General features: G+C 42.2%; 3 protein-coding genes and 1 pseudogene across 3 annotated transcripts; 2 read left to right on the plus strand and 2 right to left on the minus strand.

Annotated features, from left to right (window-relative positions):
- Positions 1 to 7007: 7007 nt before the first annotated feature.
- On the minus strand, positions 7008 to 7449 carry LOC130833732 (acylphosphatase-1-like; annotated as a pseudogene).
- Positions 7450 to 13621: 6172 nt separating this feature from the next.
- FOXJ2 (forkhead box J2) lies at positions 13622 to 33664 on the plus strand. The gene is made up of 11 exons (XM_057703107.1): positions 13622 to 14743; positions 20542 to 20888; positions 23140 to 23214; positions 24405 to 24473; positions 24656 to 24796; positions 25307 to 25505; positions 27620 to 28015; positions 28436 to 28537; positions 29085 to 29294; positions 29851 to 29949; positions 30952 to 33664. Exons 2-11 carry the CDS (start codon positions 20556 to 20558, stop codon positions 31038 to 31040), a joined length of 1713 nt encoding a protein of 570 aa, XP_057559090.1. The 5' UTR covers positions 13622 to 14743; positions 20542 to 20555; the 3' UTR covers positions 31041 to 33664.
- A 2773-nt stretch (positions 33665 to 36437) lies between these two features.
- Positions 36438 to 38113, minus strand: C3AR1 (complement C3a receptor 1). The gene has a single exon (XM_057703245.1). It carries the CDS (start codon positions 38109 to 38111, stop codon positions 36657 to 36659), a length of 1455 nt encoding a protein of 484 aa, XP_057559228.1. The 5' UTR covers positions 38112 to 38113; the 3' UTR covers positions 36438 to 36656.
- An 11313-nt stretch (positions 38114 to 49426) lies between these two features.
- Positions 49427 to 60621, plus strand: NECAP1 (NECAP endocytosis associated 1). The gene is made up of 8 exons (XM_057703423.1): positions 49427 to 49544; positions 54412 to 54512; positions 54669 to 54773; positions 55460 to 55541; positions 56238 to 56346; positions 56435 to 56618; positions 58456 to 58558; positions 58893 to 60621. Exons 1-8 carry the CDS (start codon positions 49450 to 49452, stop codon positions 58939 to 58941), a joined length of 828 nt encoding a protein of 275 aa, XP_057559406.1. The 5' UTR covers positions 49427 to 49449; the 3' UTR covers positions 58942 to 60621.
- The last annotated feature ends 327 nt before the right edge of the window (positions 60622 to 60948 follow it).

Consider the following 60948-nt stretch of genomic DNA (forward strand, 5'->3'; position numbering starts at 1 on the left):
CTGACATAAATTCTTAATACTCACATCCTGTTTGTTGCTTTCCATCTCTCTGCTATACTAAGAATTGACTCGCCTTCCAATTCTTCTTCAAGGTAATGTTTCCTGTAAATTGTAATTGGCTAGTTATTTACTTGCTTTATCTACTTAAGTTCGTTGAGTGATGAAGCTGTGACTTAGCCCCCCGAACCACTGGCATACCAATAAGTACTTGTAGAAGAAGGTGAAACCTCATATAATTCTAGATTAACTAGATTCTTAGATTAACTCAATTCTGGGGTCCTCCACAAAACTCTTTCCACTTGTTCAGTAGCCAATGGGAAGAAATTTATCAAACAAAGGGAGAGAAAAGGCAAAGAGCTGAATACAGTGAAAAATGGAACCTCTACATTTTCAGTCATTGCTCTGGCACTAACTAGCACAGTTTCCCCATCAGCAAAAGGAGCACGGATAAGGTGAACCTACTGTTATAAAATTCTGTGATTTAATGTGGCTTATTTTGCCATATAAAATTAATAAAATATTTGAAATAAGCCACCTCCTCACACCTGCACCTGAGCCTAAACAGCATCAGTGAGCTGCAATGGAGTCAGAAATCAGGATTCAGCTTCACCAGTTATCAAGTCTGTTTCCTCCTCAACCAGCTCTCCTGACTTGGATGCATAGTTTTGGGGACCAGCTGAGATGTATGGTATTACTAGTATTACTTCCTGATTTTATTAGGAAGAAGGGGAGAATCAGGACAGACCATTCCTTTAACTACTCCACAGCCTCCTTATTTCCCTTTCCATTTCTCTGCAGTCCCCGCCCCTCAGTCTCTCTCCTTTCCTCTGTCTGCTAGTTCTTGGCTTCCAGGTCATCCTCATTTGGGATAAAACAAAAACAAAAAACCTCCACAATTCTTCTATCTCAAATGAGTATACTTTTCTTTAAAAGTGAGGTGCTACTTGCACTGAATGAATGAATGAACCATAATTTTCTAAGGAAATTCCCATTTCCATCTTGCAAAAACCTACGGAGCTATTATTTGCATAGCATTTAGACTCCTGGTAGATATCTTTCAAGACCAGCACAGTTCCCTTTGCCTGCATGGTTTTTCTATGGTTCTCAATTTCCTCAGGTCTCTTGTCAAAAAGAGACTTCCTCAGACCCATTCCTTCCCCCTCTCCCAATTTAATATGCCAGTCTCCTCCCCATTTCTTACTATATATTTTTTTTCCGTAAGATTTATCAGTGTCTGGTATTTTATCACACATCCATGCATTTTCTGGTCTATCCTCTCCCTAGAGTATAAACTCCAGGAGGGCAGGGCCATTGCCCACCTCGTTCACTGTGGGGTCTCCAGCACCCGGAGCAGGGCTCGGACACGGCAGGTGCTCAGGAAATACCAAATGTTCTTCCCAGTACTCAGAGGCTACTTGCTAGTTTCTCCGGAGCCCCAGGACCCCTTCTCCCTTAGTCCCGCCCAACTGTGAGTCGCCACCCACCTGGGAGGTTCGTCCTCCCGCCTGCCGGCCACAGGGACAGCGCTGCGCACCCACCACCCAGACTGGGCAACTGCTGTTGGGCCCAGCGGCTCCGCTCAACCGCCCATCTCCGGGGTCACCCACGCCGCTCGGCTGGTCCCAGACCGCCGCGCCCGGGGGTGACAGCGATGCCGTCCTTGCGCTTCCGCCCGGCCGGCTGCGCGGCCGTTAGGATCCCCGCGCAGCTACGAGATGCCCAGGATTCTGTTTTGAACGATCCGTTGATGTGGGAGGAAAACGTGACTCGCGTATCCGGCTGCCCCTGTAAGCAGGACGCAGGCACCCACCCGCGGCGTGAGCAGGGGTCGAGCTCGTGAGTCCCCCCAAACGCGGCCTCAGTCCTACTTCTCACCTTCGCGACAAACTGACCAGCCGGGCCGCCGCCCACCCTGCTCTCGCCCGGCGCCCCCGGCGTCTTCGCGGAGAACGCGGGGAACTCTTTACGCGGAAACGGCTCTGGGCCCCACCATCCTTAATGCCGCCGTTATGAGGGTGTTAACGTTTCTGCTTTAACAGATACCGGTTTCCCCCAACGCCTCCGCGCCGCGGAGGTGGTGTCCGCGGATAACTCAGCGGGGTGGACCAGACTCGCGGCTGAGAAGGCCGAGGGCAACTGCTAGCAGTTCTCTTGGACCTGGTAGCTCTTTTCCGATGAAAGCCTCCAAATGTCTTTCCCTCCACCTCCTGGAAAAGACTCTTTAAAATTTGGGATTAAGAGTAATAGAGGTCGTCCCCTGGTGCCTCCTGGGTGCTGTCTGGGGAGAGGGGAGGCGGCAAGAGAGGGACCGGTGTTTTGGGGAGACTGTTCTCTCCCTCTCCCCGCCCCGCAACCTAATTTGGAATTATTTGGAGCTTCATCAAGATAGCATGTCCTTTAGCAAGGGTTGAGTCAGTAGTGACAAGTTTTGTTTGTTTTTAATTAAAAAAAAAATTTTTTTTTTAAACTACGCTTCTCAGAAGAGGGTATTCTCAGTGAGCAATAAACTCATGAGAAGTGTGCAACTGAATTGGTCTCATCAGGGAACTCCAAATTAAAACCACAGCACATTACACTGCACACCCACCAGAATGGTTAAAATGAAGGAGGAGGAAAGGAAAGAGAGAATGCCAAATATGTGAAGCCAGAACTCTCATACACTTGTTAATTGCGGTATTGGTTGATAAATTGGTGCACTTTGGAAAATTATTTAGCAATATTTATTAAAATAGAAGATATGTATATAATGTAATATTACTCAGCCATAAAAAAAAGAAAGAATGCCATTTGCAGCAACATGGATGGACTCAAGATGATCATATTAAGTGAAGTAAATCAGACAAAGATAAATATATCACTAATATGTGGAAATCTAAAGAAAAGGATAGAAATGAACTTATTTACAGAAAGGAAACAGACTCACAGACATAGAAAACAAACTTATCGTTACCAAAGGGGGAAGAGGGGGGGATAAATTAGGAGTTTGGGATTAACACATACACACTGCTATACGTAAAATAAACAAGGACCTACTGTATAGCACAGGGAACTATACTCAATATCTTGTAATAACCTGTAACGGAAAAGAATCTGAAAAATAATATGTATATATACTGAATCACTTTGCTGTACATCTGAAACACAACATCCTAAATCAACTACAATAAAAATTATTAAAAAAAAAAACAGAACATATGACTGCCGTATGACCCAACAATTCCACCCCTAGATATATACTCAACAGAAATGCATACACATGTTCATTAAAAAATAGGTACTAGAATGTTCATCCTAGCAGTATTCATAACCATGCCAGACTGAAAATAATCCAAATGTTCATTAAGAGAAGAATGGATAATTACATTGTGGTATATTCACAGGGTGGAATATTATACAGCAACGAGAGTGAATGTGCTACAGCGACCTGCAATTACATGGATGAATTTCACAAAGTTGAGTGAAATAAACCAGGTGCAAAACAGGACATATTTAACTATTCCATTTATACAAAGGTTCAAAAACAGGCAAAACTAATCTATGGTGTCATAAATCTAAATTTGTGGTTACCCTTTGGGGAAGGGACACCAGGACTTCTGGGATGTGTTCTGTGATTGTCTAGGTGCTGTTAACTTTGTAAAAACAATCTTCCAAATGAGCATTTTTTCAGATGTGTTTTACTTAAAATTTTTCTTTAAAGAAAAAAAGAAAGCGTGAACTATTATTAATTTGTCCAGGTTCTCCTCTATTCAATTGAACATTCATTTTATATTCACTATACAGTGAATCAGGCACTAGGAGGCACTGTGGAGTCCTGGAAAGATACCTCTGCCTCCCAGGAGTTCACAATCTAGGAGGTCATACAAATAAAAGGCATTGCTTGGGAGTAGTCTTTGATACTATACTAACTGTTAGGGAAGTCCAAAATAATTACCTTGGAAGAAAGTTAGGGAAAAGAATATGCATCTACGCAGAGTTTCTGACTTAGAAGGGCTCTTAAGAGCCTCATAATTTCTTGTGATCAAGGGTGATCTGTTGTCTCAGTTTCCAAAGGACTCAGGGGTTTCACAGGACAGGGGACTTTTAGCACTAAATCCAAGACAGTCTTGGGTAACCTGGGATGGGTGGTCACTCTAGCAGGGGATGAACCTGATTCATCTTTGAACTTGAAGTTTCTAACACAAAGTCTGGCATATAGAGGATGATTAATAAGCTCAAGGAATGTTTGTTGAAATGGGGGGAAAATGGTAACTTAGGTGATACCAGTCATATTGGGGGGGACAGAAATTGTGGGAAATATGGGTTAGGGACAGGTTGAGGAGGGCCTTGAATGCTGAACTGAATAGCATGTATTATATTTTATTGATGATTAATATGGAATGCTTTTGAACAAATAGAGTGACATGAAAAAAAATCTGTGTTTTTCATTATTAAATCTGGGTCACTAGTTGACATAAATAGAGTCTACAAATTGAAGTTCAGGTAGAAGCTTATTAGGAGTTCAGAAAAAAAGTTAAATAATAGACTTTCAGATCCATAAGGGAATTAAGAGATTCACTAATCTAATGCCTTTATTTTTTTAATTTACATTTTTTTTCTGATTACAATAGTTCCCTCTTATCCATGGTGAATACTTTCCAAGGCCCACAGTGGATGTCTGAAACCACAGATTGTACCAAACTTTATATACACTGCATTTTTTCCTATACATACATACATACATACCTATGATAAAGTTTAATTTATAAATTAGGCACAGTAAGAGATTAATAACAATAATAAAATAGAACAGCTGTAACAACATACTGTAATAAAAGTTATGTGAATGAGATGCCACGACAGTACATCTGATAAAGCAGCTGGCTGCTAAGTGACTAACAGGTGTATAGCAAATTCAGCGGAGATACGCTGGACAAAGGCATGATTCCTGTCCCAGGCAGGATGGAATGAGATGGCTTGAGATTTCATGGCACTACTTAGAATGGTGTGCAATTTAAAATTTGTGGATTATTTCTGGAACTTTCCACTAATATTTTCAGACAGCAGTTGACCGTGGGTAACTGAAACCTCAGAAAGTGAAACTACTGATCAGAGGGTACTACTGTATGTGTTCCTTTTAGAAACTGTTTCTTCCATACCATTTTTTCTCCTTTCTTAAATGTTAATATTTATTTGTAATACTAATTTTAGTTAACAATAAACAAAGGCCCAGTGGCAAGGTGACTTGTTCATTTGGCAGATCCTACGCAGGACTGGGTAAGAAGCTGTTTCTTCCCTGCAAGGGGCAGTGGCCTTTCACTATTTTAGTGGCTTCATAGCCCTGCCACACTGGGACAATGTGTTCACTCAAAAAGGAAAGGACAACCTAGTGTTTTTCCTGAAGTGAAGTTTATCCAGTTCTTAAATTTTGAGAGTATAGCTCCCCACTTTTTGGTGTAAGAAAAATGTTGCTTCTTTTATAATGTGATGGTTATAGTAGATCATAGTTGGTAATGTCTTTCTGTCACAATATAAAAAGCTCTCTGCTTCCCCTTATTGGTTTATAAAATGAAAAAAATCTGAAACAAACTTTTGCTTCATTCTCATGCTGCTTCTGGCTCAGAAGTCTTTCATTCTACTTATTACCAAGGAAATTTTGGATGCAGATACATATACACTTGTGATGAATGTGGCTGACCCACATTCTAGCTCCTTTTAATACACCTTCCTGTACTGCAGAACCAAAAACTATACATCCCAGATTTTCTTGCAGCTAGGACTGTATTTCTAAATTGTGACCTATCAAAAATTTGCACACTCAAAAGACTTGAAAAGTAGAAGTGAGGTAGGGACCATCTCCTGGCTACTTTGGCAGTTTGCTGCTGGCCAGCATGGTCATGAGATGCTGGGTTTTTTGGCAGCAATGTCCCAGAATCCATGCACTAGCTCTTGGTCACTGAAGGCTGTTGAGGCAGTGTGAACAACGCTGGTTCCTGGATCACAACCAGAGCACTGTGTTCTCAAATTCAACAGTTTCAGCAAGAAAATCTTCATTCCCCATCTTTCTGAAGCTTCCCCAGTGGGCAAGTTTAGTAATTTCATTCTTGGAGCCATTTCTTGGATACAGCAGAGACTCTGTTCCTCTAGTCCTTCTAGCGATTTTGTAAGCACCCATGTCCCTCTTTTTTAAGGCCTTTTCTGCTTAAAATAACAGTGGTTTCTGTTTACTGCAACCAACCCTGACAGATATAATACCTGACTGAGCAATAAGTCCATTGTTCCTTCTATGCCCCTACCAGCCCCTTCTCATCCCCTGCCTTCCGTTTTTCTTTTCTTTCCATAAATGCCAAATGCAGTAAAACCTGGTGTTTTCATCCTTGGTCTTTTGAGGGCTCGTAGCTGTTTCTTGGGCCTCCAGAGACAAAGAAACTCATGATCACTGTGTTTCACAAGGTAGGTGGAAGGTGGAGTTTTGGGGAGGAGTAGCAGCTAGTCTTCCTAAGGTTGAGGATTTTCCTGAGGCCCGAGAGGCTATCTGACTCAGTGTCTCCTGTTTTCACTAATCAAGATGCCAGTGGTTTATCTTTACTCACTGGAGGGTTTGGGTCTGTCATGAGGAATAATAGCAGATTTTTTCCTTGGGATCTAGGTCCCCTCAGAGACAATTTCTGTTTTGGCTTATTGGGCCTCATCACAGGAAAAGTGACAGTGCTTTAAGTATGTGAATTATTAACCTAAAGATAATATTGTATATTTCCACATATTCATTTAACATTACTAGGAACAAAATGTCCTTTTCTCTCATAAACACAATTATTTTTTTTAAGGTTCTAATGTGTTTTTATTGATTAGAATTGTAGTTGTAATCCTTCCATCATACATATAATATACAGTAATAATCAAATATCTGATACTAAAATAACTTACTGATAAATTCTAATATTGAACACAGAATAGTTCTATCTCTATTAACAATAAAAACCAAAATCACTAATCACTGAGTTTATCTTGGAAAATTTAAATTCTGGCCATTATTTTACAAGTTGGGAATATGAGTAATCCAACTTTAAGATGACTTTCTCATTGTAGAAGTTTGCTCTGTCGACCTACGTTTGTTTGGGGGATTTCCTCTTGTCTCAAACCATTCCTGCATATGACACACTTGGGTGATGGGCCCTTGCAAGTGCCCTTGTGCTGCATCCTGGTCAGTGTTCTGGACCCAGTTTCCCAATCCCATCTTTTGAGCCTCAGCCTGAGTATATTTGCAGAAAAACGCCCCTGGTGCCTTCCCCAAAATTTCATAATCCACTGATATCAGGGTATCCCCTTCTCCCATGCTGATGGTGAAACTCTCCTCGTCCTCCTTTCACGCGGCGGGAACTATCCCGCCACCACGCCAAGGGCTCCCCCAGACGAGTAACCGACGCGTCCGGAAGTGTAGACCATTCTTGAAAAAATTTTTAACATCTTCCTCCTCCCTTGTCCTACCCCCACTCCCACTTTGGCATAAACAACATATACCTTATTACTCTGGAATTATTTATAGTCTAGTAATAATTTTCCCATGGTACTTTTATTATCGCAACTACAGCTGCTTCTCATTCTCCTCTTATTTCTAAACTATGGCCATAATGATACTGAAGGGCCAGTATGATGTACTCTTTTGTAAATTATCTGACCTAGGAGATCCTGGAAAATCGTAAAAAGATGGGATCACTTTGGATAAACAGAAGTTACCTGTTACTGAATCTTGACACAGCCCTTGCAGGCTTTGCAATGGGGATAGTCATAATACTAATGGGAATTCCTTACACTGGTCCCTCAATTCCAAAGCACAATTTTTAGACAATGTTAAAGCATTGCTGAAATTTAGCTATAAGAAAAAAAATCTGGACTAGAGGAAAAAAAAGGTCCGTTTGTGCTGGGAAGCAAGGGGATTCCATAATTTACAGTATAGATAGCATCTCTGAACACTCTCAAATAGCTCTTCCTACCCTGGAATCGCAGATTGTAGGTTAAACATTTTTTTTCTTCTTCTTCTTCTGATCCTGCGACACGTGGGATCTTCGTTCCCTGACCAGGGATGGAACCCGCATCCCCTGCGGGTGGAAGTGGAAGCGCAGAGTCTTAACCACTGGACTGCCACGGAAGTCCCTAAACACCTTATTTTTCATTCACGAATGTAGAGGATATCTTTTGGCTAGTTCCATCTATCTTTTCAATGGGGAAATCTACTTTAAATTTTAAATGCTTCAGGGTGTCAGGGAGAAAATGGTAGCATTTTCACAGGTAGGGAGTTTCCCAGGTAGATCCGGGGAGCAGATGTATCTTTCTTTCCATTTACGGCTGGAATAACCCAGGTGGTGAGCGTGAAACATTTTTCCAGGATCATAAAATTGGTATAGATACCTTTAAAAACTTATTCTAAAGCCCTGGCATGTTTCAGATTTGTCCAGCAGACTTTGTAAAAGTCTTCTCATTTTGGTTTGGTTCATAACCTGCTATGTATCAGACACTACTAGACACTGGATATACGATGAATAAAATACACTTCATATCCAAGTAGGTTTTTGTAATGTGATAAATGCTCTTCCTTCAGACAAACCTTTACAGTTTCCTTCACCTCCAAGCAGCCTCTCCAATTATTTTGTGAATGGCTGTTTTAGGAACTCACCTGCTCGGATACAGTGATCCATGGTCAGTCCTTAACTTTCTACATGAGAAGCTCGGTTTCCTCATCCTCCCCTAAAGGCAAGGTTAAACCCCAAGCTTTTCCTTCCCTCTGTCTCTTTCATCCTTTTAGGTAATATAAGTAAATGGGAAGTTTGGCACCAAAGGCTCATACGAATTTAATTATCATGTATATTCCAGAAAACCACTGCACCCGCTGACTTCGCTGAGTAAACAGGAAACTATCGATCCCACGCAGGAAATGACCTTGTTTGAGGGCAACGAAGGTTTCGCGGATTTCCCTTTTTCCTTCAGTTCCCTTCTAAACTCATTTCCGGGTTTCAGTCCATCAGGTCCTTCACTACAATACCAGACTCCGTCTCACTCTTCCCAGTCCCACCCTAGACAGCGTCCCCGAGAGAACGGCCAGCTGGCCCTCCCCTTTCGTGGACATTTTCATGCCTTGTTTTACATCACTGCAAATCTTAACCAATCAGTAGTTGGGGTGGGAGGTACCAAAATAACCTTCACTTCCTTCCCAAACATCCGCCCCTCGCTTGCGTCATCCTGATAGATTACTCACGTAGCCAATCATCAAGCAACCTTGGGCCCGGCCTACCTTAAACCCAATCAATTAAAATGAAGACGGGGAATTGGGCGGAGAATGGAAAACTTGCCCCCTCTTTTGGAAATGGTTTGAAGAGGTGCGTCCGGACCGCTTGAACTTACAATTTTCTACCAACGATCACTGCACACTGCGTGTCTCAAACGCCCCAGTTCCGTCCCCCTTCGACCTCACCCCAAGATGAGCCGCACCCCTCACATGCCTACCCCCCCCCATTTCAGTAGAACACATTCCCATCCTGAATCATCAGGAAAGGAACCAACCCCGAAAGGCCCCTGCTTTACACGCTCCTCCCCGCGCCAGTAGAGAAGGGGGAAGGAGAGACCCTGCAGCCTCCCGCGCCAATCTTTCCATTCAGTGCGTCTCTCCTCCCTTCCCCACGTTCCCAGGTCGGGGCTGACACGGGAGTGGGAGGAGCCGAGAGCCCGCTCGGCTTGGGGAGAGGCTAAGGCTTCTTAAGGTGGCGCAGAGCTGTGAGGTGGGCCTCTAAACAACTGGAGTGTGGCGTCCTCCTGCCTCCCAGCTTCGCTTCCCACGCAGTTTCTCATCTCTGGTCCCCTAACCTTAGTCCTAGTCTTATTTTTAGAAAGAATAAACAGGTTAGGTAGAGGATATAGAGTTAAACTAATGAAACATAATATAAAGTTACGTAAAAGAAATAGAAACCATGGAGAGAACTTTTCCTTCACGATGTAATCTCTTCTGTGTTCAATTCTTTTCTCCCGAGATTACCTTTTAAAGTAGCGACTGGAATTTTTCTGATGTGCAAATGTGGGCTCAGATTTTGTCTGATAAATATTTCTAAGTGAATCATTTGTATGTTTGTTTATTTTCTCCCCACTAGATCTGACGACTGCCTCTAAAGGAAGCAAGAAACCTTTGCTTAGTGGCTGCGGGTTACCTCCTACTGCTTTTACCGAGGGTCCCCTGGAAGCTGGAAGAACGGAGGCGGTATATCGGGCCACCTTGCAGTCTTGCCTTTAGTTCAGTCTTCTCATTTGTAAAATGGGGATGATAATACCTACCTTCTAGAGTTAGTGTGAGTACTAAAAAGTCTTCGTGTAAATGAAAACAAACTGTGATCTGAAAGGTGTAAACAAATATTATAAATATAAAGCATATAATAGTAGTAAACATTTACAGTTCTTACTATGTTCCAGTGTTTTTAAACAGTATTTTTAAGAAACTATTTATTTTGTAAAATTTCAAACACACGCAAAAGTTGAGAGAATAGTATTAAAAAAAGACAAGTGAAAAAAACCCACGTTGTAATAAGCATCACTTGGCTAGTCATTTATTATCTACACCTCTCTCTGCCATCATTTGATTATTTTGAAGCAAATTTCAAGCATTTCATGACTAAATACTTTAGTATGCATCTTTAAAAGATAAAGATCTTAAAAAAATAATCATAATTCTATTAACATATCTAAAATATAACAATATTTCTTTTATATCACCAAAGTCAGGACTGAAATTTCACCAACTGCTTGATATTTTTTTTTCCAGTTGCTTTGTTCAAATCAGGATCCCCCCAGATATCCATATATTGTAATTGACAGATATATCTCTTGATCCATATATACTGCATTTGGTTGCTATGTCTTTTAAGCTTCTTTCAATTTCTAGGTTTCTCTTCCTTCATGCACTTATCTAAGTGCATTCCATGCATGAAATCATACAGTCCCTCCCCAACACTATGAAGTAGGTAATATTATTATCCCCATTTTACTGATGAGGAAACTGACTACCAGATCAGTTAAATGACTTAAGTTCTCAGTTATTGAGTGTCAAAGCTGGCATTTGAATACACGAATTTTACCCACTATACCATGTTTCATATAACACACAGGTCTTTCATAAATGCTTCCAAAATGTATATTGTGGCATCTCGGTCACCGATATTATGAAGAAGCATTTTGCTCAAGGTGGACTAGCACTCATGAAGAATTATGTAATATGTTCTGTTCTTGAGAAGGGTGAATCCTTTACATTTTGATTCCTTGCATGTTGCAGTGCCTATATTTTTATTTTGCTCCATCTCACCCTCCTTACTAGAAAGTAAACGGAGAATGAATGCAAGTGCTTCTCCCTGTCTCAGGGCAAAAGCAAAACAAACTAGCTTATAGGTTTCTTTTTTTTTATTTAAAAAAAAAATCACATAAGCAAAAACCATGCAAACACTAATTATAGATATAGTAGAAAATGAGGTAAATTATAATAATCTTTAAGCTTACAACTTTGATATATATCCATCTATGTGTGTGTATATATGTACATACACATAGATATATATATATATTTTAAAAAGCAACTATATAATCATATTACACAAACTTTTTTAACATGATTTTCTCACTGGAATACATTTAGACATGAAAAAAATGGTTCTTTAAAGTAATACATGACTATTGCAAAATATCTCAATGGTAAGGAAGACATAAAAAGAAAAACAATTCCTCACTAATTCAACTTCCCAGAGTTAAACAAAATTATTCATTTAAAAGCTAAGCAGTATTCTATTATATAACCATATCATAGTGTATTTAATAGTTCCCTTCTTATGGATATTTATCTAATTTCCTACAGTTATAAATAATGCTGCCGCAAATGTCTTGTATATGTCAATTTCTTGAGCTTTTTATTTTTTCTCAATGTCCAGGAAAAGAGAGTCTAATCCTTCCCTAAGTTTCCCATTTTTAGTACTTTGACCTCCCTACCCCTGCTCCTCAAATTTCATATACATAAAAAAAAATCAAAAAAGATATAATGAAACATGTAACACATAGCAAGAAACATTTGATGCCAAATTATCTGTGTTTGGGAGAGTGAGTTAATGTTTCAAAGATGAGGGGGAAATACAGTTTTAATCCTGGATATTGGCAGGGAGGAAAGAAAGAAAAGGCTCAATTGGAATTTACTGCCTTTAATTACAATTAAAGAATGACAATTCTGACAGCTCAGAAAAATGGAATAGAAGTTGAGTCATTTGAATTTTGGATTTGTTAATTTAAGTCCTGACTTTGCTTCTTACTAATCATTTGAACTCAGACCTAGCCAATGCTTCTAAGTCAGTTTTCTCATCTGTAAAACAGGTTTAACAATGGTGCTTTATGGGATTGGGAAGAATTAAATGTGATAATGAATGCATACTTCAATGCCTGGCACATTGTAAATATAGTGTAATATATATATATAGTATTATATATTTAGCCAGAAAACAAAATACCTTTAATATTTAAATGTGAAATGTAGTGATCAAGCTGTAATCCTGTGTGCATTTTTTTTGAGCAATTAAAATATTTCATGGATAATATTTTTGCTTTCTTATTATTTTATGTGACAGAAAGCAGAGTAGTTTGAGAAAAGTTTAATAGGCCAGAGGATGAAATATATAAGAATTTGCAGAGGAATAATACGATTCCAGGAGGAAAAATGGAGGTGGTCTGCTCGGTGGCATTTTCTGTCTTTGGGTGGGGATTATTCTATAAAGAGCAGAGGATGTGAACATTCTATACTGTGACCTGGATAAGATTTCTTATGGAGCTGTCAAGTGACCTCAGTATTTTTTTTTTGAACAATATTCTTTATCCATTGCATACTGTACAGTTTAAAAAGCATTTTCACATAAATGAACTCATTTGATTCTTGCAGCAGCCTTACTGGGTGGGGAGGTCGAGTATCACGATCCCCTCTACGCTGACCAAGACTCCACAGAATGAGGGCCTTGCACAAATTTACGAAGCTAGATTTTCTGATGTTTAGTCCAGAGTTTTCTCCGTTGCACACTCATTTATCCCTTTCTACACTCAGTCATTCAACAAACATTTATTGAGCTCAAGGATGATAGGGTAACATACTAACTTCGGCCCAACCCCATACCCCTTTAAAAGCTATCCCGGGGAAAAAGAAGCCCATGGAAGACATTCCTGAGAAAACCGATGTTCAAATGTGTATAGAAGACAATGAAAAAAGATCAGTGTAGCAGAATTAGTGTTGAACTGAAATTGACAGTTCCTGTGGCGCGAACGAGGGACTCTCCCGACAGTCTGCAGTGGGGTGTCATCTCGGGTGGATGGCGAGCTGCACGGGGCCGAGTGGCGGGGTGGCGGCCGGAGGGGAGCGAGGGCGGCGCGCGTCCCCCGGGCCGCGGGCTGCGCACGGCGTGGTCCCAGGGAGCGCGGGGGCGGCGGCGCGGCTCCCTGCGCGCAGCGCCCCCCGCCCCCCGCGGCGCGGCCCACGGCTCGGCGCCGCCCGCTCCTCCTTAACCCGCGCGGGGAGGCGGCGGCGGCCGCGGCCCGGCGGGCGGGGGCGGGGGAGGGGCGCCGAGCGCGGCGCGGAGGCCGGGGAGGAGCCGGGGCCTGCAGCGGAGCCGAGCGGAGCCCGAGCCCCGGCCGAGCCCTGACACCGTCCGTCCGCCTTCTGGCTCCCCGGGAGCCCGGACTGGCCGGAGCCCGAGCGGTGGCGGCGCGGGGAGCGCCACGCGCCGGCGGGAGTGGAGAGGACGGGACGGGACTAGAGGAGGCGCGGCCGCCGCAGCAGCTGTGACGGGCGTCGGAGCCGCGGCCTCCCGGCCCCTGCTGCCCAGGCCAGCTCCGGGAGAGCGGGGAGTACGAGAACCCCACCCTCGGGGACGCCCCAGGAGCGGAGGCGGGAGCGGGGACGCGAGCCACCTCTCCGCCAGCCGGAGAGAAGACCCTTCCCGCTCGGGCGAGGGAAAGAAGAGACCCCTCTAGGGAACGAGTCTCTTCCTCCTGGAGGCGAGGAAGATCCCCGTACCAGCCCGGGAATGGAGCTCCCGAAACAGAGAGGGATGATCCTTACCAAAGGAAGCGAGTGAGACTGCCCCGGCGCGCTTCCACTCCTCCAAACACTCTCCGCAGTTGTGGACTTTTGAGGTAGAGAGGAAGGGGGACATGCCTATGGAGTAGGCACCCTCCATCCCATCCAGTACTCACAGGGGAGAGGACTCCTTACACTCAGCACCAGAGGACACTCCAGGGAGAGAAGAGGACTCGGCTTTCAGCTTTTCAGGAGAGGGGAAGAACTTCCCCCAACTTCCTTGTACCTAGACAGTGGAACAGGGCAGAACCCCTCCGCTCAGATCTCCAGCGGACAGAAGGAGCCCTCCACTGCAGACAGATTCAGGTTGGGGGGGAGGGGGACTCCCCCAAGGGGGAGGAGACAACTCCTGGTTGGGAGAGGCTCCTCCCCTCCTCCCCAGGGTCACCAGCCGAGTGTGGGGGGTGTGCCACCTTCCCCAGGTAGGACCGCCTTCTCCTCCCCCTCCCCCTCCCTCCACTCATCCTCAGGGGACCCAGTTCCCCTCCCGAGCTTGGGAGGCTCAGCCAAGCACAGGAAGAGCCACTGAGGATGAGACTCTTCATCTGCCTTTGAAGAGGGGAGTCCTTCCAACCCCAAACACCAGTACCAGGTGGTCCCCTCCCTCTGCTGGGGGAGATTTGGAGACAGGTTAGTGCTTTCTTTCATCTTCTCTCTGTCATCCTTAGTCATAGTGGGTGTAGGGGGCTGAGATGGTGACTCTTGGGTTACATTACTGGGGAAGGTAGAGTGACAACTCAGAGAATCTTCTGGGAAATGTGTTTTGAAGCAACTGGATTCAAACCCTCATCTTGCTGCAGAGGCTCTGAGAAATGGGTTTCTTACTGTTTGGGGACTAAAGGGATGGGATTCATTTGAGGTCCCCAGGGAAGTGTATGTTTTCATGCTGAGGGCAAAGGGATTTCAGAAAACACCTGCATCTTCAGCATTCATCCACACAGTGTAATAATGTTGGCGAGACACATCCCAGCCAGACTCCCATGCCATCCTCCATCCTTGGGCCTTTTCCTGCGGAGAGTGGGCTCCCTCTAAAGTCATGGTGGCATTTCTTGGCCTGGCCTTGTCTGGGGCTTCCGTTGGTATTACATTTTCTTAACCTGTAACCCTAAGGTCACTTAATGTCCACCAGAGCTGTTCTCTCCAGCCAACTGTGATTACTGCTCCCTTGACAAGAAAAGCAGTCTGTCTCCAATGTCAAGAGATCTCCTCTCACGACTCCATTCCTGCCTGGAAGCATAAAATCCACAGGGAATATGGGGATTCCATGTCCAGAGGCAAGAAGAAAGGGTGCAGGGAAATGCCAGCTGCTGGGTTGCAGTTCTTCCCTAATGCTGGCTGGGTACCGCTGCCCCAGTGCCCTACACAGCCCCTGTCTTTCACGGACACTAGTTCCCCAGGAAAAAGCAGATCCTGGAGAGGAAGAGAGGAAGGTTGCTGCTCAGCCTCCTTCCAGTCTTCCATCGAAATAAGTTGACCACTAGGGTGATTTGACCCCCCAAGGAGTTCCCTTTCAGAAAAGCACCTATAGTCTCATCCCCACCTTTCCTGTTTCGTGTTCAGTTCTGGGTCTCTGGAACCTTGTATGTAAGTTTTCTTTCGTAAAATAATAGCAGGAATCATCAAAGCCCAGAATCTTCAGAAAAGGCAAGAAAAAGGTGCCAGGAACTCCTTCTGGCTGAGCCTGGGCTATGGGTTTAGTAGCACTCTGCCTTTCAACCTGGGATCCCTAGCTGGGTACCTGCTTTCCTGCAGCACTATTTGGAAATACCTTGTCTCTTGTAAGGGGCATTAGACCCCACAGCGAGTCCAAGTGGGAGGCTTCATCTTACTTGGGTTTTTATGCTTCCTCCTTTACCTGTCTGGGCATTGGGTGGACGGCCTGAGTTTCTAAGTACATCCACTGGGTCTGAGAAGCTACCTGTTAGTCGTGGTCTGTGACAGGGGTGTGATTCAGGTTTGTATGGCTGTGCTGTAGAACGATGTGCATGTTTCTTACTTCAGGGGGATGTGGCTCTATCCATATCTGTGTGGGGTACAGGGACAGGTACATAACGTGCTTTTCAGACTAAGCCTCCAATTACCTAGAATTGTGTGTTTCTGGTAGGCCTATAAAAGCAGGCGCCCCTGTGCAAAGCTGTGGAGAGGGTGCTGGTAAGGATGCCCAGCTGGGAGGAAAGGCTTGGGATGCCCTGGCCGGCAGGAGCCCCCATGAATGGCTTCATGAAAGCTATCCCACGCAGCCAGGCAGCTGGAACCGCTTCTTCTAGGACTGATAAGAGAGCTTCATTTCTGATATCTCTGGTCTGAAAAGCGTGAGGATCCTTGACTCTTTACTCTAGAATTCCCTCCCCCATTTTTTGAGAAGAGCCAGAAGCCTATTTCTCACAAAGTACTTTACCAGATGCTGGAATGCTACTTGTTGAATGGCTCAGAGTGAACTGGACCACAACACCTCCAGGTGTTCCACCACTGCACAGCATAACTGGCCCTGCTGGGACTGAGTTTCCCTAATTCTTCCTGCCTCTGTGGAATCAGTTAGAAGCAGATGGCTATTGGGTTGGATTAACTATGACTTAGAGGGTGCTATTTTCCAGATCATGTCTTATGACTAGACCTAGTCCCTGCTGAAAAATAAGAGGTAATATTCCCGCATTTCCTCATCCTTAGGAGTTTACTAGTCCTGACATTGGTCAGTCCGGGGGAGGCACTCTTCCCCAAAGGAAAAGTTTGAGATTCTGACATCCTGAAAACTATTGAGAACTCAGTGCAGGTGTAAACCACTGCAGGTTTGCTACTTCTAGGCTTACCTGTATGGTCTATCCATTTTCTAATGTTCAGTTTCTAACGTTCTCTCTTTTTTCCCCTCATTCAAGAATAGTAATTGCTACACTTACATAACACTTACTGAGTGCTTTAAAAATTTTAACTCAGGGTAATCCTCTCAACAACCCTATGTAGGTCAGTTATCTCTATTGTCCAGTGACAAAACTACAACACAGAGAGGTTAAGTAACTTGCCTGAGGTTGCACAGCCAGTAGGTAGTAGAGCCAGAATTGAAACCCAGGCAGCCTGGCTGGTAATCAGTAAGGTGGCAGACTTAGCCACTGCTCTGTTAGTTTCTGCATTATGTACAGAGCAGGAAGTTATCATTCCTTAATGTTGGACCTTGCACCATACCAAGAACAATTAGTGGCCTTTCAGAGAAAATGGGAAGAAAACTGCCTATTATTTTGGGTCTTACATGTCTTACCCGGGATCAGTCTCCCCCCTCAACAGAATGTCTTTCTGTTTTTCTCCGCCTTTCTCCCAGTAGAGTAGTGTTCATTAGACGTTCCGTGGATGTGATGGAGCCTGCCCTTTGGCTGCCTTTCCCAGTTTCTATGGGTATTTTCTTTCAGTTTTCCAGCTTGCAGAGAAGAATGTAGCCTGACTCAGGTTCTGCCCCAGCCCAGTGGCATGAGGCCCACCTGGAGAGAGAGGTCTGGGTAACTGAGTTGGTTGGACTGAGACATGGAAGTACCTTTTGTGTGCCTTTCTAATAATAGCTCTGAACATTAGCGTGGTGCCATTATTTTGGGGACTGTGGAATGTGTGGCAGCCATGGGCTCTTTAAGCTTCATTCACGTCCCTCCAGGAATGAAGCTTGGACAGTGTTTATGACTGCATCCCTTTTATTGAAGGGGGAAACTGAGGCAGGAAGACTTCAGGGAGCAAGGGGTGGTTAGGGACATTTAGTGAGTCAGTGTCAAGGTTCGGAATAGAACTGAGGAACCTCATTCTCTGAGGTTCCACACACTGGGCTGCCCTTCAAGAATGGGGAAGTGACAAGGGGTGAGGAAGTGGGATGGGTTTAGGGAGAATGGTGCTGAAAGATCAGAAGGATCTTTTGCTGCAAGCGTCTTGTAGCTGGTAAGATCGGAAGATATTTTGAGTGCTGGGGCGGTATCTGTAGGGCTGGCTGGGAGGGTGCTGGAGAAAGGTTAAATTTAACCTCAGTGTCCTAACCTGGTGCTGGGGAAAGGCTAGGGAAGGGCATGGAACAAGTAGCAAAAGGCTGAGGGTGCTTCCCTTTCCGAAATTCACAGTGATTGGCATGTGCCAAATGGGTTCTGTAAACCACTTTGTGCTCTCGTGTCCCTCCCTGCCCAGTGTCGGGAGAGTTTCAAATGAAATGTCCCCGGAAGGCTTCTGTGTTTTTAAGGTGAGACTACCCAGGGATCTTTAGCAGGAGATAATAGGAAATAGGGCAAAACTTCCTTACAGACCCTGGAGAACCCTGGTCATTGTGAGCACGCTCATTGCCATGTTCCCATTCAGCTGGGATAACCCAGCTATAGGACCAGATGGCTGCCCCTACCCTGCTTTACCCCAGAAGCTACGCTGCTTTGACTTAGTAAAGTGCTAGGAAGCCTGAAGCCTCCTGGAATGATTAAATGTCCCTATTAGTTTCCATGGTTTTAGGGCAAGATGGTGGTGGTGGGATGGGAAGGAGGGTGGGGGGAAAAGGAGCTAAGGATAAAGGGGAAACCCCTTCGTGGTGCTATTTATAAACAGAGCCTTTTAATTTTTTTCTCCTGTCAAGCAGTTCTTGGGTTGCAGTTGGGTCTCATGCTGCCCAGGCCCCCGAGGCACTAAGGTGTTTCCTTGAGCCTTGCGGAGTGGGCGGAGTGGGCGTGCTGCTGGTGAGGATTGCCGAGGAGCGAGCGCAGGGCAAGGGGACATGCGCGTGCACGCAGAGACCGCGTGGGTGGGAACCTGGGGGATTGGGAGATGAGTGAGAATGCTGACCCTTTGAAGAAAGTCTCCAGGGGAGAAGTGTCACTAACTAGAAGAGTGAGCAAATAGCTTGAAAGATGTGTTGGAGGCGGAGACTGGGGTAGGCAGTCATATCTGCGATTGCGCTTCTAACTACAAAGTGTGTGGATTTGCGTGTAGTCGTCTGTAATGCTGGAGCGTATTATCTGGGTGTGGATTTAGAAATTACATACCGAATATGTTTTCTGTCCAGGATTCTGAGGCATGCAAGTCCTGGCTTCTCTACAGCGATGCCTCGATGGGACCCTCAGCAAGGGGTCCAAGGAGGAAATCCTAGCTGGAACCTGGCCGGCTGTGCAGGCACAGGCCGGTTAGGCAGCAAGCGCTTGGGGGGTTGCTGGCATCAACCTCAGGGGAGTGCCAAATGGCTACCAAGTGATTCCTGCCAGCCTTTCCAGGCCCTGCAATACAGATCTCACCCACCGTTCTTCACCTTCCCCCACCGAGACGTCACTCTAGCTGCACCTCTCCGCCTGCGAGCGCGCCCAGGCTGCGTGGGTGGCAGCAGGGCGTGCAAACAGCAGGCGTGGGCGGGTTGGCAGCGCCAGGAGTTTGCATGGAGGTGCCGCGAGCGTGCGTGCGTGCGTGCGTGCCCGGGAAGGAAAGAGAGAGGAGGAGGGCGGGAGAAGGGGAGCCAGCCCTTAGCCCCAGAGTGGCTATTTTTAGCCCGGCAATCTGCTTGTTACCGGTGCGCGCACAACTGGGTGTCTCCCTGGCTCGCTGCAGCCAGGCAGGCCGAGAGGTGGGAGGGCCTTGCCAATGACTTCTTCCTGGTGTCGCCGTCCGTGGGCGGGAGCTCGCCAGGGGGAGCTTTAAGAGGTGCGAGGGCAGCTGTGCTGGGCTCCGTTCCCGCTGTGTGTGACTTTGTGCCCCGTGGGTAACGTACGCCGTGTATCTCATTGTGATCTCTGGCCGTGGGTCACTGTTGATGTGTTTGCCTTGCATCTGTGCTTGGCTGGTTGTCATACGTAACTTATGTTGAGATGTATGTAATATGCCTCATGTGCACATGTATGTGGGATAGAAAGGGTGAGCACTGGAATGGAACTAATGTGAAACATCTTTAAGTGTTGGTGGGTGCTTCACTAGTGAATACGTGTGCTTACTCTCATTCTTTTTCTTTACATGTTCACTCGTTATCTCTCTGTGGATGCTGAATGTAAATATAACAAGCATCACATAATTGGATAATAGATTTTGGCAGATTTTACCTGCTATCTAAGTGTTGTTGTTGTTTTTAAATTGTTTCTACATAGTTTTAAAATATGTTGTAGGGCTTTAACTAAGAAGAATGGAGGAAACAGCTCAATTTGGTGGGTAGTTTGATCTCCCTTTTAGCCCGGTGTGAAGGGAGAGGCCTCTTGGCCGTGTTCCATGCAAAAAGGTAGAATAAGTACCAGTCTATCATCTGGTAGGTGATTGGTAACATATCTGTTTGGGGGTTCTGGGAACACCTGGTGGAGGGCTATCCCAGGAGAGGAGTCTTCTACGGGAATTAGAGTGGGAAGAAATTCTCCTTCCCTTAAAGCCCTGGGATTTGTGTATTAGTTGCCACCAGTAACCACAGGTAATACTTGTCTATTCTGTTTTCCTCTTTTTCCTCTTCTCTGCAGAACCCAGAAGTACCATGGCATCTGACCTAGAGAGTAGCCTCACCTCCATAGACTGGCTCCCCCAGCTGACCCTCCGGGCTACCATTGAGAAGCTTGGGAGTGCCTCCCAGGCTGGGCCTCCAGGCGGCAGCCGCAAATGTCCACCAGGCTCACCCACAGATCCTAATGCCACCCTGAGCAAAGATGAGGCAGCTGTCCACCAGGATGGCAAACCCCGATACAGCTATGCCACCCTCATCACCTATGCCATCAACTCCTCTCCAGCCAAGAAGATGACCCTCAGTGAGATTTACCGCTGGATCTGTGATAACTTCCCCTATTACAAGAATGCTGGCATTGGTTGGAAGGTGGGACAGCTTCTATACCCCGATGATTCTTAGCCTTGACAACCTTCTCCTCTACTTTTTTTTCTTCCTATAACCTGGTCCAGTTCACTCTGAGCTGTCTCAGAGATGTGTGAACTTAAAAATCTCAAATCTCCCATCCCTTACTTTTTTTTCAGAGTTGAACAGCTTTCATAAGGTGTACTGGGGAAACTCCAGTAATACCAAGCCACTGAGTATAGTTATGGGGGTGGCGGGATGCTGATGCTCATCATACCCTCTTATCCTCTGGTTCATTTCACAGATATGTATTCCCACTCTACTCTTGAAGTCATGTGCAAGGCATGGCATTGTTCCATCCTACCTAGAGGTAGAATCTCATCAGGTTTGCAGAGCTTCATTGCACGTGGTCATCACCTTTTAAAAAATGGTGTACTGGGACTTCCCTGGTGGTGCAGTGGTTAAGAATCCGCCTGCCAATGCAGGGGACACGGGTTCGAGCCCTGCTCTGGGAAGATCCCACATGCCGCAGAGCAACTAAGCCTGTGTGCCACAGCTATTGAGCCTGTGCTCTAGAGCCCGTGAGCCACAACTATTGAGTCCATGTGCCGCAACTATTGAAGCCCATGTGCCTAGGGCCCGCACTCCATAACAAGAGAAGCCATGGCAATGAGGAGCCCGCGCACCACAATGAAGAGTAGCTCCCGCTCGCAGCAACTAGAGAAAGCCTGTAAATAGAGGAGACCCAATGCAGCCAATAAATAAATAAAATAAATTAATTTAAAAAATTTGTACCAAGAAAAAAAATAATATAATTAGGTCCTTCACCAACAGCTCATCCACCAAGCAAAGAAGGAGAGGATAAGTTGTTTGGCTAGAGATAAAGGGAAAAAGGGGCCTCCTCCTCCAAGCAAAGAAGGAAGACTGGTGTTCTCAGTCTTTTGGAGCAATCACTCACTTGCCAGTTGTTGAGTAGGAATGGGGATTTAATGTAGGTCTGTCACTCTGTAAATCACCGGCTGACATGCAAACTGGATGATTAGTTGGAGACTGTTGAAAGCATTAATTTTTCCTTTAGAAATATGTTCCTGCCAGCTGCCACACCCCCCACTAACCTCACCTAAGACATGTATGCGACAATGTTTCTTTCCTCCAAATATAACCATTCCTTGGGCTGTTGAAAAGACAAAAATGAACTGTATCTTGTCTCACTCATAATTTATATTTTGTTGTCATTTACATCATGAGGTTTTGCTTTTCTTTTTCTTGGCCATGCCACATGGCTTGTGTGATCTTAGTTCCCTAAGGATTGAACCCATGTCCTTGGCAGTAAAAATGCAGGTCCTAACCACTGGGCAACCAGGGAGTTCCTGCATCATCAGTTTTAAAACACTGTTCTTTCACTACTGATAGAATGAATTAAGGAACTGGGCAGATAGGATTTTTCTTTTAATTGAAGTATAGTTGCTATACAATATTACATAAGTTATAGGTGTACAATATAGTGATTTGACAATCTCTAAAAGTTACACTCTGTTTATAGTTATTATAAAATACTGGCTATATTCCCCATATTGTATGATATATTGTTGCAGTTTATTTTATACATAATGGTTTGTACCTTTTACTCCCCTGCCGGTATATTGCCCCTACTCCCCTCTCCCCGCTAGTAACCACTGGTTTGTTTTCTTTATCTATGAATTTGCCTCTTTTTTGTTATATTCCCTAGTTTATTGTATTTTTTAGATTCCACATGTGGCATTGTACAGTATTTGTCTTTCTCTGTCTAACTTATTTCAGTAAGCATAATGCCCTCCAAGTCCATCCATGTTCCTGCAAATGGCAAAATTTCATTCTTTTTTATGGCTCAGTAGTATCCTGTTGTGTATGTGTGTGTGTGTGGCGGGGGTACACCCCACATCTTCTTTATCCATTCTTCTATTGATGGACACTTAGTTTTGGGCAGATGTGATTTTGAGGCATTTATATACCTGTTGTCAGTTGGGTGGAAAGCTTGAAAAACTATATAATCAGCTTTCTAGAAGCACCTGGTAGTCAAATTTACAGCCATTATCTCTCATCGATTTAATTGCTGCCTTTTTCTTATCTCGTTGCTCTTGCTGTCTGATAGGTAATTTCCTCCATCAGTATAGTTAAGAGGTGCTAAGTTTACCCTGATACTTGAACTTTAGTGTGTGTTGTGTCCCTTTGCACTATTGGAAAATTTGCTGCTTTGCACGATGCTCAAATCTAACTTGTTTCTCTGCTTCCCCAGAATTCAATTCGGCACAACCTTTCTCTCAACAAGTGTTTCCGGAAGGTGCCCAGACCTCGGGATGACCCTGGGAAGGTGAGATTTTGCTGTAAGCAGTGAAGCGAGGAGCAGGAAGGAGCAAGAAGTAGTTGACAGCCCAGAGTCCTGTGGCTGTTTTAATTACCTGGAAGAGGAAATCACGTTAATTAGAGAAGCAGCTTTGTTTTTTTTCCTCAAAGGAAGAGATTGGGTATCAAGCTTGTGGGTCCCCATGAGAATGACTAAGGAAGACTGTGAAATTTTTTTTAATAGAAATATTTATGAAAAAACTGACTTTGATGCCTCCTTTTTTGTGTGCATGGCACTCTTTCTGTGATGTAAAAGTGGACTTAATAACCTTTGTAGGAATTTTTGTATACAAAATCCCATGATTTTTACCTTCAAAGGAGAGAAGGGACAGATCATCCTCTTTGACTGACAGCTGTGGATGCTGAAGTCCAAGAGAGTTTTGCCTCAGATCACATGGAAGGGAAGGGCTGGTCTGGGCATTTCCAGCTCTTTGAACTAGATGCTGTGTTCTGTCCCTCCAGAATGATCAAGGCCTGTGTTTGGACCACAGAGGGTACCCCTGACATATTCAGTGAGCTGTTAGGACAAATTTAGTCCTCAGAAATAGCTGGTACCCTCAGGATTCTATGGGAATTTCTGGTCATTTTTCCTTTCTTCCTCCCTTCCTTCCTTCCTTCCTTCCTTCCTTCCTTCCTTTCTTTCTCTCTTTCTCTCTCTCTTTCTCTCTTTCTTTTTCTTCCTCTCTCTCTTTCTCTCTTTCTTTCTCTCTTTCTCTCTCTGTCTCTTCCTTCCTTCCTTTCTTTCTCTTTCTTTCTTTCTTTCCTTCCTTCCTTCCTTCCTTCCTTCCTTTCTTTCTTTCTTTCTTTCTTTCTTTCTTTCTTTCTTTCTTTCTTTCCTTCCTTCCTTCCTTCTTTCTTTCTTTCTTTCTTTCTTTCTTTCTTTCTTTCTTTCTTTCTTTCTTTCTTTCTTTCTTTCTTTCTTTCTCTCTCTCTTTCTCTCTCTCTCTTTCTTTCTTTCTTGGTTCCAGATAGATGATTTTCTTTAAGGTAAATGTTATTTATTTTTTAAAAATTGAAGTAAAGTTGAATTACATCCAGTCATTTTAAAAAATATAACTCATTATTTTATGTGAAAATCCCTTCAAATGTCTACTTTTCCAAAGGTGGGAATTTCTGTATATAATGATTTTTTTTCTCTGTGGGGATGGGTTCTCCTAGGGCTCTTATTGGACAATCGATACCTGCCCTGATATCTCCCGAAAGAGAAGACATCCTCCAGATGATGACGTAAGTCTCCATCTCAATGAGATGCCATTTCTGAGCCAGCTGCTCCTTCCATATCTTTGCCTGCTTTTCCAGTCAGTTCCTAAGTTTGGGGCAAAGGTCTAATAGCAGCAGGGGTAGAACCATGGGTCTTGGGAGGATGGTTAGCATCTGCTTATAGATTTCTCTTCTTTCATAACCCTCAGTTATCCCAGGACTCACCAGAACAGGAGGCAAGCAAGAGCCCACGGGGAGGCGTTCCAGGGAGTGGAGAAGCCTCATTGCCTCCCGAGGGGAATCCTCAGATGCCACTCCAGAGCCCCACATCTATTGCCAGCTACAGCCAGGTAGGAGGTGGAGGTAGCAGGGGCCATAGGGATGGATGGATGGATGGATGGATGGATGGATGGATGGATGGATAGGTGGATGGATGGATAGGTGGATGGATGGGTGGTTGAATAGATTCATATACCTGTTGGTTCAAAATTACGTATTGGGTGTCTGTGCTGTAGTAGGCAGATAAATTGGAAAGAAGGAGAAAGCAAAAGAGGGAAAGAGGGAAGCTGAGAGAGAGAACAAAATTTTAAGAAAGATGAGAAAGAAAGTGGTGAGAAGACAAGAAGGGGAGCCAAAAAGTTTCTAAGAAAGGAAAGATGAGCATGGATATAGCATAGGAAAAAGGCAAGGGGCTACATAAAGATAGGAACGAATGAGAAAAGAAGGGGCAAATGATGCTCATTCGTTGAAAAGGTAGGAGAGGATGAAGAGGACAGGCAGGAGAGCTTGGTGTCCACTACAGGGTTGTCTTGGTCCCTCACGTAGGACGTGGATTGAGTCTTTCTTGCCTCTTTCTGCAGGGCACAGGGTCTGTGGATGGCGGAGCAGTGGCAGCAGGGGCTCCAGGCCGAGAGAGCACCGAGGGTCCCCCTCCCCTGTACAACACCAACCATGACTTCAAATTTTCCTACTCAGAGATCAATTTTCAGGATCTAAGCTGGTCCTTCCGCAACCTCTACAAATCCATGCTGGAGAAGTCTTCTTCCTCCTCGCAGCATGGTGAGCCTGGAGTGGGGAGGGGAGCAGAGACATGCTTGTATTTTTGAACAGATGGTGACATTCTCTTCTCTCCCTCTTTCTTACTTGTAACACGAGGAGAGGTTGATCGCTGGTCAGGGAAAGCATGTCATGAACCAGAACTGCTTGGAGTCAGAGCTTTTCTGGCTTGGTTCTGAAGGACAGCTGTTTCGAGAGGCAGGCTGGGTCATTAGATTCAGTAGGTGAGTTGGAGGAATCCCCCGTCTATTAGACTTAAGGGCCTTGATTTTATGGCTGCTAGCCAGTCATTCTGAGGATGGCCACTAGGGGGCAGCAGTAGTTTCCTTTTCCTACGAATCCATGCACGTCACTGTGAGAACAATTCAGTCTTATTTTTTAGCGTTTTTATGTTAATTTTTACTAGGAACAATTTCACACAGATGCAAAAATAGAGAAAATAGTGTATAAACCCTCATGTTTCCATTGCCTAACTTTAACAGTTACCAATGTTAAGCTTGTTTTTTTTTACCACCCAGCTTTTCTTTTATTTATTTTTCTTTTATTTATTTATTTATTTGTAGTAAATTTACTTATTTATTTATTTTTGGCTGCATTGGGTCTTCGTTGCTGTAAGCAGACTTTCTTTAGTTGTAGTGAGTGGGGGCTACTCTTTGTTGTGGTGCGCGGGCTTCTCATTGAAGTGGCTTCTCTTGTTGTGGAGCATGGGCTCTAGGGGCATGGGCTTCAGTGGTTGTGGCACTCAGGCTCAGTTAGTTGTGGCCTGCGAGCTCTAGAGCAGAAGCTCAGTAGTTGTGGCACATGAGCTTAGTTGCTCTGCTGCATGTGGAATCTTCCCTGCCCAGGGATTGAACCCGTAGCCCCTGCGTTGGCAGGTGGATTACTTAGCCACTGTGCCACCAGGAAAGTCCCCAGCTTTTCTTTTAAATGGTGGAATTTAATGCACATCATTCTACTTGTAAATACTGGTTCAGTTTACATCCTTAATGATAAAGACTTCTAGTTATCCATTGCCATGATCACTCCTAACACAGTAAACAAATGTTTCCGTAATATCAGTTTATATCTTGTCCATACTCAAATTTCCTGAATTAACACATGAGAATGACTTGAATTCGTTACTGGAAGACACTTTGAGAGATTGTGTGATTCAGCGCTGTGTGATTCCTGTTTTTAAAATTTTTATTTTTTTGCCACACCACTTGCTTGCGGGATCTTATTCCCCAACCAGGGTTTGAACCCGTGCCCCCCGCAGTGGAAGGGCGGAGTCCTAACCATTGGACTGCCAGGGAATTCCCCTAAATTTTTTAAAAAGAACTTAGAGGTAGAGATGAAGTCAGGACTTTAGGTGAATCGTCAGATCCTGTTCTATCCAGTGGCCTTGGATAGGTGGCCGGAGACACATGGAATGGTAAAAAGTGGTTAGGAGTCATTTTGGGGACAATTTGTAGTAACTGTCATGACTTTCTTCTTTTCTATCCCAGGGGATTCCTATCTAGAGTTGTGTTGCAAGATTGCAGCATTTGCTTGAGAAATGAGTCCAACTCAGGTGACTTTGTTGATTGGAAGTAGGGAACTTGGAGGGCTCTGGGAACAGCAGAGAGTTCACTCAAGTTTGGTTACCGCTGAAAGCCCTGGCCTCGATTGCCGGCTCTTCCCTGCCCCATGTGTTTGAGAAATTCATCCATCTCGACGCTCCTCAGCACCCAGACTCCATTTTTATAGTGACTACAAGAAGGCAGAAGCGTGTAAGACGATAAGGAAAAGGAGAGAACAGAGGCCTGTGGCTTTGTATTGTTTATAATTTGCTTTTGGAACTTTACCTGATGTCTGATGTCTTTTGAAACCATGATTCCAGGCTTACATCCAAATCCTTGAAAAACAGCATAAAAAGCTGCATGCTGACCTTTCAGCTAAAACTTCAGCGATTGTTGTGCTGTTAAGGCCCTCCATCCGTCCATCGGTTATACCTGCTGGGGGAGGGAGGGGACCCAGGGGACCCTGCTGTCCCAGACTGTCCTTAGCCTTCGCCATCTGCGGTTTCTCTATGAGGCCTCCTAAGACATCCTGAGCGATGCCTTGTCCAACTCACCTGCCCGCTTCCTCCCACCCCGCAGGCTTTTCGTCTCTCCTGGGGGACCTTCCGCCCTCTAACAACTACTACATGTACCAGCAGCAGCCGCCGCCACCCCCGCAGCAGCAGCCGCCGCCGCCCCCGCAGCCGCCGCCCCCACAGTCTCAGCCGCAGCCGCAGGCACCCGCCCAGGGCCCCTCCGCTGTAGGGGGTGCGCCTCCACTGCACACCCCAAGCCCAGATGGTTGTACCCCACCAGGAGGGAAGCAAGCGGGAGCCGAGGGCTACTTGCCGCCCCCAGTGATGGCCATGCACCCACCCCCCCTGCAGCACGGAGGCTACCACCCTCATCATCACCATCCCCACTCCCACCCTGCCCAGCAGCCACCGCCACAGCAACAGGCACAAGGCCAGGCTCCCATCAACAGCACTGGCTTTGGTGAGTAACGAGGGCGCAGGGGGCCCCTGGAGGACTGAGGGTTGACCCTCCTGTTCTGACTCTGGCAGGAGGTGTGATTGGTTAGGAAGTTCACAGTGGGTCTTTTAGCCTCACTGTCCCCTGAGAGCTCCCCTGAGTGAAGGAAGTTGCTACTTAGAGCCCTATATTAGAAAATTCGTGGACAAATGGGGATTGTTTTACATATTCTCTTGCTTATGAGCTGGGATGTCTGTAATTAAAGCTTGGATGGCTTTGTTTGTCTTAAATCTCCAGGGGGGGAGAGTCCAAAATGATCTTGGTAATGCAGCTGATAACCTGTGTAGATGCAAGAATCTTGCATTAATTAGTCAATCTGCTGTCAGTTGGGGGTTGTCTTACCCCTCAGTCTGTCTTATTACCATGTCCCCCTCCTCTTTACAGCCTTTCCTCCTGACTGGTGCTCCAATATCGATTCCCTAAAGGAAAGCTTCAAGATGGTAAACCGGCTCAACTGGTCCAGCATTGAGCAGTCACAGTTCTCAGGTTAGTGATCAAAGGATGGTGCCTGGAAGGAAGAGGGATATAGCAGAAGTGGAAAAACCAATGGAAATTGGAACCAGAAGCGGATGGTTAAATGAAGCTTGGGGATGGAGGATTTCATATTACACAAGGTGGTTAATACTGATGCTATCTTCAAATTAATTTTAGTTAATTTTTGCCTTAACTCAAAATATAACAGTGGTTTATTCCACTCAGTTTTATCTCTGGGAGGAGGAAGGTTCTCAGAAACCCTGGACTACTATTTTGTAGTTTTGTCACCATTTACTGACAGCATGACCATGGCTAATTCACTAGTCACTTTGAAACTTTTATTCATCAGTAGGATAGAAAGTATAATAAGAATTTAGTAAGGAAGAAATAGAATGAGAGTTTGGAAATGTAGAGCTCTAACAGTTGTCAGTTACTATTGGTAGTGCACATAATCAGCGGTGTTGATTGGCCGTGTGGTTGGAGCAGTGCTGTAGGTATAGAACCGCTAGGGGCACCGGGGCCTCTGCAAGGTTAGCATCTCTTGCTTCTCTGTTTGCAGAGCTGATGGAGAGTCTGCGGCAGGCAGAGCAGAAGAACTGGAGCCTGGACCAGCATCACATTGCCAATCTGTGTGACTCCCTCAACCACTTCCTCACTCAGACTGGGCACGTGCCCCCACAGGGCGCCTCCCACCGGCCACCTGCCCCCACCCGCATTGCTGACTCCTGTGCCCTCACCAGTGGCAAACAGGAGCCAGCCATGAACCAAGGTACCGCACGAAGCAAGTTGACAAAGAGGTGGAAACTGGATGATGAAAAGGAAGGGGGATGAGAAGGGCAGAAGAGAGCTGAGAAACATCAGCTTATGGGCAGTGATCCAAATGCCAAAGAAATGGACCATATGATTCCTTCTAGATCTTGATCTGGGAGGTCAGAGTTACTTCAGAAAAGGGAGGAGAAGGTCCCCATTCCAAATTTGTGTCTCAGTAACCCCTACCTGGATCGTAGCAGGTAGAGTCATGATTCACTACGGTTATATGATCTTTAAACCAGTGAAGTGAGAGAGTCCATGATCATGGTTCTATATTTGTCATCTTTCTGATAGCTGTGATATTACACACTGCTAGTATCGGGTCCCTTTGTACCCTAAGTGGTGAGGACTCATAGCTTCTGCAGAAAGCCTTGATGCCCGCAGGAGCTACAGAACAGAGCAGGGAAGGGAGAAGAGATGAAGGGGAGGAGAGGAGTACTTTTCTCACTCTCTATCTGACTCTGCCTCCTTGAGTGTGACGGTCCCACTCACGTAACTCTGTCTTGCTTTGACAGTGAACTCTTACGTGCACCCTCAAGCCTCCCACCTCTACCCTGGCCCATCACCAATGTACCCACTCCCCACCCAGGACTCAGCAGGGTACAATCGCCCAGGTAAGAGCCAGGAATCTTGTTTCACCACCAGCAAGTTGTCTGGCTTTCCTGTGGCTCCGAGCCTGCATTCTCAGCCCTTTTGCCTGCACCTGCTGGGAGGGGGTGAGCCTTCCTGATCCCCAAGGCTGGAGGGTGGGCCACCTGCTAGGGAGGTGTAGGTCATGGGAGACTAAAGGTGACTTACTTTAAAATTATCTCGTGCCTGCAATAATGAAAGAAAGTAGAAGCATGGCTATAAACACAAGATAGACATGTAGAACATTTATGCCTGGCTTCGGAATCTAGGTATCCACTCAGACCAATGAATGAAGATGTTATGCAAACGTACCTGCTCTGTGCCCGCGTCTGCTTTCCTGTCTCCTGACCTCTAGTATCAGGGCTCTGGGATTGAGCTACCTCTGATGGTGAGAGTAGGCGGGGAGACCCTAAATTGTCATAAATAGTACAAAACGAACAGATCCTTCACCTTTAAATGCAATTTGAGAAGAATCGCGGTTCTCATCCTGCCTAGCCGCAGTGTTTTCAGTTTTGGGGGTGATGTCCGACTCTTTATCCACATATTCCTTCTCCATATTGCTATTTCATAGAATAGTATGTTCTGTTTTTTTTTTTTTGTCATTATTACATAGTCTTCATAAGTATAATTTTTTTTTTTTTGGCCATGCCACGTGACTTGTGGGATCTTAGTTCCCTGACAGGGGATTGAACCCGGGTCCTTGGCAGTGAAAGCGTGGAATCCTAACCACTGGACCACCAGGGAATTCCCTATAAGTATAATTTTTAATGGCCGCACACTGTGACATTGCCGTGTGGCTTAGTTTACTCCAGTTTCTTTCCTGAGACCTCACTGAAGTGGTGGCTGGCAGCAAAAATAACTCTGGGCTGATAAGGACCATAGTTACCCAGACCTTCCCCCTGCTGGTGTTTGGTGTTGGCCGCCATCCATCAAGATGGATAGAACAGCTTCCCATCCACTTTTAATCTCCTCGTCTCTTCCCACAGCACACCACATGGTCGCTCGGCCTCAGGTTCCACCTCCTGGGGCCAATGAGGAGATCCCCGATGACTTCGACTGGGACTTGATTACCTAGTGCGTCGGAGAGCCTGGCCATCAGCCCAGGGCTGGGCAGAGAAGTTTGGCAGTGGGGAAAGCACAGCCCCAGCCCACTTCCACCCTTGCCTGTAATATAGATATATATCCTTTTTTTTTTTTTTCTTTCTCTGCCAGAGAAGCCACCGCAAGATGCTGCCGAAGATAACCCCCCCTTTCCTGCCTCATTCTTCCTCTTCCTTCTTGTTTTTTCCCTAATTCTTTTATTATTATTCTTATTATATTATTATTATTATTGGTTATATGCTGTCTCTGGTCTCCTGTCCCTCCACCATGGACCACATCCACCTCTTGCTAATTTAAAATCATCTGGCTGGAAGGTGAGGCCACTAGAACCGCAGAGAAAGGTCTCAAACTTTGATTTCCCTTTCTCTTTGGGAAAGTCAGCGCTAATCCCACCTTTCGGCCCCACATCGTTTTCTGTGGATATCAGTTCAACCCAGGACTGGAGAGGCCACGTTATCAAGTAGAAGGGATCTGAAACACGGCTTGGCAGCCATGAATCTGCAGGTTTTACTCAATGGTGCTAATTTTGTCCTCTGAGCTCTTCCTTGTCCCTTTCTATCTCCAGTCCTACTTCTACTGATCCTCATTCCCTGTCAAGGGTGAGAGTGATGGTGGTGGTAATACGACCCTAGTGGAATAAGAGGTACTGGGTTGGGTCAAGTAGAATACTATAGAGGGTGATGGAATATGAAACAGTCAAGAGGTTGGATCTGTGCTACTCTGTCAAACTGCCATTGGCTTATTCCTGGCCCACTCTCTATAGGAGACAGAGTCAGTCTTTGCCAGAACTCTGCTTCTCTGGTGGAAATGAGGACAACTCTTCAGCATAGGTTCAGCTTTTTGGAGATGGTTTCCACTGAACCATTTTGGCTTTTTAACCATCATTTTCTCTGGAAATTAACTATGGCTTTTATTTGCTTCTACCAATTATCCGTTCATCCCCTTGTCTCATTCAGCAGATATTATTTTGTCCTCTGTTAGTTGTCTGCTCAACTCTTCCACCCATCGTATTTTCTTTCCCCATTTTCTGGGATTCTCAAGAAAGAGAGTAACCCATTATTCCTTTTAATCTTACCATGTCCTAGGGCAAGACAGGAATCTCTTTCCTACCCATCGTAGCAGAACCAGACCTACAGTACCGGTGGCAGGAGGGTGAGGAGGGGAAAGGGGAGCCAGCATAGACGTGGGGAGGGATGTAGGCAAATGCTTCTCTTGGAATCCAGATCATTGGGGCTGAAGCTTTTGCAGTCAGGCTTTTGAGGGGTGAAGAAAATTGGTAGACGGGATTAAATAATCTAAAGTGAAGAGTTCCGTGAGGGCCAAGGGAGACCCTCCCCCCCCAGGAAAATGTACAGGGATAACTTACCTCCTGTAATGAGGAGTGGCCATGACTTATTGCTGCAAAGTACTTAGTGTGTATTTGATATTAATCATTGAATTTTAGTTATGAGAGGGAAGAACCGTTTTACTTTTCAATTTACTGAATGCTCACTTTCCCAGAGCTGCAGGACAAAATGTACGGGGTGAACGAGGCCACTCTCTCTGTGATTTCTGCTTTTTGTTCATATTCTTTTATTTACCCATGCTTTCCACTGTCCTGCTTTTCCTCCTCATCTGCCGCTTCCTTTCTTTGTTAGGGGTTCTATGCGAGAGTTTGTTGAAGAAGTCCAGTGAGGCTGAAGTCAGGGGGCAAGAAAGGGCAGTTAACTGAACAGCACTTTATTTCTTTGAAGTTCTTTGTAAGAAGTGGGGGTGTGAGTGGCGTGAATCCCCCATTGTGTCAGAGGGCATTTAGTAGGGTTGAAGTATGGCCTAAGATTTCCCATTGGGGAAAGGAGAATTTCTCTTCGAGGGTGGTGACACGCCTTTGCCCAGTGTCCCTATCTTAGGTGTGTCTTCCTTATCCTTCCAATCAAGGTGCCTCCTACACACAGCGTCCCATCTGTTCTCCCTAAGATTCCCTCTCGACAGATCATCACTCTTTTCTAAACCCCTTTGCTACCCAGATCCATACAGGAATCTCAAGGGTAGACTAATCAGACATGTAAATGTCTCTTGTTTATAATTCATCTGTGTCTTCTGAAAATGAGGGTCATTAAGAACTCTGGCGCGCAGTCAGAGTAACTGAAGTTTGAGGCTAGAGCTGGAGATGGGCTGTCGGGCCTCCTGGGATTTTAGTTCCCCTCCGCTAAACCCAGCCTTGCTAAATGGCACGAGACAAACCTGACCCTCTTTGGGCCTCAGCTTCCCCTCCCCTCCATGAAATGGAAAGAATACTGCTTTTTCTTGTTGGTCCAGCATTGCTGACCTTGAAAGTTTAGTCACTGTTGTTGTCTTGGATGATGTGTGCAAAACAGCAGAAGCTCACTGCCTACAAGAGGAGATAAGGGAGAAAGTGGAGGAGGGGGACAGAAGGAGCAATTCTTTGGTATCTATTCACCCATCCCCGCCTTTCTCTCCTCAACCCCCATGTTTCTGGTTTGGTGAGTCCTTCATACCACCCCTAATGCTTTGCATTGGTGCAGGCTGGGAAGGGGGGATGTGTGGTCTCACAAGTTGTTGTTGTTGTTTTGCATGCTTTCTTAATAAAAACACAAAAAAGAATGTTTATGGTTTTATCTTCCTGGTGCTGGTCTCAAAATTCTTTTTGCCAGGAAAAAGAAATAGGAAAAGGGAAATGTAAAAGCATTTGTTTTCTGTTGCCCTTCCTCCTCCCCCCTCCCCTGCCCCACAGGGTTTGATTGGTTGACCCTGACATTTTTGGTAAGACTGATGGGAAAAAATAATGAAATCATGCCTTTAACATTCTTTTTTTCAAATGCTATTAAATATAGTGAAATATTATTGGGAGAGGCAGTCCTCCCTTACAGCTTGATGTGTGGACTAAACCATCTTGCTTGCATTCTGGGATATTTTAAAGATTAAAGATACTACAATTCGAGGAGGACTTGGGTCTGCCTCTAGGACTTCCAGTGAACACTTAAAGGTAGTCGCTAGAGTTTTTCATTGGAAGTGGAATTCCAATTGTAGGAGTTTCTTCAGAATACATTTCCAAGATACATAGAACTCTCAAAAGATGTCCAGAAATATTAACTATTGAATCTTTATAACTATGCCAGGATCATTCACCCTGGTATCCTATACACTAACCCTAGGAGTTAGGAACTTATACCCAGGGTCCCGTGAGACGTGTTGGGATTTCCAGAAGCCTAGCTAATCATCATTATAGCAAGCCTACAGCTACCTAGTGTGAGATTTATTTGCTGTGGGACTTCCCTGGTGGTGCAGTGGTTAAGAATCCACCTGCCAATGCAGGGGACACAGGTTTGAGCCCTGGTCTGGGAAGATCCCACATGCCGTGGAGCAACTAAGCCCCTGTGCCACAACTACTGAGCCTGCGCTCTAGAGCCTGCGAGCCACAACTAGTGAGCCCATGTGCTGCAACTACTAAAGCTCTTGCACCTAGAGCCTGTGCTCCACAACAAGAGAAGCCACAGCAATGAGAAGCCTGTGCACCTCAATGAAGAGTAGCCTCCACTTGCTGCAACTAGAGAGAGCCCACACACAGCAATGAACACCCAATGCAGCCAAAAATTAATAATAAATAAATAAACCATAAAAAGTTAAAAAAATTTATTTGCTGTGTATTAGAGATTATAATATATTCTGAGTGTCAAACAAAAGGATCCATGAATCTCTGAGCCTTGCAAGGAACCATGGAGAAAGAAAACATTTATTCACATCAAATATATGATCAGATTATACTGGAAGGTAGCATGGCAACTCTCACATCATGTCAGATATCATTACTGCACAACTGAAAGCATTCCTAGTGATTTGAAATTTTTCCACATAGTACTTTATAACTTATTTGTAGTCCAGACCCTCCCCTCAACCACTGAACAAAGAATAGTGCCTTGGTGGGCAAAGTCTAAAACATCTCATTTTCTATTTTTCAGGTTAAATCACTACTCAGGTGAGGCTATGTTATAGTACAAACAAACCCAAAAATTTAGAGGTTTAACACGTAAAACTTTATACACAGAGAAAAATGATAAGGTGATGGGGGTTGAATAATGTTTTAAAAAAAAAATGAAAGAAAGGGAGGTGGAACAGGTTGACAAAGTAGAAGAAAATGTGTAATCCTGAACAAATTAAAGGATGATGGTTAATGAATATTGGAATGCTGAATAAACAAAAAGAAATATGAATGTGTTTGGATAAAATTCATCATCTTTCAAAACAAGAAGTCATTTTATCACCTCTACAAAAACTAGCAGCATAAGGTCATGTTTTAGAAATATCATGGTAGGTATCAGAAGAAACATCTAAAATATTTTCAAAGGTTATCTCTGGGAAGTGGGAGTGGGAGGAAGGAGGGGCTGGGCAGAGAGGGGCAGGAAACCTCTTAGATTTCATTATAAGCCTTGGGTTCTCTTTAAATTATGTGCGTGTGTTACTTTGGTAAAGATAACGATTAATTTAGAAAAACCCCAAATATACATCTGTTAATTTTGGCCTGAAAGAGACACACCTACAGTCATTTTTTTTTAAGTTGGATAACGTGCCGAGAGGGTACTCAGTTATTTTGCAGTGAATTCAAGAATAGCTACCCCATCCTTCACCCTCTTTCTCCCTTTCATTTGAAATGAGTTTCTTGGGAAGTATTAATGTGGAACGAGAGGAGGGGAGTCATTTGCATCTTATGAAACTATTGGTTATTAGAAGCATAAAGTCTAGAAAAAGATTTAGAGGCAGGGAGGAATAGGGAATTAAGGAGCTTAAGAAAAGGAATGAAAGATAGATGATTCTATCACTAGGCAGATAGAGCAAACAGGAGAGAATTCCCCAAACTGCTGCTTACATACTGTTTCATGAGAAAGTCTTTAGATGCCTAAGTAGTCTGTCTTTACACAATAGATGCTTATTTAGTTGTAAAAATGGAAACTCAGAATTCCTATGTCTTGTATCCAGGAGTATGCCAAGTAGCAGGAATATGGCATTCTACTGTGTTCCAGACTCAGGCTCGTAACTCCTTGTTTTTATAGACTTTCTTCTTGCACCTTTTTCTTTTCATTTAAAACCATCACCACCACCATCACCACAACAAAGCCATAGAATAAATGATCATCTTTCATTCAGATAGGACTAGAAGAAATGGTTTTAAATTGAATCTGCAAGGGAATTTAGAAAAAAATTTAATGATAGAAACATATTAGAAGGAGACTGCATTCTCATTTACCTCATGTGGCTTTGTTCGGGATAGAAATAGACTAATTTTACAATGATTCCCAAATTTAGCATTCATCAGAAACAAGAAAGCTTGTGAAAACATTGTCTTAGCCCCACCCCCAGAGACTCTAATTCAGCAGGTTTGGGGTGGGGCTGGAGAATTTGTGTTTCTATCAACTTTCCAGGTGATACTGATGCCACTAGCCTGGGACCACACTTTAAGACTCTCTGGATTAAACGTCTTGATTCTTTGACGGTTTCTGAAATCACCTGCTCCCCATCTCTCTTGCCTTTTTAGAAACATGATGCACTGGGTGAATGCCTAAGAACCTCTGCTTGGATCAACTGCTCTGTATTTTCACACAACTGTACTGATACTGTTTTTTTCCAAAGAGACTTTGTTTTGGGGGCAGCTGGTAGAGTGTGTCAAGTCCTCACTGAAAGCTGCCTCCAGAATTCCCTGCATGGACTGTCTTGCTTTTTTCCTAAAATCTTTGCCCAGGAGGGCATAGAGGAAGGGATTGCAGCAACTATTGGCAGATGCTAGAGCAAGAGACACATGGTCCCAGGACAACAGAGCTTCCCCAAAGGGAGTTTCTGGGTCAATAAACAATAAGAGGACTCCAACAATGTGGTACGGAGCCCAGCAGACCAGGAAGACAGTCACCACCACCATAGCCACTCTCAAGGTTTTCTTCCGAGACTTGGTGAAGCGGCTCCGACGCATTCGGAAGATAATGAGGCTGTAACAGTTCACCATGATGAGGAGGGGAAGCAGGAAACCCAGCACGAGCCTAGTGATGGTTATTGCTACCTGGGGTTTTGGCACTGGATAGTCATACGCAAATTGGCTTAAATCATCACTCTGGAAAGCTTCTGATAGCGTAGATGTGTTTGAGGAATTTCTGGAGGCACTAGAGAAATGCTCGAAATCAGCAGGGAGAAAAGCATCAGAGTTCTCCAGTGGGTTAGTTCTGTGATCTTCAATGAGAAAGTCACTGGGGACTGTAGCTGAGACCTCATGAACAGGTTTAAATACATTATAATATGGTTGTTGAACAGATAATCCAGCTGAATCCGTAGGGAGTGGATCTCCAGAAGTTTTCTGAAATATTTGAGAACGGAGGCCAGTGGCGGCTGTCCAAGGACGATCATTTGTTTGTAGAAAGAAAGACTCTAACCTATCATCCATGTCTTCGGGCAGCTCAACAATGGCGTTGTCAAGAGACCCGTTTTCCAGTAGATCAAAGGTGAAATCTGGATAATCTAATGAGCCGTAGAGATCAAAATTGTAGCCACACATACTATGGTTGTCTATAGTGAATGTTTCCCGGTATACAAACACAGGTATGCACATTACAAAAGCCACCACCCAGATGCATCCACAGATAGTGAAGGCTGTCCCCACGTTCCGATGATTCTGGCACCAGATCGGCTTGAGTACCAAAAGACAGCGGTCCAGGCTAATGGCAGTCAGCAGCAAGACGCTGGCAAACATGTTGAGGATGATGACGGAGGGGATGAGCTTGCACAGGAACCAGCCGTAGGGCCAATGTCCTTGGAGAGCCAAGTGAATCAGGGAGAAGGGCAGGGAGAGGCAGCAGAGAAAGTCAGCCAAGGTGAGATGGAGAAACCAAACTGTGTTCACTGTCCGTTGCATCCTTAGGCCAGCCACCCACAGCACCAGCCCGTTGCCTGGCAATCCCAGTAGGAAAGTGAAACTGAGAATGACCATGGAGAGAATTACTTGGGGTTCATCCCAGGGCTGTGAGGGTAGGTCAGTTGAATTTGTCTTAGAAGAGAAAGACTCCATTGCTAAACTTTTATAAAAATATAAACAAAAATGTTAAAACTATCTTTAAAAAAAATACTTATTCTTAGAATTCTAACCTCCCCACATAAAGATGTAGAGTCACAAAGACCCTCACGCTGTTTTAGTTTATATTCCTTAACTTCACATTGGATTACACAAAAACATTGTCTGAAACACAATTTAAAATCTACTGTATTGACATAGGGAACAGACTTGTGGCTGCCAAAGGGGAAGGGAATATTGGGAGTTTGGGATTAGCAGATGCAAACGATTATATATGGGATGGATAAACAACAAGGTCCTACTGCAGAGCACAGGGAATTACGTTCAATATTCTGTGATGAACCATGATGAAAAAGAATATGGAAAAGAATATATATATGTATAACTGAGTCATTTTGCTGTACAGCAGAAATTAACACAACATGATAAATCAACTACACTTCAATAAAATTTAAAAAATTTTTTTTTTTTTTTGGCCGTGCCCTGCACCACCTTCAGGATCCTAGTTCCCCCACCAGGGGTCAGACCAAGTCACTCGGCAGTGAAAGTGCAGAGTCCTAATCACTGGACAGTCAGGAAAGCCCCTCAGTTATGTTTCTTAGATACAACTTCAACTTTCCCTTTTGCTGTCAAATTTCTCAAGCGTATTTTTCCCTCTTTGCATTGATTTCCTTACCACTCAGCATTTCTTTCTTATTTGTTTTCTATGAATATAACTTGGGAAAAATAGCTTGATTATTATAGAAACAGAAATCATTTATGAAGAAAATTAGAAAATATAAACAAGCAAAAATAAGAAAATAAAAATGTCATATACCACTAGTCAGTGATTACTCTTTTAGTATCTTAATTTATATCCTTCTGTATCTTTTTTTCACATACATATGTGTATACTATATGTATGTATGTTTTTTGGTAAGCAAAATTTAACAAAATTAGATAATACTGTGCATATTGGTTTTTTAATTTTCAAAATTGTAGTGAAATACACATAACAAAATTTACCATCATAACCATTTTTCAGTGTACAGTTAGGTTAGGTTTATTTACATTATTGTGCAGTCAATTTCTAGAACTTTCTTATGTTGTAAACCTGAAACTCTATATCTATTAGGAAACAACTGCTCACTTCCCTTTCCCCGAAGCCCCTGGCAATCATCATCCTATTTGTGGTTTCTATGCATTTGACTGCTCTAGATACCTCATATAAATGGAATCATATAGTATTTGTCTTTTTGTGACTGGTTTATTTCACTTGGCAAAATGTCCTCAAGGTTGACCCATGTTGTAGTGTGTGTCAGAATTTTCTTCCTAAGACTGAATAATATGCCACTGTATGTATGTACCATGTTTTGTTTATCCATTCATTTGTAGATGGACAATTGAGTTGCTACCACATTGCAGCTATTGTGGATAATGCTGCTATGAACGTGGGTGTAAACGCGTACTGTTTTATATAAACTGCTTTCTTTTATCATTTTTATCAGTTAGCAGTCTCCACATTATACAGTAAGAGTGTACCTTAAGGAATACTCAGATTTTATCCATTTTTTCCAACTGTCCCCAAAATATCCTTTATACCTGATTTGTCAACAATTATATCCAGTCTAGGATCATACTTTGCATCAGGATATTCCTTAAGTCTCTTAATTTAGCATAGTTTCTCTTTTTCAAAGATACTGGCTTGTTTTGGGGTCTGTTATTCTCACCACTCACTTCACAACCCTTTGTAATTGGTCTTCTGCCCCATCACACTGCTAAAACTACCTCTAGCTAACAAATCCAAGCATCTTTTTCTCTGTCTTTATGCTCCACAATATTCGTGTCATTTGCTACACTGGCTTCTTAACACTCTCTTCTCTTGGCCTCTGTGACATTACCCTTCCCTTTTCAACATTCCTGTAAATGTGCCCTACTTTATAGCTTTCCTGAACAACTCACTATTCCAAATCAATACTATTTTCTATTCCTTGGCCAATGCTGTTTACTTCTATCTGGAATTATATCTTCCACCTGAACGTCCTGTTTCCTCCATTCCTAATCTGTGTCTATTGAAATTCTAGCCATTCTTCATGATCAAGCTCAAAAATATCTTCCTTGAAACCTCTCTTATAATCCTAATCATAATTTAGTTCTTTAGCCTCCTAAATTGTGTGTGTGTGTGTTGAGGGATGGGGGGAGGTTGTACCTCTTTTCATATTCTCTATGCAATGACGTATTTTGTCTTGCATCATAATTATTCTTGTGGCTGTCTTATATATTATTCTAGCCTTAAATTTCATAATGGTAAAAAAGAATCTTGTTTCTAAATGCTTTTTCCACAGAATTTAGCATAATGCCTTTTAAGATGTAAAGATTAAAGATTACTTGAATGAAAGGAACAAAACTGAGTTATTTGCAGTGAGGTGGATGGATCTAGAGTCTGTCATACAGAGTGAAGTAAGTCAGAAAGAGAAAAACAAATACTGTATATTAACGCATATATGCGGAATCTAAAAAGCAGTACTGGTGAACCTAGTGGCAGGGCAAGAATAAAGAGACATAGAGAACAGACTTGAGGACACAGTGGGAGAAAGGGAAGCTAGAACGAAGTGAGAGAGTAGCACTGACATATATACACTACCAAATGTAAAATAGATAGCTAGTGGGAAGCTGCTGCATAGCACGGGGAGGTCAACTTGATGCTTAGGGATGACCTAGAGGGGTGCGATGGGGAGAGTGGGAGGGAGGCTCAAGAGGGAGAGGATATGGGGATATATGTATAAATATAGCTGATTCACTTTGTTGTATAGCAGAAACTAACACAACATTGTAAAGCAATTATACTCCAATAAAGATCTGAAGAAAAAAAAAAGATTACTTGAATAGATGGATGATCAGATTTGGGGTTTACTTTCTTTTTCAATTAAATTAAAACTTCTTATTCTTATCCATTTAATCCAGTAAAAATGTTATCTCTTCTAACTTTCTTTTTTGTTTTCCAGTTCCAATTCTTCCTGGCTATAACAGCATTTTATATTTCCTTTTATGGAAGCCCAAAATACTTGTCTGACTTGAAGTTGTTTTGCTGAGTTAACTAAATGTTGTCATAGGGATTAGCAGAAGTTAAAATGACTAAGACAACAAAATAATAAAAAACAAGAAGTGATTCTCATTCTCTTTTCGATAGCCTTGCTTATTCCAATATTCAGGTCCTGTCAGGGTCACTTCCTTTGCTGTTGTGCATGGCAGCTACCCTGATCTACTGTCCTACACACATATTCAAGCATAGTCCCATAAAATACTGAGAGACGGATGGAGTCATAGGATTCTAGGACTGAAAGTTAAAAATCATCTCTTCTTGTCTCTATTTTTATTTTGTAGTTTTGGACACTGAAACTCAGTAAATTAAGGGACGTTTACGTATTCACAACTAGGACGGTTGTCAAATCCTAGGTCCAATGACTGTCAGGCCAATACTCTTTTTACTAGAAATAATCACATAACTGAAAAGCCTTTGGTATTACTATTAAAGGGAGAGGTGCCAAGAGCTGCACAATAAAAAAGAATAATAAGGAAGTAATAAAGATTGAAAAGAGCAAAATTCCAATACGCAGAAACTGTCATCTGGTGTGAGCTATATTTTAAATATTACACAGTATCTGTCGTGAAATGAAAGTATATATAAAGCAGAGTCTTAAAAACCTTTCAGAGCAAGATAACTTTTTATATTTCTCCAAGTGTTTTGGCTGAAAAGTACCTCTATTTTTTTTTTTTTTTTTAGTTTTCAAAACTGAATTGGCCAACCAGTGATGAAAAAGATAAGTAAAATCCTGAAACTAAAATTTAACTATGTTAGGGAAAATTCGATTCCAGAATCAAATACTAATGAAAGGAGGACAGAATCAGTAGCAAGAAGGAATGAGCAAAATAAATAAATAAATAAAGAGAAATGGAATGAGAAAAAAGTATATATATTAAGAAAAAATAGGCAGTCGATGATTTGAGGAACAAAACTATTGGGGAAAGCTGGAATCAAAGGTGAGAAGGAAAAACAGCCAATTTAAGAGAGGGAGAAATGATGTAAAAATTCAATATTAGTTCCAGGACAAAAATAGTAAGAGCAAAGATAAATAGAATGTGGAATATTTAGAAAAAGAAAAAAGTGGACATGGGAATAAAGCAAAAGAAATAAAAGTTGGAGAAGGAATAAGGGGAAATAGAAAATAATGACCCTTAAACCGTTACCTATAATGAGCAAAACAAGCTGGGCACGAGTCATGAGATGGATTTAGGTTTCCTTACCCAAAACCCAAGATAGTAGCTGAAGGCTGCAGCACGGATCTGGAGGTCCCCAAGAGTCCAGTCTGGTCCCCACACTTGACCACAGTCAAGTCCTGAGGTATGTTTAGGAAATTTGCTGAGCACCTCCTCTTGCCTCTCTCTGTTTCTGATGATAAATTAAACCCAACACTTTTGACTATTGTCTGACTCCACAGGAAGAGTTTTAAATTGACTCATTTCTAAATGTTTCAGATAAGAAAAGTTAAAAAAGCAGAAGTGGGAGAGCATGGTTCCAGGAAGTCTTCTGCAGGACACAAAGTATGGTAAACTTCCCATTTTATAGGTTTTTGCATTTGTTTTGTTTTAGAAATGCACAAAAATGATCCTATGGTATGTGAGAGTGGGGGTGGGAGGTAACTGGGGGGAAGGACCTGCACAACCCCATGTAATGAATCTCAAAGAACATCTCTCATATGCTTAATATGTGCTAAAGAAATGTCATGCAAAAATCAGATGAATTAAACTACGTTCTAATCTCTAGAGATATACAATCTGGTGAAAATATGTACCCATATAACAACAACAACAGAAAGCACCTGTGTTACAATTCAGACTATAATGATAGAAACAGCAGCAGAAGTAAAATAGTAGAAAATAACAGGTAGGGATGTATTTAGCCAAGGGCAATCTGGGAAAGTCTTAAAGTAGAAATAAGGTTTGGGCAGGTCCTTCAAGAATTATGGGACTTATCTAGAAAGAGGTGACAAGCTATTTATTTTTATTATCTTTATTATTATTATTATTATTTTGGCTGTGTTAGGGCATGTGGGAATCTTAGTTTCCCGACCAGGGATCAAACTTGTACCCCCTGCAGTGGAAGTGTGGAGTCAACCACTGGACCGCCAGGGAAGTCCCCACATCATACTTTTAAAGTTATTCCATATTAAACCGTTTAGTCAGTTGTTCCCCTCTTCATGGATACTCTGTTTTAATCAAATTTTAAAGGAGTTATAAACAGTGCTTCAATGAGTACTCTTGTATTTTATACATCTATGAAATTTTCTGTAGAATAGTTTCCTAGGACTGCAGTTGCTAAATCTATGTATGTGCATTTATATTTTTGAAAGATATGGCATTTCCCACTAAAGAGACTCCACCAATTTACGCTTCCACCAGCGATGGCGAGTGTATCTATTCCATCTGCAAAAGGTAAGGTTTTTATCATTAAGTTCAGTATCATAAACAACTACTCTGGTCTTACTATAGACACTATGCTTTGCGCTGTAGGAGATGCAGAGGCAATAAAAGATCTCTGTATATAATTGTAATTGAGTAAGGGCTGCTAGCAGGGCAGCCCTGGGAACTTGGAAGAGCAAAAGACTAATTCTCACTGAAGAAAACATGAAGATAATGCTCTGAAAAGAGAACATTTGAGCTGGGCTTTAAGGATCGGTAGAAATTTGACAGACACTAATAGTGCTGTAAAATAATTTATCTGTCTCTCTGGCCTGCTAGACCAAGAGTTTATTCCTATCTCCAGAGCCTGTTACCATGCCTGGAATAACACATCTGGAGTACCAATAAATGAATGAGGGAATGAATGAATATTTGGTTGAAAAGGATGTTGGCTTTTGAATATAATTCAAAGAATTAGTTTGAGTCTTTAAAGTTGTTTCTGGTGTGGATCCAGTTTTACTGATTTCTCTTTCTCTGCAGATTAGACAGCAATTAAAACCAGTTGGAGAACTTACAGCGGTATTACTTGCATTTTCAGATCAGGAAGGAAATTACTGAAAATACCTTGTGAATGGGGCTCTTATTTCTGGATGGCTTCTGCTCCTTCTTATTAAGTACTAGTTTTATGGTATAATGTGGAAAAATTGGGAGGAATTCATGTGATTTTCTTCTATTTTGTTCTTTTTAAATATCTAATTATAAATTTCTAAGCAGAGATCATATGCTTTAGAAAGAGTGAAATTTTGAATATATATTGCAAACACACAGCCATATTAAAACATTTTTATGAGTCTGATTAATTCTACATTTTCAGTGTAGACCAAATATATTATACTCTAAATGAAAAATAACCAAGTACCAAAAACTATGGATGACATAGACAAATGCTATGGCTAGTTAGCAAAGGACAAAACTGATGAAAACTGGTGGAGGTTAGAATTAGTTGGAAAATTTTCATGGAAGAACATTCTTGAGGTGAAAAATAATCTGCTATTAGGAATTTGAGGTCTAGTTTTAGTAATAACTACATACTTGACCTTGGGCTGGATGCTTGACCTAGATTTTTTTTCTTAGATGTAAAATTAAAGGATTGAACTGAATGATCTTTAAAGTTTCTTTTACATCTAACAATCTATATTTCTCCCATTTGAAGAGGGGGAAAACACACATTACGGTGGAGGTAAGCCCACTGTGAGCAGATGACACAAGTAAAGTGTTTTGGCTGGAGTAAAAAGCACACACGGGAGCAACAGAAGGTGCAAAGAGAACCTGAGTTTGAATCCCAGCTCTGCCACTTATTGATTGTGAGATTGCTCAGGAGTTATTCAGTTATTCTGTGTTTTCATTTCCTCACCTGCAAAACAGGGATTGTGTCGGATTTTATGTATTGCTACTCAAGCCCATTCCCATTCTTCCTATTTACTTCCTATTTACTTCTTCTTTTCCAATTTGGATTCCTTTAATTTCTTTTTCTTCTCTGATTGCTGTGGCTAACACTTCCAAAACTATGTTGAATAACAGTGGTGAGAGTGGACACCCTTGTCTTGTTCCTGTTCTTAGAGGGAATTCTTCCAGTTTTTCTCCATTAAGAACAATGTTGGCTTTTGGTTTGTCATATATGGCTTTTATTATGTTGAGGTAATTTCCTTCTATGCCCATTTTCTGGAGAGCTTTTATCATAAATGGATGTTGAACTTTGTCAAAAGCTTTTTCTGCGTCTATTGAAATGATCTAACCTGTAAAATGGTGAGCAATGTTACACCCCTTTTTACTTTTTCACTGTGAGTTGAGATGTACTAATGGGTATTGAAATTAAGTTTGTGGGTTGAGAACAACAACATAAAATAGAATAGAATACAATAAAAACTATAAACTGCCATCAAGTTTAGTAAGGGTACCACTTTGGGAAACTTTTGTTTCGGTGATATATATTTGAATCTGTATGGGTGCACTGGATTCTCATATGAAATATGTTCATAGCAAAAAAAAAGTTTGGAAAAGACTACTAAGTAATGTCTAAGGGTCTCTCCTAATTTAAAGTTCCTGTACTTCTACTACCTTCTAATGATCGGCTGATTCTTTGGAAGGAAATCTCATTAATTTAATTCATAGGTAGTTTGAAAAGATTCTATAGGTAGTCTTTCAATGGAATGTATGAAATGTTAAAAAATTTGAGGTCTACCTGTATGTACTGACATAAAAAGCTATCAACATATTATTAAGTAAAAAGCAAAATGTGGACAGGATGTATAGTATGATTTCATTTGTGAAAATTCATAGACTCATGCATACACCCATACTTATAAGTGCATAATGCATAGAAAATATCAGAAAGAACATAAAAAAGTTGTCTACAGTAGTCAATTCAATGAAGAACAAAAGAAGGATGGATCTTGAGGAACCAGGAGGTGGCCTTTAAAATTTTTTAAATACATTTTATTTAGCTATAATCCACATATAATAAAATGCATGCATTTTTAACTATACATTTTCTTGAGTCTTGACTAACATATACACTTTGTGTAACCAACATCACAATCAAGATATAGTATATTTCCATCACTCCCCTTCCCCCAAATAGCCTTGAACCTCTTCCTATTCAATCTCTCATCAGCTTTGGCATTAGTCGACCATTTACTTAATTTTTATTACTCTCATCTTTTTAAGAATTTCATATAGGGGGTTCCCTGATGGTGCAGTGGTTAAGAATCCACCTGCCATTGCAGGGGACATGCGTTCAAGCCCTGGTCCAGGAAGATCCCACATGCTGCGGAGAAACTAAGCCTGTGTGCCACAACTACTGAAGCCTGTGCTCTAGAGCCCTCAAGCCCACGTGCTGCAGCTACTGAAGCCCGCACGCCTAGAGCCTGTGCTCTGCAATAAGAGAAACCACCACAATGGGCAGTCCCCGCTCTCTGCAACTAGAGAAAGCCTGCACGCAGCAACAAAGACTCAATGCAGCCAAAAATTAAAAAATTAAAAAAAAATTTCATATAAATGCAGTCATATAGTATGTACTCTTTTGGGCCTGGCTTTTTTTGTTGTTATTTTTCAGTATAATCTTTTTGAGATCTATCTGTGTCATTGTTGAGTGTAAGCAGTTCAATTTTTAAAATTGTTATCCCTGAGTATTAGTATTTGATCCTCTTTATTGCTATTCTATTTACTTTATTACTATTATATGTCAATATGACACTATTCTATTATAGGGATATACCACAATTTGTTTATCCATTCACCTGTTGATAGACATTGAGTGTTGTTTCTAGTTTTTGACCACTGTAAACAAAACTGCTCCGAATGTTTGCACATATGTCTTTTTTGTGAACATACGTTTTAGTTTCTCTTGGGTAAATATTTCAGAATAAAATGCTGGGTCATATGATAAATGTATATTTAACTTTAAGAAAATTCAAAATGTTTTCCAAAATGGTTGTGCCATTTTAATTCCCCACTACCAATGTATTAAAGTTTCTCTGTATCTTTGCTCCATGTTCTTGGCAGCACTTTGCTGTCATCAAGTTTTCTTTTAAACTATTATACTAGGTGTGTAGTGTTATCTCATTATAGTTTCAAATTCAAATATATATATATTTGAATTTATATATATATGAATATATATATAGTTCTTGTAACATCTTTGTCTGGTTTTGGTATTAAGGTAATATTGTCTCATAAAAATTAGTTGGAAAGTGTTTTATCTCTCTATTTTCTTAGACAGTTTGTATGGGATTTACATTATTTCTTCCTAAAATGGTTGATCAATGATGAAGCCATCTGGGCATGGAAGTTTGCTTTTGCTTTTTTGTGGGAAGATTTTTAGTTATAAACTCAATGCCTTTAATAGGTACAGGGCTATTCAAATTTTCTATCTCTTCTTGAATTATTTTTGGTAACTTGTGTACATCAATGACCATTTATTAAACTTGTCGGCATGAACTTGTTAATAATATAGAAATGTGGACGTTCACGTTTCATTTCACACTCTTTTATATTCTTTGAGTTTTTTGCAAAGTATATGTAGGATCCTGAAATTGGGGAATTTGGGGAAATGGCCAAGTTAATAAGTTAACTGATTGGACTTAAAGAGGAATCTTGTATTAGTCAACAATTATTACTGCCTACTATGTTAAGGGCATTGTGCTGGGTGCTGAAAAAGTGAAGTTTTTGCCTTTATGGAGCTGATGGTTTATTGGGAGATAGTTGAAGATAACAACACATTGGGTACAACAAAAAGGTATAACAAAAGCAAGTGCAAGCATTAGAGAGGAGTTCATCTAAAGGACCTGGCAAAGTCACAAGAGGAGGTCTTATTTGAACTGATATATGACCATATTAGTTTGCCAAATTAACAGGCTAGGGGACAGTGTTTAAGGTTGAAGCTTTAAAGCATGCAAAAGTATGAAGAATATGAAGAACATGGACAGCTCAGGAAACCTTAAGTAGTTAAGGATTACCGAAATTTTAAGTGAACATTTGCTTTATAAGAAAATCTTGGATCTCTTTCATGGCCTTAATATTTATACACCTATACTTACTTATTTACTATATATATTATACACACACATCTCTCAAAAGCATCCTATAGTAATGGATATGCCATTAACCATTTTCTGTTGATAGACATTCACGTTGTTTCCATTTTTCACTACTACAAACAATGCTGTAATAAACATTACTGTACATATTTTTGCACACATAAAAACTTCTCTAAAATACCTATTAGTAGATTTGCTACATTGAAGGTTACATACAATATTTTGATCAATTCTAAATTTATCTTCAGAAATCCTGTACCAAATTGCCTTCCTGCTGACAATGTATGAGAGTAGCTGATTCCCCACATCCTTATAAGGGCTGAATATTACGATTCTTCTTGAATTTTAAGATGTCACTTTGCTACGCAGGGTAGACAAATTAGAGACAAGTTTCCAACCAGTCAACATAACGAAGTAGTGAAGATCACCGCTGTTGTAGTAAGACAGCCTTGAGCTGGTATCTCGGTTTTCCATTTGCTGTCTGTGTTTATTAAATCAATTAAGTGATAGTATTGTGGCAAGTTTACATTTGGAGCGTACAAGGCAAGTGTTTATGGAGACAGTTCAGGGGACTTTATAAGACGACTGGGGGCAAATAGCGGCTATTAAACAGTTCATACTGCTTTCCTAATTGGTCAGGAATTGAATTGATCCCATTTACAGTTTAAAATGGGCAAAATTTCCAAAAAGATATCCAGAATACACACGAAGTGTGGCAGACTAGTTCAACAGGTGCCATTCTCGAAACTCAGATCAAAAGGTGTTGTAAGGCAATGGATCAGGCTGGGCGTTTTTGAAGTTTGGACTCGGGAAGGTTAAAATCCAACACGTCTACACCTGGGTCATACACTTCCTTTAGGTACTGAAGTTGGGAATACTGACAGGCGCATTCCCCTTTTCTGCTTAGAAACTACGGTTAAGAAATGACTGTTGGAAGAAAAAAAATTCGCCAGACTTCAAGATGGTCGTCGTCCTCTCAGAGCACCGCGGGTACCTGCCGGCAGCAAGATGGCGTTTTCCCTCCTCGCTTCTCGCGGATTGAGATTTTCTTAACGTGAATCATGCACTTAGAAGGCATCCTTGCCATTACCCAAGATGGTGAGTCCCGCAACCTCACCGTTTCCAGGCTTCAACATGGCTTCCTAGACCAGCGCCACGGGAGTTTAATCTCAGGAATCCAGCGGAGCTCGAGCGGAAGAAGCGTGAGCGGAAGTTGTTGCGTAACGCAACTCCCCGCCTCCACGTCCTGCCCCCCGTGCTGACGCCCCGCCCCCAGCGGCGCGGCGAGTAGAGCCAAGATGGCGGCCGAGTTGGAGTACGAGTCTGTTCTGTGTGTGAAGCCCGACGTCAGCGTCTACCGGATTCCGCCCCGGGCCTCCAACCGCGGTTACAGGTACTAATCTCGAGGCACTGCGGCATGCGCGTACCCGGTCTGGAATGACACTTTTCTCCTCAGGTAGCACGTTGTCGGTCCCTGCCACTGCCACCTCTGGGTTGTCACCTTGCTGACCTCCCCACCTGGGTTGTGGTCCCCCTGTCCGCCGGCTCTTCCCCCGCTCTGGACTGCCATCTTCTTGTTTCTTCCGCTTAAAAAAAAAAATGACCATCCGGCATCCTCCCACCCCTCCTCCCCCGGACCCCTGTGGGTTACCCATCTGCTCCCCATCATCCACTTCCAGTCGTGTCTGCTCCATCGCCAGTCACCTTTCCTTCGCTCTTCCCTGCGTCCTTCAGCTTGTCACCCTCATCTTCTCCCTCTCTGTCCCCCACCCCCATTTCCAATACCTCGTGCGTATTTGTGGGTAAGCATGGTGTCGTTGGCCCCTCTCTGGATGAGCTAATTTGTCTTTTGTGCTGTTCAGTCTTGTCACCAAATAGCATCACCCAACATATGGTTTTTCCCTTCAGCTCTTTTGCCAGTGGGCAAAGGTTATGATCATAAGCTTTCCAATGGTTGTCTAATCTGTCTCTTTTCAATATGTTTTCCTGGTGATAGTATAGTATTTTCATTCTTCCTTTCTTCCCCCCCCTTCTCAACCTCTCCTATAGCTCTTACTTCCAGAGTTAACGCAGCATTTTCTCTGGAGGACTAACTAACCACCTTGTAATCCAATGACGACGAGGGTCTGAGGATGCTGTAGGAAGTCACCTAGTCACGTAGTCCAAAGACTTAACATGTAACTCACTGGGTTACATGTTAAAAAAAACTTAGCATCTATATAATTTGAGATCTGTCTCTTAGCCTCTCCAAGCCTCAGTTTTCTCATCTGTAAAATATGAAAAAAAAAAACCTGTTCCAGCTACGTACCTTGTAGAAGTTTTTAGAGGATTAAATGAGATCGTATAATAAATGTGAATTTAAGATGAATGTCCTAAAAAGAATTTAGTAAACAGTAAAACAGTGTGTAAATATAAGATACTGTTTTGATTTCTGTCTCTGACTCACATCACCATCATGGTTTTCCTCTTGGCACTTATTAATACCTCAGCTGAAAAGTTATCCTTTCCCTATGTACATTGTTTTGTCCCCTTATCAGAGGTTCATTCATCGTGCATCCGTATCTTTGTGCTTGCTGATCTGTGCACTAGATGCTGTGGGTTGTACCTTTTGGCAAAGAGGTAGTCCTACTTTCAAGCTTTTAATCAGACCCCAAATTGACCATGAATAAGACTACATGCTTTTTGACGTTAGCCACAGGTACTAGTATGTGTGAGTCAGTTGAGACCTCTCCTTCTTTGGCGAGCCCTCGAGCCACCATTCTGGCTTAGGTGTGCTCTAGGTGCTTCCATAGCACCTGTGCCTGTCTGTATCACAGAGTTCTTCCTTCTGCATTCTCATCGATTGTTTGGTGTCTGTTCTCAAGACTAGACCACGAACCATTTGAGGTCTTTTTAAACTTTATATTCCTAGGGTCTAGCACAGTTTCTGGCACATAGTGGAGACTCTGCAAATGTTGACTGAAAGAAATTAGTAGATTACACTTAAATTAGTGTTGATTGCACTGTTAAATAAAGTAAAATAGCTCATGACCTCCCACTTTAGGCAATAAGACTTCCTAAAGGATATGATACACATCAAAGTGGGATTCTGTTCTTTTTCTTCTTCAGGCTTTTTAAAAGACCTTTCTTTTCTCACCCATCTGCATTCTCTATCTTCACTTCTGGTTTATCCTTGTGCCAGTTAACTGCATTGAGCTATCAAAGCAATTTCTTATTTTTCCTTTTTTTTTTTTTGGTTGTCATTCTATGTTATTGATGTCTTATCCTACAAGAGGCTTTTTACCTCAGCCACTCTTCTCTTAATCAGTGAAGAGAGCAGAACTAAGTTTGAGTCGTGATTCTCCTTTATTTGCTGGGTTGTCTCTGGTAAGTCACTTAACTCTTTTGAACTTTAGTTTCCTCATCTGTAAAAATGAATAGAATATTCCTTACTTTGTGAGATCCTCTCACTTAATTTTCACAAGAATCGGCATATGCCTGGAACAGGTGCTTGATAAATAGTACTGTTCTGTCTTTTTGTCTATGTAATCTTTCTTGTTTACCAGAACCCATTTTACATTGTGAGTGTGATTTATTCTCTAGGCTGACATTAAAGGAAAAACTGGACTTTATAGGAAGCAGGAGAAATGCTTTCTTTGAGTGACTAATAAGATGAGACGAAATAATGGACTTTGATTCACCTAGTGGAAGCTGTTGCTTCCCAAACTTTCACTGAGCAGACTTTCGGAAGGAGAATTTAGGTTGATGTGAAACTTATAAATGATAAGAAGATGGTTTCCCGACCTACAGAACTTTTGTTTATTCATCATTACTTTCCTCTCCAGCTAAATCAGTATTAAACCCTATAGTGTGTTTTACTGTAATGAAAAGAATGCTGGACTTTGAAGTTAGGTAAGCATTGTTACTTGCTGTTTGCTTGTCCTTTTCTTCATTTAGAGAGAGATGGTAGGCTTTTCATGCCTATTCCATATGGCTGCTGTAAGATTTCTTGCCAAGGTAGATTTGTGAAGGTCGGTTTAGAAGACCAGTAAAACCAAGAATTCCTCTGGCTAGGTCTGGGATTGGGAGAGGAGGTAAGGCTCAGGGCTGAGGGGAACTGCTACCATGAGTACCCATTCATTTACTGAGAATTTGTTAAATACTGGCCATTATACACGCAGATAAGCCAAAGAATCTGTCCAAAGTAGCACCTGTAGTAGGCTTTTTCCTAATATTTTCACTAGCCGATTTATACTAAATCTAGCTCATGGCAGTATCATGGAGTAAGTAATGGCTCATTTAAAAAATTTAATAGACAGGGTCCTCTAGCACTCTAATCTGGATCAGATTCAGGTACTTGAGGGTCTTTGAGGTAGGACATCAAGAGAGAAGGTCATGACAAAGATTTGTCTTATAAATCCTATTCAGAACTTGTCCTAATTTAAATTTTCGTTTCTTCCTTTCCACCATTTGCTTACTGTCTTGTTAAACTTATTTTTATTCAGATGTACTTTATTGTTACCTTTCTAACCTGCAAGTATTAGTCTTTAGGTTCCCAAGGGATGAGTTATTAATAACTTTTACTTTGTCCTCCCTTTTCCACGCTGCTGGCAAAACAAAATCATAAATGCAGTGTGTTGTAAAATTGGTTCATGTTTAAATAATGTCTTAGATTTCATTCAAATTCATTTATAATACAGATTATAAGTATTCAGTGTTTTGTAATGTTTCCATGGACATTTGTATCTCTAATCTACATCTTTCCTGAAGTCCAGATTCATATATTCAAATGCACACTCTATATCTCCTCTTGAAAAATCTGTTAGACATCTCAGACTCAACACAGCCAGAACTGAACTCCTGACCTTTCTTCCCAGACATGCTCTGCTGGTAGCCTTCCTCATCTCAATTATTGGCAACTCCTCTGTTCAGGCTAAAAACTTTGGAGTCATCATTGACTTCATCTTTGATGTCTCTCCTTCTCTTCTACCTTACATCCATTCCATTAGAAAATCCTGCTGCCTTTACTTTAAATATATCCGCAGTCTAGCCACTTCTGCTCCTCTCTTCCTTGTCACCATCGTGACTCTCCTAGATTACTACAGTAGTCTCTTAATTAATCCCCTTGCTTCAGTGTTCATATTGCTACATCTCTGCTGTGTATAGCAAAATAACCCTTTTAAAATAAAGGGGAGTCAAGGAAGGGAGGGAATATGGGGATATGTGTATAAAAACAGTTGATTGAACCTGGTGTACCCCCCAAAAAAAAAAAAAAAATAATAATAATAATAAAAAAAAAAAAAATAAAATAAAGGGGAGATCGTGTCGCATCTCTGCTTAAATGGCTCCTCCTTCACTCAGAGTAAAAGCCAGAGTTCTTACAATGGCCTACAAGACCCTATGTGATCTGTCCCTCAGTTGGCTCTCTCACCTCATCTCTTACTTTATTCTAACCTGCTTGCTTGAGGGCAGATATGGCAGGCATGCTCCTATCTTAGTATCTTTGCACTAGCTGTTTCCTACACTTGGAATGTTTTTCCTCCTGATATTTGCGTGGGTAACTCTCACTTCCTTCACATTTTTGCTCACGTTTCACCTTGTTAATAAGACCTGCCCTAACCACCCTTTTGAATGCTGCAACCTGTTCATTCTCCCCCTCCTTGTCTCCCTTTTCTGCTTCTGCATTTTCTTTTTTCCTTAGCACTTATCACCTTCTGAGATATTATTTCCCTTAATTATTGCTTCTTTTTTATTATCTTCTATTAGAATGTAAGCTTCATGATGGCTATTAATTTTGTTCCCTCTTATATCCCAAGCACCTAGAACAGTATCTGCAACTTAATACACACTCTGTAAATATTGGCTGGATTCAGTGAAAGATAATATGTTTAGGGATTTGGGAGGCTTCTGTTACCCAGTATATTTCATTTAGTAGACTTTGTTGTTCCCTGGGCAGCAAAATGCTATTATATAAAATACCATCTACACTGTGAAATAGTGTCATAATGATAAATTTTTAAATTGCCTTTTTTTTGTACTTTTACATATTTTTATTGATGCTTATTGGACTTCAATGGTAACGTTTCTTCTGTTTGCTTTGGACTATGTGTAACATGAGGCATCTATATACAGAGAATCTCGAATTAGTCTTTTGATTATTTAATAGGTAGAAAGAGTAAGCAATTAAGAGCAGGGAAATAGAAATACGGCAGATTTTTAGATTTTTAGTGTTTTAAAGATGTGGACCAAAGGCCTGAGGCTTCCTCATTTTCCTGTCTTAGGGCATCTGACTGGAAGTTAGATCAACCTGATTGGACTGGTCGCCTACGAATCACTTCAAAAGGGAAGATTGCTTATATTAAACTCGAAGATAAAGTTTCAGGTAACCTGTGCTGGTGACCCTCTGACATATTAGAGACATTGGTTTGGTGTTCTTTTATAAATACCTTCAAATTGCGGACTGGCATGGAAATACTTGTTAACTGAGTTTTAGATTTTTGCTTTCTTTGCTCAAAGAAGTCTTTTTCTTACCTGTCAGGGGAACTCTTTGCTCAGGCACCAGTAGAACAATATCCTGGTATTGCTGTGGAGACAGTGACAGATTCCAGCCGCTACTTTGTAATCCGGATCCAGGATGGTACCGGTAAGGGATCAGGGACTTTGAATGGGTTGAGATTAGGAAAATAGTTAATGCACTTCAACAGAAGTATGTCTCAATGGATATATGTTACTTCAGTTTATTAAATTTTTCTTCCCCTTTGTCCAAAGTTAACTCTAGTTGGTAAAGGAGAAGATTAACATGTTATTTGTAATAGATATGATTACAAGTTCAAGACATGGTTATTAAAAGTAGACTAAATAAATCAAAATGTGTATCTAACCAAAGAATTGACATGTATTGCCTGTTCATTGTTGTGGTGGTTTTTTTGTGGGTCTTCTATCATCTGTGTTTAAGGCAATTATCTTTTGTCCAACCAGAGGTTGGCAAACTTTTTCTGTAAATACACAGATAATAAATATTTTAGGTTTTGTGGGCCAAGTGGCCTCCTGCAGCTACTTGGTTCTGTTGCTGTAGTGTGAAAGCTGCCATGGGCAGTATGTAAACAAACTGGTGTGGCTTTGTTCCAATGAAACTTTATTTATAAGAACAAGCTCTGGCAGCATTTGGCCCATGGGCTGCATGTGGTTTGTGGATTCCTGGCCGGTGAGAAAATATTTCATGTTCACAGACGTTATCTAGTTAGAGTAACTATTATATTGATATTTTCATTGGGTAGAGTTTGCTGTAAGGGATACTTCCTTTTCTGAAGATTCCTATCCTTTTCACAGGGCGTAGTGCTTTCATTGGCATTGGCTTCTCAGATCGTGGTGATGCCTTCGACTTTAATGTCTCTTTGCAAGATCACTTCAAGTGAGTGAAGTTTGTCCTTAGTTACCAGGTTGAATGTTTGGAGAATGCTGCTCCTCAGCTGAGTGGGCACTGTCTCTTACTTCCTGGTTTTTTTACTTGGTAAACTAGTTCACATGAATATAAATCTTCCCGTTCACTCTGTTTTCTTACATTATTTTTGTATCTGTTCTGTCCTTTCCTTAATAGCTGGAATATGTTTGTAATCCCTTGTACAGTGGTTTGAGATGGTGCTTTTGTTTATGCTTCTGGGGAATTTGCCCTTGCTTTTAGGTGGCTGAGGGAGGCATAACAGTAACAGCAGGGCTGTCTGTGAGATATGCGGGGAGTTATGTGCCAGTTTTGTTACTCCGTGTAGCTGACATGTTTTGTGCCTGTTGCAGTATTTTTTAAGCCCATTTGATTTTGGCTCAGCTGTGGTGGACAGCACTAGGCACTCAACCATGGGGGATGGGAATTGGTGGCTGAGTGCCCTCTTTTGGAGGGACGAGTTTAATATGCATTTTGTATGGTTCCTCAGTGGTGTTGAACCCCAGTTGCTGTCTATCTTGTCTTTTCTTCTTCTCCTTTCTCGCATCTCATGTTCCCTTACTCTACTTTTTGGAATCATGTTTCGTATAAATTAGCTATACTTAAATTTGTGTGTCAGACTCTGCTTTCAGGGAATCCCAATTAAAGTAACTTACTGTTTTACTGAAGGTGGGTAAAGCAGGAAACTGAGATTTCCAAAGAATCTCAGGAAATGGATAATCGTCCCAAGTTGGATCTGGGCTTCAAGGAAGGGCAGACCATCAAGTTGAGTATTGGGGTGAGTATGGTTCCCCCCATATACCTCCTTGTATTTCCACAAGCCTGTGACTTATTCTTTTTCTCACTCTCCTTTTTTTTTTTTGTAGAACATTACAACCAAGAAAGGAGGTGCTTCTAAGCCCAAGACTACAGGTGCTGGGGGCCTAAGCTTACTCCCACCCCCACCTGGAGGCAAAGTCACAATTCCCCCACCGTCCTCCTCAGTTGCTATCAGCAATCATGTCACTCCACCACCTGTACCAAAATCCAGTCATGGAGGTAGTGATGCAGGTAAATCTCTCTAGAACTTTAACTTTGGGAAATCATATCTTAGGGTTTAATTGGGTAACACCTATTTGCTAAGAAGAATATCGATGGTTTTGCTGTTAAATGGCGTTTGGCACTGACAAGGTGATTCTGGCAGCCTCTAGCAATGCATTGAAGCTTTTCTAGTGAGCTGAGTCATGGTGTCTGGTTGGTTCTTTGGCAGAAAATGGGTAGGTATTAAGAAGACTATTTCCTTCATTGTACCGTGGTGAAATGCTAGTAGGCCTGAGAGTCAGATGGACCAAGATTTTAGTCATGGCTCTGCTACTTTTTATCTGATGTGTTTGGTAACATTATTTAAGTTCTTTGAGTCTCAGTATCCTTACCTGTAAAATGGAGTGTAAAACTACTCCAAGACTGTGAGGGTGAAATGGTGTGATGGCATCTAGCCCAGTACTTGGAATATAGTAGCCATTCAGTGAATGCTATTTCTTAATCCTTTCCATTTCTTCACAAGGTCAGTTGAGACGAAATGAGATGACATCTGGGTTTATGAGTACATTTTCGTTTTTCTTTACTGTCTGGTGGGAAAAAAGAATAGATGTAGTTATTTCTATTTAAAGGATGAGAAATTGGAACTCAGAAAGGAATTTTCCAAAGATTAGAGAATGTAGTATTAGAATCTGGAAGTTTTAACTTATATCATTAATTAGTCAATTATAATTTAAGATGTTTTACATTATATCATTAATCATTTATAATTGATTGCTAAGGGCAAACTTTCTCTTCCTGGAATTTTTGAGGTAAAAGTGGTTATAGGCTACTTATTTTGGTAAGTGTTCCCAGAAGGCACTGAGGATAATATCCAAGGTGTATTTATTTTTATTTTTTTAAATTAAACTTTTTATTTTGAGATAATTGTAGATTCACATGCAATTGTAAAAAAAACCCCAAAAAACCAGAAATACCACGTACCCTTTACCCAAGTTACCCTCAGTGGCAACATTTTGCAGAATTGACACTGAAACGATCTACTGATCTTTCTTAGATTTCATCATTTTTATGTATTCTCATTTGTGTGTACAGTTGACCCTTGAACAGTGCAAGGCTTAGGTGCACTGACCACTCCACAACCCCCCACCCCCACCCCCACCCCATGCAGTTGAAAATCTGTGTGTAACTTCACGGTGGGCTGTCCATATCTATGATTCCACATCTGCAGAGTCAACCAACCACAGATCATGTAGTACTGTAGTGAGTGTATAAGCGGACCCATGTGTATAAGTGGACCCACACAGTTCAAACCCATGTCGTTCAAGGGTCGGCTGTAGTTCTGTGCAGTTTTATCATGTGTAGATTTCTGGATCCACCACCATGGTCAGGGTACTGAACAGTTCCACCACGACAAGGATCCCTTGTGTCATCCTTTTATAGCCACACCTCCCTCCTTCTTTGCCTCCCCCCACCCCCCTATCCCTAACCCCCCTGCAGTCAGTCACTAATCTGCTCTCCATCTCTGATTTTGTCACTTCAGGAATGTTATATAAGTGGAACCATATAGTATATAACCTTTGGGATTGACTTTTCCCACTCAGCATGAGTCCCTTGAGAGTCATCAAGTTGTGTATAGCAATAGTTTGTTCCTACTTATTGCTGAGTCATATTCCATGGTATGGATGTACCATAGTATGTTTAATCATCACCCATGATAAAACTTCTGAGTTGTTTCCAGTTTTTGGCTTTTACAAATAAAATTGCTGTGAACATTTATGTATAGGTTTTTGTGTGAACATAAGTTTTCATTTCTAAAATTTTTATTATGTTTCCCCTTTCCTTATTTCTTCTCTTACCTTGTATTCAGATATCCTTTTAGATTTGGATTCTCCTGCTCCTGTCACGACACCAGCTCCAGCTCCAGTTTCTGCAAGCAATGACTTGTGGGGAGACTTTAGCACTGCATCCAGGTATTAGCAGAGGGAAACCAGCATACTTTTAACCAGGGTATCGATGATGTATGTACAGTCAAATGAAATCTCTCATCTGGGAAAGCAGGGCATTTGTAGGTCATATAGAGTCCTCAGCAGGAATTCTAGGTAAGGAAATACAGGAGTGCTGGGGATGGTGGGATAAGAAAGCTGTAGGATGAAGCTTGAGTGGAACATTTCAGGCCTTGGTAAGTAGAATTGCTGTGAAGTATAGTTTCAGGAATTGTGGGCAGAGAATTTCTTAGAAACTGTTAAGAATGGAGTCCCTATCCTAATATGCCTTTGGCTTTCTCTCTGTTCTCCTGTCTTGCAGCTCTGTTCCAAACCAGGCACCACAGCCATCCAACTGGGTCCAGTTCTGAAGAGCACTGGCAGGATGTTAAGGACAGACTTGAATAAAAATGACCTTGAGGGCACCAATCTGTGAGGGGAGCTCAGAACCCCTTTCCTCCCCAGAACCAAAATTACTGGACAATCGTTTTTCATAGCTTCTCCATTGCATTCAGGCTGGTTGTGTCACTCCCCGGTGTTCTTCCTTGCTGTACAGCCAAGAAAGTATTTCTTATCTCCTGCTCACTAACAAGGCAGGGGAACAGTGGGTCTTATACTTGTGGCTGACTATGCAGGGCTCAAAAGGCCAGGGTCTCTTCGAGGGGGAAATAACCTCTAACATCTGTAAAATTTTTCTCCATCTTTAAATTCTTTAACTTATTTCAGAATCATCTCATGACCCTTGTGTGCCTCTGTGAAACCCTGTTTAGCAATTTCAGGGGAGACAAAAACCTCAGAACTTCCTTTTCTATTAACTGAAGACTCTAAAAAGGGACAGACTGACCTCAGTGTTTACAGATTCAGAATTTTGATGGGGTAGGGGGGAAGAAAGACCTGTTCCTGGGTCTCTGCTATATATCCTCCCTCAGGCTTGTCCTATTCTGTGAACATCCAGTGCTGGGTGCAGCCCCGTTACCCTCTAGTGTGTTTACATGTCTCTTCCTGTGATAGGAGGGTTGTGTTGGTGGCACCTCCACTCTTCTTTTATCTGTTGAATAGTGCAGCATCTTTGATCAGTGGGTGTCTGTTGGATGAAGGAGGTTCGAGGGGCTATGTTTTCCTGGTTATATTCTAGAGAAGCGGTTACTTTCTTGCAGCTCCATCTAGTTGCTGCATTTGAAGCGTGGTGTTACTTTGTAATGGCCCCATTATTTGACCTAAAGTTAAAGGGTTTAGAGTTTTTAACCTAATTTGTAGAGCAGAGAGGTTGAAAGTACTTAACTCTTGTTCAGTACCCACATTGCCTTGCTGCCTGGGTATCTGGCTCCTTTTCATAAACATTTTTTCAATCCACCAGCTCTACAATAGAAAGCTGCTATTACATGTACCATCATTTATGAAGGAAGCTGGAGAATAATGGCTTTAGGATAGATTGTGCCCAAATGATGGCTGTGATACCCATCACCAAGAGTATCTCAGAAGCAAGTTGCTCCCCATCACTTTCTTTCCCTCTGCCCGCCATTCCTTCTACAATGCTGTGAAGGGGTCCCACTCTTAGGTGAACAGGCACCAGCTATTTTGTCTGTTAAGGGGCAATTTTGAGAGTGAAGTGGGAGGGTCTCACTTCTTCCTTTAGCACCTGTTTGGATGTGTACCCTCTGGCTGAAGGGAGTTCTTATATTTAGGTTCAAAATAGGTTCTGTCTCTTGGATTTCCTTCTTGACTCTTTTTAACTTTGGGTCCATTTCTTTTCTTTTTTTTTTTTCATTGCTTCCCGTTCCAGGCAGCTCTATTCTTACAGAGCCATGGCAGGACATTTGAAAATTCCAATAGAAAACACTAAAAGTAAAGTCTGTAGAATCACTAGTGACTAACTACTGGGAACCTATTTTCTCAATCTTCCTCTATGTTGTGTTCTTTGTATTCTCAAGATGATAATATATTATGTATTTGAATTGCTGAAAAATTGAAAATGAAGTTTAAGATACATGTATATAGAGCATATGTATGCTGTACTGGTGCAATAATGGTAATTAAAAATATGGAAAAAGGTAGTGTCTCTTATCTTTTCACTTGCCTGTTTCATTTTCTTTTTAATTTAATTGGCACAATATAGGTGAGCCAGTAGATAATAAAAGGACATTTTGTATCTATTACTCTTTTTCAAGAAATGGAGGTTTTAAGAGGTTAAGGCTAGACCTCTGTCCTTATGGTTCTAAACCCACAGAGGCTCCTTGTCAAGATCACTTGTATTTATTATTGATTTGCTGGTACAGTTAATTTCATTTGCTTCAAATTATCTTCATGATCTAGGCTGCTTTTCATTTCCCAGATCTATGATCAGCATCAATGAAGGGAATCAATGCATGAGGTAGAAC

Source organism: Hippopotamus amphibius, chromosome 12, assembly GCF_030028045.1.
Source record: "Hippopotamus amphibius kiboko isolate mHipAmp2 chromosome 12, mHipAmp2.hap2, whole genome shotgun sequence".
NCBI classification, from domain to species: domain Eukaryota; kingdom Metazoa; phylum Chordata; class Mammalia; order Artiodactyla; family Hippopotamidae; genus Hippopotamus; species Hippopotamus amphibius.

What these genes read in the sequence shown, in the direction of transcription:
- FOXJ2 (XM_057703107.1), top strand. Translation starts at nt 20,556, where the DNA reads ATGGCATCTGACCTAGAGAGTAGCCTCACCTCCATAGACTGGCTCCCC. An exon ending in GACATCCTCCAGATGATGAC is followed by an intron (nt 24,474 to 24,655) that starts GTAAGTCTCCAT and finishes CATAACCCTCAG; the next exon opens with TTATCCCAGGACTCACCAGA. An exon ending in CATCAACAGCACTGGCTTTG is followed by an intron (nt 28,016 to 28,435) that starts GTGAGTAACGAG and finishes TCCTCTTTACAG; the next exon opens with CCTTTCCTCCTGACTGGTGC.
- NECAP1 (XM_057703423.1), top strand. Translation starts at nt 49,450, where the DNA reads ATGGCGGCCGAGTTGGAGTACGAGTCTGTTCTGTGTGTGAAGCCCGAC. An exon ending in TCTTTGCAAGATCACTTCAA is followed by an intron (nt 55,542 to 56,237) that starts GTGAGTGAAGTT and finishes GTTTTACTGAAG; the next exon opens with GTGGGTAAAGCAGGAAACTG. An exon ending in CCATCAAGTTGAGTATTGGG is followed by an intron (nt 56,347 to 56,434) that starts GTGAGTATGGTT and finishes TTTTTTTTGTAG; the next exon opens with AACATTACAACCAAGAAAGG.
- C3AR1 (XM_057703245.1), bottom strand. Translation starts at nt 38,111, where the DNA reads ATGGAGTCTTTCTCTTCTAAGACAAATTCAACTGACCTACCCTCACAG.